Source organism: Lepus europaeus, unplaced genomic scaffold (assembly GCF_033115175.1).
Source record: "Lepus europaeus isolate LE1 unplaced genomic scaffold, mLepTim1.pri SCAFFOLD_266, whole genome shotgun sequence".
NCBI lineage: Eukaryota > Metazoa > Chordata > Mammalia > Lagomorpha > Leporidae > Lepus > Lepus europaeus.
Window position 1 is genome coordinate 41,693 of NW_026909146.1, and position 63,019 is coordinate 104,711.

Here is a 63,019-nt window from a genome sequence, read left to right on the forward strand (position 1 = left end):
AGCTAGAACCACTCTTCAGAGGGAGCAGAGGGGGTGGCCTTGTGGCACGGTGATGCTGCTACCCCACACTGGAGCCCTGCTTGGAGTCCGGCTGCCCCGCCTCCGGTCCAGCTCCCTGCTGTGGCCCAGGAGAGCAGTGGAGGATGGGCCAGTGCTGGGGGCCCTGCACCCACATGGGAGACCGGATGGAGCTCCTGGCTCCTGGCTGACGCAGACATCTGGGGAGTGAACCAGCAGATGGAAGACCTCAGTGTCAGTCCCACTAATAATCTTTTTTGTTTAAGAATTGGGGCCGGCGCTGTGGCATAGGGGGTAAAGCCCTGGCCTGCAGGGCCGGCATCCCATGTGGGCGCCGGTTCCAGTCCCGGCTGCTCCTCTTCCCATCCAGCTCTCTGCTGTGACCTGGGAAGGCAGTGGACGATGGGCCAAGTCCTTGCACCCACAAAAAAACTCCTCGATCCTGGTTTTGGATCAGCCCAGCTCTGGCTGTCGCGGCCATTTGGGGAGTGAACCTGCGGGAGGAAAACCTCTCTCTCTCTCTCTCTCTCTCTCCCCCTCTGTCTCTCTCTCCCCCTCTCCCTCCTTCTCTCCCCCTCTCTCTTTCTGCCTCGCTATAACTGTTTCAAATAAATAAATAAATCTGTTTAAAAAATCAACTAGGGATAGAAAAAGTTTTTAGCTGCACAGGGGTGGGCATTTGGCCTGGCAGTCAGGACACCTGCGCCCGTCTCCTGCTTCCTGCTGGCTGCTCCCCTGGGAGGCGCCCGTACGGGAGACCTGGGGAAGCTCAGGGGTCCTGGGCTCGGCCTGGCCCAGCCCTGGCTACCGTGGGCATTTGCAGGGGGAGTCAGTGCTGTTCTCTGCCTTCCGAATAAAATGAAAACCAAACGCATTTCAGGAAGAAATGAAGAAGAGTGGTTTTGATGCTACGTGTCGGGTGCGTGTGCACACACGTGTAGGCGTCAGGCCCCAGTGTGCTCTTGGGTGGAGTCAGTGCACCGGCTTGGTCATGGCCTCCACGCAGGGGAGGAGAGCAGAGCGGCTCTGTTCCCCACGGGGGCTCCGTTCCACGCGGCCGCTCCGATCCGCGCTCGCACAGCCACCTGGAGCCAGGGTCCACAGCCAAGGTGGCTTCGTGTCTGTGCTGGCCAGCTGCGACCTCGTCCCCCACGGGTGTCTACTTTTAATTTTTTTTAATGCATCACGTTAAGCGGTTGGCGCCTGGCTTCCTGCTCATGACCACATCCTGTGTGCCTGGTCCCAAACTGCGTTCGTCCGGGGATGGACGGGGGCACGCGGTGGCTTCCAGCCGTGGGCCCAGTGGGCCGGGAGCGGCCGCAGCGTCCGTGTCCACGCCCCCGGCCAGCCGCTGAGGGTCCGTGCCTCTCCGTGGGGGGGAGGTCAGCACCCACGGGTGTGTGTGTTTAAGATTACAACAGTCAGACACGAGAAACAGAGAGAGGAGCTTCCATCCCCGCGAGGCTGCAGCGGCCGGAGCTGGGCCAGGCCACAGCCGGGAGCCGGGAGCCGGGAGCTCCATCCGGGTCTCCCACGCAGGTGCAGGGGCCCCAGGACCTGGGCCGTCGTCCACTGCCTCCCCAGGCCACAGCGGGGAGCGGATCGGGAGTGGAGCGGGCGCTGCAGGCTGTGGCTTAACCCGTGGCGGCCATCGCCGGGATGCCCGGCCCAGCCCAGTCCAGGGCGCGCCCCCTGGCCCCAGCACAGCCACAGCGCCCCTGCATCGCTCATTTCGGCCTCGCCGAGGCGCGCAGTGGCCGGTGCTGTCCGGCCGCGGCGGGGAGCGCAGGGGGAGGCTGCAGAGGGGCGTCGCCGCGACCGCTCCACGCGGCGGGGCCCGGGCCTCTCGGGTCGGTCAGCCCCGTCTCTGGGCTGCGCCAGAGGCCAGCGGCGCCCCGACCTGCGGGGACCAGCGCTGTGTGCGGACCGGTCTCCTCACGGCCGGCGGCGCGGCGCGGTCACCTTGGGCGGTGACTCAGCCGGACACGGGCCGGTCTGGGAAATGCGGACACCGCGGGCGACGGCCGCCGTGGCGCCCCGCGGCCCGGAGCAGGCGGCCTGCACCCGCAAGGACTCCCACGCGCCCCCGCCGCCTCGCAGCGGCAGCGCGAAAGGGCAAAAACAGCAGCCCCGCGGCGCCCGCCCAGCCTAGCCCGGGGCGCCGGACCCCGCGCGCGCACGCGCACGCGCACGCACGCCCCGGTGGTGGCGGCGGCGGCGGCGGCGGCGGCGGCGGCGGGCGGACTCCACTTCCCAGCAGGCCCCGCGCGCACCGCCGCCTCGGACCCGGCGCCCGCGCACCGCCCAGCGGGCTCGACTGCGGCTGCGCGGCGCGCGGCGGACGCACGCACGCACGCCGTCGCACCCCTGGCCCCGCCCCCGGAGGCCCCGTGCGGGAGCGCGCCCGGGCGTGCGCAGGGGCGGCGGCGCGGCGGCGCGGGGACGCGCGGTGACCGTTGGCGCTGAGGGGAGGAGGCACAGCCGCCGCCGCCGCCGCCGCCGCCGCCGCCGCCGCCGCCGCCGCCGTTGCGCAGATCCGGGCCGCGGCTGTGGGGAGGGCGACGGAGCGGGTGACCTTCCGGAGGCGGGAGCGAGCGAGGAGGCCCGGGGACGCCCAGCGCCGCCGCCGCCGCCATGAACAACTCGGGCGCCGACGAGATCGGGTGAGGACGGGCCTGCGCCGCGCCCCGGGCCCGGGCGCCCGCCCCTCGCCGCCCGGCCCTCAGACGCCGCCCCCGGGGCGGGCCGGGCCGGGGGCCGCCCCGTCAAGGTCACGCCGGCGGGGGGGGGGCGGACTCGGGGTCCCCGGCTTCCCGCCAGGAACGCGGCGCGGGAGCGCTGAGCGTGCGGGCGCCCACGCCGCCGCCTCCCGACTTCCTGGACGGGCGACCCCCGAGCGGGAGGAGCCGGGGGAGGGGCTGCGGGCGGCCCCGCGGGGAGCGGCGGGCCTGGGGGTCCCGGGCGCACGTGGCGGGCCGGGCCGCGGTTCCGGTTCCCGCGGCGCGGGGCCTGGGTCGGCTTCCCGGGGCCCCGGCCGCGCACGGTGCTCCCTGCGGGCTCCGCGCCCCGGAAACAAAGCCGGGAGGAGCCCGGGGTCAGCCGCGGGGTCGCCGCCCCGCCCGCCCGGAGCCGAAAGTTCGTAGGCGCTGACCCGGGCCGCCAGCCCGTGCGGGAGCTGCTCCCGCGTCACGTGGGGATCAGGGGCGCTTCCGGCTCCCTGGGCCAGGTCTCCGCTTCCTGGGAGGGCCCGGGGCGCGCGGCCGGGGCCGGGGGCAGGGGGCCCGGGCCGGGACCCTGCGCTCACTCGGGGTCCCCGGCGGGGGTCCTGCGCTGGCCCAGAGCGGCCAGGAGTTCGGGCGTCCCCGGCGCCCAGGCCTCCGTCCCTGCCCTGCAGGTCCCGTGCGGCGGCTGCAGGGAGCTGGGGTCACCGGGAGGTGCGTGCCGGCTCCCAGGTCCGCAGAGGCCCCGGGCGGTCACTGTCGCGGCACTGCAGGGCGGCCGTGGGAGATCCGGGCCCCGCAGCTCTGTGGTGAGCGAGGGCGGTCCGCCAGGAAGGCCGCGAGTGGGTCCGCAGCCGCGGGTGCCGGGGGTGAGGGCCCTGTGGACCGCGTCGTGAGCCCAGGAAGTGCGGCACCGCGGGGGGGAGGGCGGCGGACGCTCTGCCTGGTCCTGTAGCGCTGTGGGGCCCAGGGCCTCCTCTCTGGGCGCCCGGGTCTGTCCAGAGGAGGCCGCGCCGGGTAGGCGCAGAGCTGGGCCTCGCAGGTTCTGGAGTTGTTCGGGGAAGTCTCTCCTGGGCCCCTCGCACCCTCGCCTGATGAGGTCTGGACACACAGGGTGCGGCCGTGTCCTGTCCAGGACCCCCACCCCAGCTGGCCGCTCCTCCGCGCACCGCCCCCCCCCCCCCCCAAGCACGAGGGCCTGGAGCTCCCCGTCTCCGTGCTGGGCGTCCTCTGTGCGCCCCAGGCCATAGCAGGAGCTGGATCAGGAGCCCAGCGGCCTGGATGCGGCTTGGTGCTCCCGGGGGACAACGCTGCTGCGCCCCGTGCCAGCCCCAGGACGCCTTTGCTCTTTGTATTGGAAAGGCAGGGACAGACAGATCTCCCACCGCTGGCTCACTCCCAAATGGCCGGAGCTGCGCCGATCGGAAGCCAGGAGCCCCATCCGGGTCTCCCACATAGGTGCGGGGGCCCCAGCACTTGGGCATCCTCCACTGCTTTCCAGGCCACAGCAGGGAGCTGGACCGGAAGTGGAGCAGCCGGGACTGGGATGCCGGCACTGCAGACAGAGGCTTAACCACTGTGCTCCGGCCCCGGCGTGTTCTTTGGTTGGTGTTTGGTGAGCGGCTGCTGGCATGCAGGGGCACAGGCCTCGCCGCCCTAGCCCGCGCGAGCTTTGCTCCTGGTGGTCTGAGGACTTGTTTCCTGTGCCGGCTTCTTGAGAGACTGGACGGGAGGTCGGAACACGCGCGTGGCTTGAATCAGGCCGGGCGCTTCCCGGCCAGCGTTGCGGCGTCCCCAGGAGTAACTCGGCACTGCTGACGCCGGTAGGCCTGACCCAGACCCACCGTTTGCCTGGAATCCTGAGGTTTACCGAGTCTGGGGACCTGCCCAGGGCCACTCCGGGCAGCGGCCGGCCCGACCGTGGAGCCCAGGTGGTGCAGAGGGGAGGTGTGGCCAGGCCCCGGCTGTCACTGTCGTCCTGATGGTGCTGCAGGTGGCTGTCACGTTCCGTCGCTTGCCCGGCGTGCTTGCGGGTGAGGGGTGGCCGCAGCCCGTGTGGTTTGTGCAGCTGTCTGCCCACAGGTGTGGGGTGCTGGGGAAGCCCAGGCTGCAGATGGTGGCTGGGTGCCGTGGTGTTGACCCCAGGCCACACCCAGACCTCCTGCTGTTCTCTGCGCAGGGGAGAAGGTCCCTTTAGGGAGCAGCAGAGATCAGGCCCGAGCCCCCAGGGGGACGCCCCGCCTGCTGCTGTGGGGAGCAGAGGTCGCCTGCCGGCTGCACCCACCATGCCAGGCTGCGCTGTTGGCTGCTGTCGGGGCCAGGGTTCCGGGGTCAGCCTGGGCCTCAGGAAGCCCCCTGAGGTCCACACAGCAGGCAGAGGGTCGTTCAAAAACAGGTGGCGGGCTGGCGCCACAGCTCACTAGGCTAATTCTCCGCCTTGTGGTGCCGGCACCCCGGGTTCTAGTCCCAGTCGGGGCGCCGGATTCTGTCCCGGTTGCCCCTCTTCCAGGCCAGCTCTCTGCTGTGGCCCGGGAGGGCAGTGGAGGATGGCCCAAGTGCTTGGGCCCTGCACCCCATGGGAGACCAGGAGAAGCACCTGGCTTCGGATCAGCGTGGTTCGCCGACCGCGGCGGCCATTGGAGGGTGAACCAACAGCAAAGGAAGACCTTCCTCTCTGTCTCTCTCTCTCACTGTACACTCTGCCTGTCAAAAAAAAAAATAAACAATAAAAAACAGGTGGCGGCCTGAGTGCTAGGACCTACCTCTGCCGGGCCGGTGACGCATCCACCGTCTAGATCCGGGGGCGGCAGCCCTGCCAGCCCTGCGGAGGCCAGCGTAGGAGCCTCCCCCCCCCCACACTTCCCGGGGCTTGTTCCCCTGGACGGAGCTCCCCTGCCTGTGGCGTGTGGGGTCAGGACTTCAGGCGCCTTTGGCTGAGGCAGGACTCCCCGCGCGGCCCCCGCAGCCAGAGAGCTGGCCTCTAGCCAGTCCTGCGTCCGCCGGTCCAGCGTCCGAGTACCTCCTTCAGGTCACACCGGGCCGGTGAGTCCGAGCCGGGTGTCGGTGAGAACCTGTGGTGGCTGTGATCGCCCCCCTGCCTGCTCCTCTCCGCAGACTCTGGGTGCTGTTCTGGGGCTGTTCCCAGTCAGCCCTGTTGTCTGTCCCTGGTACCTCATTTTGAATTTAAATGAAGGCCTTGGCCCAGACTGGTCTGACCAGCCCCTCCCTGGGCGGGAGGAGGGGCAGCTGCTCTCCCCGCCCGCTCTGTTTGGCTCCCTCGCTCAGTGGAGGGGGTGTTTGCGTGGAGAGGGTGTTACACGTGCAGGCCCTCCATTCATTCCGTGGCCGCGGGCTGGGGCTGCCCCCGGCTCTGCCTGCCTGGTGGCTGCATTGAGCCTTGCCTTGCCGACTGGTGGGCACGTGGGCGTGTGCGGCCGGCGCTGCGTGCGTGAGGCCTGAGCCGGATGCGGCGCGGCTTCCGCCAGGAGCTGCCTCGTGCCGTGCCGCCGGGCGTCTCTCGGATGGCAGTGGGAAAAGTGTTTTCCGCGCACTGAACTCAAACCATCCTCCGAGAGAGAAAGCGGGGCCGGCCCGACCTTCGCTGCCCTGGCATTTTCTGAAGGCTGACTCGGCGAGGCTGGGCCGCAGCTCTGCCAGTCACGGGGTCGAGCAGCGGCCGTGCGTGGCCCCTGCCGCCCCGCGCCTCCCCGGTGTCCGCGGGGCCTTTGTCTCAAGAATGGATGCCAGGTGGTTGGGTGACAGACCCAGGGAAGTCTTTGTCTGAGAGACAGAGGTCTTCCTTCCACTGGTTCAGTGTGCAGATGGGCACAATGGCCAGGGCTGCGCAACTTGAAGCCAGGAGCCAGGAGCTTCGCCTGGGTCTCCCTCGTGGGTGCAGGGTCCCAAGCACTTGGGCCATCATCTATTGCTTTCCCAAGCTATTAGCAGGGAGCTGGATCGGAAGTGGAGCAGCCGGGACTCAAACTGGTGCCCATGTGGGATGCTGGCACAGCAGGCCGCCTTGTACCCACTGCCGCAGCGCCGGCCCCAAGAGGCCGACCTCTTGAGTGAGGCGAGCAGGGCTCTCGTCCAGGTGGTGCTCCGGTGCCGGGCAGCCACCAGTCCACAGCGGGCCTGGGTCTGGGCGTGACTGGAGTGGCTGTGTCACTGAGCTATTTCCCCTTGCTTCCTGGGCCCTGAGCACCGCTCTGAGGCTTTGTGGTGGGTGGTGAGCCCCCTGGCCAGTCGTGTGTGTCAGCCGTGTCCCGTGCCGGAGGGGGGCTGACCTCAGCAAGGCCCTTGGGCGCTTGGTGCCAGTTTCAGCTTGGTTCTGGCCAGGCATGGGCCAGGTGGGCCCTGAGCAGTGAGCAGATTGTCCTGGGGGGTGTTGCTGTGGGGCTCCAGGTCAGGGGCTGGAACTGTGTTTGCCAACGGAAGGCCACAGCTAGGGCTTTGCTCCCTTGTGTCCCCTGAAGGCTCAGGGCAGGTGCCCGAAGTATGCGGTTCCCTAGTTCATTCTGTGCGACCTCCCCTGTGGACCGGAGACCATGTTGTAGAAGTGGGAGGACACGGGGGACGCCGCTGCCCATGTTGTGGACCCTTGCTCTACACTGTGCCGTGGGCGGGGTTGGAGTCCTTTCACGCCACACACAGCGTGCCCTGAGCCGTCACGGAGCGTGGGGTTGCGTGTCTCCCGGAGGGAGCGTGTTTGGGAAAGCCGCTCGGCCCTGATGCTTTCTCGTTGGCTTGCAGGAAGCTCTTCGTGGGCGGTCTCGACTGGAGCACGACCCAAGGTACGTGGTGCCTGCGGGGCTGTGTGCTCAGGTTCACCTGGACGCTGTCAGCTGGGGGCTGGCCAGGCGGGTGCTGCCGACGTCAGGGTCAGGTCCAGGCGTCCACACCCCCTTTGGCTCTGTTTCCTCGGCTCCTTTGAAATGGGAGGGCTCGGGGTGTTGCCGTGGTCGCCCAGCCTTGCCCATGCCGGGGTGGGGTGTACAGCTGCCCTGGCCTCTCCCTGGCCCTCCCCCACGCCCCGGCAGGGCTGCTGGTTCCCACCCTTGGCAGGTGAACCAGGGGAGAGACGGGCGTGTTGCGGGCCTGTGCCGCTTACGCTGCGTGTCTGTCTGTGTTTGCCCCCGCTCCGAGCAGAGACACTGCGCAGCTACTTTTCGCAGTATGGAGAAGTCGTAGACTGCGTGATCATGAAAGACAAGACCACCAACCAGTCTCGCGGGTTTGGGTTTGTCAAGTTTAAAGACCCAAACTGCGTGGGGACGGTGCTGGCCAGCAGACCGCACACGCTCGACGGCCGGAATGTGAGTCTCGCGCCCCGGAGGGCTGCCCTGTCTCTCGTTTGTCTTCCGTGGGCTCCGCCGACCCTGCCTGGTGTTTGTTCCGTGGGGTCTGGACTGGGCGTTGCGGGGGGACGGGGTGATTGGAGCTGGTGGGGGGATCTGCTGATGGAGAACGTAGCCTCGTGTTCACCCCGCCTGGTCTGACACTTCCACAGATCGACCCCAAGCCATGCACGCCTCGGGGGATGCAGCCGGAAAGAACTCGGCCCAAGGAAGGATGGGTAAGGGGCCGGGCCGGGGACCCCTCTGTGCGTTCTCTGGTCAGAATTGGAGAGACGCACCTGCCTCCCCCAGCCCGGGTTTGCCCAGGGCTGTTCTGTCTCATAGCCAGGGAACTCCTTCGGAGTCCAGTTAAGAACAAATAATGACAGAGCCCGCGGCTCAGCCTCCGGAGCCCTCGCCTTGTCCCCTGCAACCTCTGCTCCAGGACAGCTGAGCCGTGCGGTGGACCCCCCAGCCACCACCGCGGACCCCTTTCGCGGGCACGCAGGCGGGCTGCAGCCGCCGGCTCCCCCCAGGGAGCCGATGGGCCGCCTTCCAGACCAGTCTCAGCACCTGCTCCCCCCGTGGCCCTGCGGCTGCCAGCAGGTGGCCAGGCCCATTGCTGGCCGTGCTTCCTCGCCTCTGGACACCCCGCACCCTGCGCTGCCAGCCAGCCTGGGCCCACGCTGACAGTGCAGGGCTCCTGCCCTTCCCCGCGGGCTTCTCCGGGGCACCCCCTCCCTTCACGAGGGCCTGGGCCCGAGGGTCGGCCTTGTTAGCAGACCCCAGCCGCTATCGCCAGGCCCTGGCGGCAGTTACTTTTTCTGGCTTTTATTGGAAAGCCTTTGAATGTGAAACACCTAAAGCCGCCTCAATCCGTCTCTTGTCTGCCTTTGTATCCCCCTCTGTGGGTGGAGGCCAGGCCTAAACTCTGGGGGGAGTGGTTCTTAAAGCCCCGCCCCCCTCACCCGAGCACCTGGGGCTGAGGCCTGCGCGGCCGTGGGCTCTGCCCCGAAACTGTGTGCCTCTTACCTCGGAGCAGCCAGGGCAGCACCGTCTGGCGTCGCAGGACCATACCCTCGGGCAGTGGGGGTTGAGGGAGAGGGCTGGACGTCGCGCACACGTTCCATGGGCTCCTCAGCGCTAGAACCTTCCGTGGTTGAGAAAATGCCAGCTCGGCCCTGGAGAGCTTCTAGATGTAGTAGCCGCTGGGCCGCTGGCCAGCCGTGCGCCGTGCCAAGATGTGGGGGGGACGCCGGCAGCCCTGTGTCCGGGTCCGCGGCGCTAGGACTCGCTGGGTTTCGGGGCGCCTTCCTGGCCCCAGCGCAGCTCATGGCACACGCTGCAGGGTCCCCGCGTGAACTGACCCCTTCTTCTCCCTGAAATAGCAGAAAGGACCCAGGAGCGATAACAGTAAATCGAACAAGATATTTGTTGGCGGGATCCCTCACAACTGTGGTGAGACAGAGCTCAGGGAATACTTCAAGAAGTTTGGCGTGGTGAGTGCCTGCCCCGGGCTGCCTGCTCCTGGGCGCTGTGCTGTCTCCCCGGAAGTCCCGCCTCCCTCCCTGGCCTTTGCTGCCCAGTGGAGCCTTCATGTGGCTTCTGGTCGGTGTCAGCGCCGGGCTGATTGGAACCACCAGCTAGGTGGGAAGCGTGAGGTCGCGGCAGTGGGAGGAGGGCCAGTCCTAGCTGTGCCCTGGGCCCACAGGCCGCCACAGGAGAGCCTGGGCCCCATGTCTGTCCTGGGAGAGCCCCCTGACTGGCAGGATTCCAGAGCGTTCCCCATTCGGGGCAGGTGGGGGTGGAGGGGCCACGTGCCACACCTGGGGCTCCGCCCAGACTCTCCACGCCCACAGCCCCCAATGGCTCTGGGGGCAGCAGTGTTCCTCAGGGGGTCGCTGAGAGACTGGGCCAGGGTGGGGGGGGCCGGGCGCCGCCACCTCTGGGGCGCTAGAGTGGGCAGGACACAGACGCGTCCTGGCCCCGAGTGAGCCTCACTGCCCTCGCGGGAGAGCGGGCGGGTGCCTGCGGGGGACCCTGCGGCCGGCCTTCTGCCTCGGGCTCCCGAGCTGGCCGTGGCGCCCCGTCGGCGGCCGGACCTCACGCGCCCTCTCTCTGCAGGTCACGGAGGTGGTCATGATCTATGACGCCGAGAAGCAGAGGCCTCGAGGTAAAGGCAGATCTCGTTTGTCCCTGAGCCGCCCCCCCTCAGATGGCAAACTATCTCACCCTCAGACGCAGTCAGTGCTGGTGCAGGGCCTGGCCTCGGGACAGGACGATTCGGTGGCCAAACCAAAACGTAGGCGCCCCGCCCGCTGTCTGCCACCCCAGGTCAGGCGTGAGTCGTCGGTTTTTTTGGCTCGTCCTTTTGAAGTTTTTACAACTCGACGTGACTTCCCACGTGGCCCTGTGTTCAGCGTGTCCTCAGTGTGGTTCTTCACGCGGTGAGCTCCCGACAGCCGCTGCTCACTCTGGCCCCGGCGTGGTCGCTCACGGCTCACGCGCGCCACCCGCTGGGCCTGCCCAGCTCGCCTGGGCGCGCACCCCTCAGCCGTCCGTGCTTATTCCTTGTGTGTTTTTTTTCTTCCCCTCCCCGTTTTTTTTTGTTTTGTTTTGTTTTTTGTTTTGTTTTTGCCCCCAATTCAGTAGGGCAGGTGGAGGAGGGTGAGGAGGCCCCTCGGGGTCCCCCACCACCCCGGAGCTCCCTCACTTGCGTGGTTGGTCTGTGGAGCTGGGGGCAGGCACCCCGCTTCCCTGCCCTTTTGTGGCTCTGCGCTTGTCCCAGCCCGTGAGTTTTTGGTTCACCAGCGCTGTGGGCCGGCCGTGGCAGCAGACCCGCCAGCCCGGCGTCTGCGCAGACCCGCGCCTGTGCCCGGGATGAGCCGAGGCCACCCTCAGCGCCGGCCGGCCGGCAGCATGCGCCGCCATGCTGGAGCATAGTTTGCCATTTGAACGTGCACCCCTCCGCAAGAAGGCGCGTGCCCCCGCCTCGGTTAAGCCGTTAAGTCTTAGTCTTAATTACCGTAGCCGTACATGCCTAGTGACGTACTTAAGTGTTCGTAGTGAAGTACAGTACTGTTAAGTAAGCCGACTTCTTCTGTGCATTGTTTGTGATTAACGATATCTCTAGATCTCTCCTCCAGGTGCTAAGTTGTATCACACAGGTACAGGCCAGTCCCGCAGTCACAGGGGCGGCTTCGCTCCCGTGGGGTGTAAACGAAGTTTCAGTGTGTTTGTCCCGCTTGCTCGTGGGGCCGGCGCCCGTGACAGAGGCTCCTCTCCACGGCTCCCGCGCTCGCACTGTAAACGGACCCACCTGCCGTTTGGGAACATGTCGGCCTCGCGAGACGTTGTTCATCACCTATGTTGTGTTGCACATACCGCCTCCCGCCTCGTGAGCCTCCGTGCGGGGACCTGCGGGCCGCTCCCAGCCGCTCCTGGTCCCCCCCGTGCTCGTCCTGGGGAGTGGCCGTAGCTAGTGTTGCCACACGTGGGGGTGGGGGTGGACGGGGCTGGCATGGGGGCTGGCGCCATAGCATCCTCAGCCGCCGGGCTCCGAAAACGGCCCTGTGCAGCCAGCTCCGCGGCGGGTGGGTCAGCGGGCCCTGCCCAGGGTCTCCCCTGCCCTCCCGCCTTCTCGGCCCTCTGGATCTTGGGAGACCCCTGGCCGCCCCTTCCCCTGTGCCTCTCAGGTCTCGGAACAGGCTACGGGTGTTGGGCCCAGCGGCCCACACCCTCCCTGGGCCTCGCGCCCGCCGCCCTTGCTCCCCTCACAGCCCCTCTGTCCTTGGGTTTTCTCCTCTTCGCTTTCGTCTCCTGTGCGCTTTGCCTCCATGGACCCCCCCCCCGTTCCCTCTGGCCTGTCCTTGCCGATTCCGTGTGCGCGGGTGGGTGCGTGCACCCCCCTCAGGCCCACCGCCACCCGGAGGCAGCCCCGGGGCTCCTGACCCCGCTCCTCCACCACTCGGCTCCCCACGCGGCCTCCTGCGGCCCCAGTGCCCGCCGAGGCCCCTCAAGGCCGCCACCCGCCCGCTCTGTCCCCCGGCCTTCTTCCACACACGTGCCTGGCTGTGCACGGTGGTGCCCGCGTCACGCTGCCCCTCCGCTGCGTGGGGCTCGGCGCCCTCTGCGTCTCCCACAGCCCTGCCCGCTGCAGGCGGCCCCAGCCCCGCCCTCAGCTCTCCCGTCTGCCCGGGGAGGCGCTCGGGCTCAGCGGGCTCCGAGCCCGCCCCAGCCCAAAGGAGGAGACGCCCTGTTAGCTGGGTGGCCGCGCTCACCCCAGACCAACCAAACTTCGTTTATACTGCCACTTCCTTGTGTTTGGGAAATGCTAAATTTTTTTTCCTTTAAAATTTTCTTTTTTGATTCCATGGTGCCTCTTGCTCTCGCTGCTGACGGCAGATTTGAGCTGCTGGACCCCGTCGTGGCCTGTATCTCTGTGCACTTTGACTTACTTATTTATAGACGGACCTAGATATATATAGATATGTATATTTGTTTATTTATATATATGCATAGCTACCTACGCGCAGTGCCTCTGACAGGACTCCGTGGGCTGACCCAACAGCGTTGGGCCAGCTGGCGAGGCGCTCGCTGTGGTAGACACCGTACTGTCAGCGCTTTAGAGCGATGTGGCTGCTGCCAGCACTGGCTGCAAAGATGGAAGCCAAGGGGGAGAACCGCGGGTGTCAGAGAAGCGGGAGGAGCGCACCACACGCACAGCCCTGTCCGAGGCTGGCCGCCCTGCCGGCGGCGGCCCCGCGGCCCAGCCGCGCCTCTGAGGACCCGAGCTCCCCCTCAGGCCCTGACCCGAGCGGTCTCGGGCGGAGAGGTGCCATTGACCTCGGTCAGCAGGGCTGCCCCTGCGTGCTGACGTCCTGTCGGCCGCTCTGGAAGGGGCTCCCACCCCCGGGCCGCCACCGGTCCACACACTGGCTTAGCTGAAACCCGCGGTCGAACCCTTGGTGCGTCCCTAATACTGTTCATCGTCCTGTTTTGTGTCACAACACCCTGCTACCTTGATTCACTCTTCGTCGTTGGCTAGGTTTTGGATTTATTACTTTCGAGGACGAACAATCAGTGGACCAGGCTGTCAACATGCATTTTCACGACATCATGGGCAAAAAAGTGTGTAGTTGTAGTTTTATTCTACCTTAAGACCAGACCAAGTCTCAGGCAACTTAGGGGTTTCACTGGAAGGGAAAATGCGTTATCAGTAGTGGGATGGGCCAGCAGGTGCACCCGGGAGCCTCCGATTTGAGGCTTGCCGTGGTTCTGCAGGGCGGGGCCCGTCCGGCCCTGCTGGCCCGATGTGCAGGGGGGGTCGTCTCCCAGCGAGGCCGTGGAGCCCCTCCCTCCACGTGTCCAGGGAGCCGGGGGGCGGGGCGGGGCGGGGCGGGCTGGCCGGCCTCCAGTGAGATCACAGCGTTGCCTCAGGCTTGGTGTCCGTGACCTCTCCTTCAGATGTCCGTCCCCCCCCACCCCCCCACCGCCCGAGCCCCCGTCACGCCGAGCCGTGGGCCTGCACGGCCGGCGCTCGCGAATGCTGATGTGAAAACATGCTGAAGGATTGGTTCTCTGTGGGGTCACTGGCTGTGAGCTCCGGGCCCAGCACCTGCTCTCGACAGCACTTAACACGCGCAGCCCAGTGACCTCCGGTTGTTGGATCTTCATACTGTGTTGCTGCCAGGAGGCGACAGGGACAGGAGTCAGCCCCGCCCGTCAGCGCCAGCAGTGGGGTCGCTGACGAGGTCGCGCAGCGTGGCGTCTGCAGGGGCCGCGGGGCCCGCGTTTTTGCAGGACTCCCGTCCTGGTCCTTTCCGCTCCGCCCAGGGCACCCGGCGCGGCCGAGAGCGTGGGTGCTCGGTTAGGTTGCAGGCTGCGTGCGTTCCACCTGGGCTCCCCCGGAACAGGGGGCACAAGCCTTGTTCTGACGTGGATCGCAGCTGTAGCTCAGAATTAGCGTGCATGACAGCACGCACACACGTTCAGACGCTGTGGCCTTGATGTGCAGGGGCAGAGAGGGCCCACACAGCGCACGTCCCCACTCCCGGCCCCTCCCCGGGCTCCCCCGGTCCCGTGACACGGGGCTGAGGCGACCTCGGCTCCCAAGCCAGGCAGAGCAGGAGTGCAGCTTGCCCGCCGACCTTCACCGGTCACCTCCCGCCCAGTGTGCCAGGCACAGGCCCCGTGGTAGGAGACCTTGCGGGCCCAGCGGCTGGCAGGGAAGCCCCCAGCTACAGGCTGCTCCGCCCTGCGCGCAGGAACCGGGTCCCTCGGGAGCCCTGTGAACTCATTAGCTTGAGTCCTTTGACACGAATCCCCGGGCCCCGCCGGCACATTGCCCTGAGCTCGCGGGGCTCCGAGCCTCTGCGGCACTTCCTGTTTGTTCCCCCGCTGGCAGAGCTGGCTCAGCACTGGCCTCCAGACAAGACCCCCAGGCTGGCTGCGGGTGGATTCGCTGCCTTGTTCTCGGGAAATTCAGTAAAGGAAAAGCTAAGATTCTCGGACGCGAGCCGGTCCCGACTGGGCGATCCTCTTGTGTCAGCGTGCCGTGTTCGAGGCTGCAGGGGCAGGGTTGGCCACTGCGCGTAGACGTAGGTGAGGCGTCGAGGTCCCGGCGGCCGGCACGCAGCGGGGAGGCCCTGGCTGCCCACACAGTATGAAGATCCTGTACTGACTCCGATGTCCATTCTATTGCATGTCTGTTGGCTTTTTGTTAGATGTGATGTAAGATCCTCTTCCACATCCATCCCCTCTGACATTATTTTGAGTTACTTGAGATTCTTTAAGCGATAGCCTGGGGAAGGTAAGTCTTTATCTTCCATTAGACATTTTAAATAAAAACCTAAGTTAAACGCCAACTGTGTTTCTCAGGTATGAGCACAGAGTGCAGGGGTGGGCTCTGAGGCCCGCGCTGTGCCATGGCCAGCGGGGTCTGACGGGGGGGCGGGTCCTGGTCCCCTCGTGTCCTGGAGTTCTCGGTGGCCTCGGAGGCGGCGCTGCCGTCGTAACTTGGGCAGAGCCCTCGTCCCCAGGACACGTCCCGAGGGTCCTTGCGCAGTGCCTGCCGCCACACCGTGTGGGCGCAGCGTGTCTTACGTGATGTCTGTTGTACCTGAGAAACATTTTCTTAAGCAAGAGAATTAAAGAACAATTTATTTTAAAGAAAAAAAATGACCTACTGGCCTAAATAAGGTTATAGTTAAGTACTTAGTCTTAAGTCGTAGCTGCTAAGTGTAGTCATAAGTGACCCGAGGGCACCTGAAGGGACGGGCACGGGGCCGCGGCCGCCTGCTAAGCCAGAGCCCGCTTTGTCCAGGTGGAAGTTAAGCGGGCCGAGCCTCGGGACAGCAAGAGCCAAGCGCCGGGACAGCCGGGTGCCAGCCAGTGGGGGAGCCGGGTGGTGCCCAACGCTGCCAACGGCTGGGCGGGTCAGCCCCCACCCACGTGGCAGCAAGGATACGGCCCGCAAGGTAAGGCCAGACATGGGGCGCGGGGGTGTTCCCGCTGGGAAGGCTGGCGGTGGGGTGCGGTGGTCGTTGGCCGCCTGTAGCCGCTCCATGCTCAGTGGCGTGAGGCAGGGCCCGCCTGTCAGCCCTTCTGCCCCCCCCACCCCACCCCAGCTCACGGGAGGTGGGTGCTGCCCACCTGCTGGGCCCGCAGGGCTGCAGCAGCTCACGGTGCGCACCTTGGGACCAGACACGGCCCTGTTGTCGCACGGAGTCCGTGTCTGCTGGGCACTGCTTCCAGGGCCGTCCGTGGCCAGGGCCTGCTCCCCCTCCGTGCTGAGCTTGCAGGAGACCCTGTGCAAGCCCTGCCTGCCTCAGGGCTTGGAGCTTGGGCGGCTTCTGGTGTCCTGTGGCGCTGGGGTGTCCTCCGAGGCCCAGTGAGCACAGTGTCCACTGGGCACTGTGGGGGCGTCCTGGACGAGGGGGCTTGGGCTGGCCCTGTCTGCTCGGGGTGCAGGAAGGGCTCGGGGCCTTGCTGGGCCCTGCCGCCAGCAGGCCGGGGGCCGCAGCAGTCTCCCTCTTGTTCCCTTTCCAGGAATGTGGGTGCCGGCAGGACAGGCGATCGGTAAGTCCTCGCTTGCAGAGAGCAGGGGTGGGCCCCGCCCGGAACCCCCAGCCGACCGGCAGGCCTCACCCTGAGCCCACGCTGGGTCCGCGGCCCCTAGCCACTTCCCCATGTGGCAGAGGGTGGGTGCTGGGGCTGGGCTGCTGCCCGCTGCCCTGACCTGTGCTGTGTGTTCCAGGTGGCTACGGACCACCCCCTGCTGGAAGAGGAGCCCCCCCTCCGCCCCCGCCATTCACCTCCTACATCGTGTCCACACCTCCTGGCGGCTTTCCCCCTCCTCAGGGCTTCCCCCAGGGCTACGGCGCCCCTCCACAGTTCAGTAAGTCTGCCTGGGCCCTGGGGGCGGGGGGCACTGCTCCACCCACGGCCAAGCACCAGGACCCAGGAGCCGGCGGCCTCTGGCCTCTGCCCACCACGCAGTCCCGCAGAGCCTTTAGCCCCGACTCCCGCGGCCTCCCCTGGCCCCAGAGCTGAAGCGCTGGCGCGTGCAGCCTGGTGTGTGCCTTGGCCTGTGTCCGGGGGTGCGGCCTGAAGTCGGCCACCACACCCAGGCGTCGGGGGAGGTGGGCTCTGCTCATGGCCCCACTGGGCGTGCTGATGGCTCTGTGGGCTTGGGGGCCTCAGAGAGAAGCCACCTAGAAACACGCGAGATAAGACTTAGACGTAGCATAGCATGGGGAGGGGGGCGAGGTCCTCCATCACTCCTTCACTCTTCACATGACCACAACAGCTGAGGCTGGGCCAGGCTGGAGCCAGGAGCCGCCTCCAGGTCCCCCACGCGGGTGCAGGGGCTCAAGGACTTGGGCCATCGTCCAGTGCTCTCCCAGGCCAGGGCAGGATGGAGTTAGAATTCGTCAAGAGTTAGGCAGAGCCCATCCTTCTGTCAATGAGTCCGAAGGCGCGCTGTGGAGTCGGCTCTGCAGACGGACGCTGCCAGCGCCGCTGTCCGGCACCGGGCCCGTCACAGCCGCCCCTCGGACCAGGGGAACCGTGTGGCCTTCCCGGTGTCCCCAGCGCCGAGCACGCGGCCGTCCTGCTGCTCGCTCACTCCCACGAGGACCCTGGCCCCTGGGGTGTGCCGCGGCTCTCGGAGCCACCACTGCTGGCACCAGCCGCGTTTGCCGCTCCAAGGCCACATGCGGCCAGCAGCTCAGGGCTGCACAGTTCGTTGTGTGGTCTGCACCAGGCCCCTGGCCTGGGCCTGCCGGAGCCCAGCCGCTCCCAGAGCAGGGCCTGCGCTGTGTTCAGCGGCGGCGTTGTGGTTGGTTCACTTTGTTTGCTTTCGAGAGGCAGAGAACTCTGTGTGCCGGTCATGCCCCACGTGCCTCACTGGCAGGGCCAAAGCTGGAGGCCAGGACTTCTTCCTGGGTCTCCCACGCAGGGGTCAGGGGCCCAACTACTTGAGCCAGCGCTGGGGTCCAGCCTAGTCACTCCACTGTGGGACCCGGGGTGTGGCCGAGGGATGTCCGAGCCACCAGGCCGGGAAGCACCCCGAGGTCCGGCTCTGGCTGTGCCCTTGGCTGCACCGTGGACACCTGGGCCCTGCTCTTCCGTGTGTCTAGGTTTTGGCTATGGACCTCCGCCCCCACCGCCGGATCAGTTTGCCCCTCCGGGGGTCCCTCCTCCACCTGCCACTCCAGGGGCAGCACCACTGGCCTTCCCGCCGCCTCCGTCACAGGCCGCCCCAGACATGAGCAAACCCCCGACAGCCCAGCCGGACTTCCCCTACGGTCAGTATGGTAAGTGCTGTCGGGGCGCACGGCGCCGCTCTGGTTCGCTGGCACGGGCCTGGTCCTGCTGAACCCGCCTTTCTCTGTCAGGTCCTGGCGTTAGGCGCTGTGGGAGGACAGCGGCTGCAGGTGCCGTGGAGCGCGCGTGGCGGCGGGGGCCTGGGCCTGTGTCCTGACGGAGCCGGGGGAGGTTTTGTCCCAGGCCCCCAGGAAGGCAGTGGTGCAGGCCTGCGGTGCTGCGGCCCCTGTGTCATTGGCTTCCCAGGCGTGGCCAGGGCTGCCGGCAGGACCCGGTGGGGCACAGTGATGGCATAGGCCTCCGCCCACAGCAGGACTGACACCCGGGGCTTCCTCGTGGCCCATGTGGGCAGACCAGGAGTGTGGGTGTGCGGCTCTGAGGCGGCCGGGCTCCGTCCAGCCACGCTGTGCTGTCAGTTCTGGGCCCAGGGGCAGCTGGGTGGGGCGTGGCCACTGCCCCCTCTGCCGTGCCGGCCGGCGCGGGCCCGTCACCCTGGGTACCCATTCTCCAGAGCCGCCGGGCTTCGGGCCCGCGCTTTGTTTACACTCTCTTATGGTCAGGCCGAGCAGTGGTGTGGCCTAGGTAGGTGCCACCTTTTCTCCACAGTCCTCACCCGCCTGTGCCCAAGCGGACGTGGCTCATTCTGCCGTCCGGGGGGGAGGGGACGCCGGCGGTGCTCTGTGGCCACAGACTCAGCCCGACCCCGGGGCCACACTGCCGTGTGTGCCCTGCTGCAGGGCAGCGGGGGAGCCAGGCCCCTGGTGTCCCCTCGCCCAGGAGCCCCTGAGGCCACCAGGTGGTGCTGTTGGGGGCTGATGGGACCGCCCCCACCCCCACCCCCCGCCAGGGCTGCTGCCAGCGGTCTGGTGCTTGCCTCTAACACAGCCAGCGCCGGCAGGGGGGATGTTGCTGGTGTCCATGGAAACAGGGGTCCCCTGCAGGCTGACCCCTGTCTGGGTGGCCGTCCTGAAAGCCACGTGGCCACTGGACACAGGCCTGGCCGGCGCTTGGTGCGGCTGTGGGTCACCGCGGGTGCCGGGTTGCCTGTGGCCCGCTCGTCCTCAGTGCCTGGACGCTGGGGGCGGAGGCCGGTCCTCGGCCCACAGGGCTTCTTGGGAAGCGGCTTGGTCTGGTGGGGTTTTGAAAGGAGCAGCCCCCTGGGCTTGCCCCAGCCCCCCTGCGGCCCCCACCCCAGCTGAGTCCCCGCCCAGCTTGTCACCGTCTGTGCGTCCGTGCGAGGTGCTCTGAGTGGAGCTGGGCCGCGGGCGCTCTCCGGCCTGGTGCTCACCGGCGCTGTCTCTCAGCAGGTTACGGGCAGGACTTGAGCGGCTTCGGACAGGGCTTCTCGGACCCCAGCCAGCAGCCTCCCTCCTATGGGGGCCCCTCTGTGCCGGGGTCGGGGGGCCCCCCTGCCGGCGGCAGTGGCTTTGGACGAGGGCAGAACCACAACGTGCAAGGCTTCCACCCGTACCGACGCTAACCAGCGGCGCGCCGGGGCCCGGGACGCGACGCTCGTGCACTTGTGACAATCAGGCCTGGCGGGGAGAGGCGGCTCGGCCGGGCGCGGGCCTCGCGGCGCGGGCGGGGACCGAGGTGTGGATCTTTGTTTCTCTGACCCATCAGCACAACGCAGGAGCGCCACGGGGTCAGCCACAGGGTGGACTAGACGTCTTCAGCTTTAATTGAGAACTTCAGGTTTCTTTTTCTTCCTTTTTTGAAATTATTTTCCTGAGCCTTTGGTTTTACCGTATATTGTAAACTTTTATGTTAAAGAAAAAAATATACATTTACAAATTGTGAGATTTTTAAGAGAAATTTTCTACGATGTATACTGGCTTATTTTTTAATTTAACACAGGGTTCCGTCGGCACTGGTGGGGGGGGCGGCGCGGCCCCGCTCCTGCTCGGGCGTGGGACTTGTTCCGGAAACTCTGGGAGCTTGAAGAAACCTGCTGAGTGTTTTTGTTTTTGTTTATTCCTCGCTCTTGTCGACTGCCTGCCTGGGAGCGCCTGCAGGTCGCCGTGGGCCAGGCCGGGGAGGCCGCTCGGCCGCACTGCAGGGCGCCCGCTTGGCCACCTTGACCCTGGTTTGAATAAAGAGAAGTGCGTTTGGATTAGGAGCTGCGCTGTGTCCTCTCCTTCCTCCTCGCTCAGCCTGTGCTTGTCCCTGTGCCCTGGAAGGCCAAGGACCCGGCTGCCGGCCACCCTGGGGGAGGGCGGGGCAGGGGGCCCAGGCCTCCAGCGCAGTGGCTGAGCTGGGCGGCTGGGGTGGGTGGGGTTCAAGCCCCCTGCTGGTGTGCCTCCCAGGGGCCCTGCCACACCTGGGGGGCCGGGCCCTGCCCTGGCCTTTATAGGCATTTAGGGAGTGACCCCTCCACCCCAGTAACGCTAGATGTTACTTCTCGGGGAGTACGGGAGTTTCCTGGGAAAGGAGAGGGTTCTGGCCAGCCGAGGGGTCCCGGGAGGCCCCTGGGCTCCAAGCCCCACCCCCAAACTGGTGAGGCTCAGTCCCTGGCCACCCGCAGCCAAGTCCCAGCGAAGCTTTGGAGACGTCTGTTGCCGGGAGTCCTTGGGCTGAGGCTGGGCCTTCGGAGCCCCCCCGTCTGCCACCCTGGGTGTGCAGTGAGCCCCGCCGTGTGCCAGGAACTGAAGGCAGGAAGCCCCTCTCCCGGGCCCGCCCTCCAGCAGGGCTGCCTGGCCTTGGGCCGCCACAGGGTCCACTTGGGCTGGCACCGCCGTTCTCCTGTGTGCTGTCTTGTTCTATTGAGCGGTTTTGTCTTTTTCTCTTGTGTGTGTGTTTTAAGATTCATTTATTTGAAAGCCAGAGAGAGAGAGATAGGTCTTCCATCCACTGGTTCACTCCCCAGATGGCTGTAATGGCCAGAGCTGGGCTGATCAGGAGCCAGGAGCTTCCTCCCAGTCTCCCACGCAGGTGCAGGGGCCCAAGCATTTGGGCCATCTTCCACTGCTCTCCCTGGCCATAGCAGAGAGCTGGACCGGAAGTGGAGCAGCCGGGACTCGAACCAGCACCCACATGGGATGCCAGCCCTGCAGGTGGCGGCTTTACCTGCTACGCCACAGCGCCGGCCCCTCTATTGCTCCATTAATGATGCTTGCTTTTGCATTAACTTTTTTTTAAGTGATTTTAAGTATTGGTAACAATAAAAATTGGCAATCTTACCGAGTTTTTAAAAGATGTGTTTGAAAGGTAGGGAGAGAGAGAAGTGTCCATCCACTGGCTCGCTCCCCAGATGCCACAGCTGAGGCCAGGGGCAGGGCCTCCGTGAGGTCTCCCACGCGGGTGCAGGGGCCCACGCTGCTGCCTCCCAGGACGCGATGGGAGGTGGAGCAGCCGCTCTGACAGGATATGGTGTCCACGTGCCACAGCGCTGGCCCCTCAGCCAGTGCACGTGCCACGGCGCCGGCCCACTCTTAGCCATGTCTGGGATATGGTGTCCACGTGCCACGGCGCCGGCCCCTCTTAGCCACTTCCAAGCGCGCACTCTGCTGGTTACGGGACCCTGACCCTGTGCAGCCCCCGTATGGGGTTCGGTGCATCCGGGGGCCTCTGGGGTGCGGCCACGCAGTCCAGCCGTGGCTGCCCGGCCAGCGGGGCCCGGCTCCCTTCTCTGAGCCGCAGGTCCCTGTGGTTCCTTGGTTTTCTGTGTTTTGCTTGTTTTGAGATTTTCTCCATTTGAAAGGCAGAGTGCTGGAGCTTTAATCCTCTGGGTCCCTCCCCAGCCGGGCCGGGCCAAAGCCAGGAGCCAGGAGCTCCACCCGGGTCTCCCAGGCCCCCAGCACTCGGGCCGTCCCCAGGCCACAGCAGGAGCTGGAGCAGGAGCAGGAGCGAGCAGCGGGGGCTCCAGCGGGTGCCGGCCACGCAGGGGGTGGCTTAACCCACGGGTACCACGTTGCCGGCCACGACCCCATGTCCCCACTATCTGCGTGGAAGCGTGGGCTCTGTGTGGACCAGGGCGCGCACACGTGTTCGGATCGCTGATCAGACGTGGCACGGCTGGGAGGGGTCGCGCCACATCCTTCGCTGTCTGTCTGGTTCTGAGAGGGACGCTGACCACGCAGGTGTCCACAAGGGCCGAGGCCGGGCCAGGCTGGAGCTGGGAGCCAGGGGCCCTGCGTCAGCAGCAGTGCTGGCTCACGAGCGGAGCTGGCGCGTGGGTGTCTTAGCCCCAGCGCACGCGTGTACGCGACTCCTTGATAATCCTCCTGTCCATCTGTGCTGGACACCCGGCCACCCACCGCTGCAGCTGCTAACGCCACGTAATTTTGTCCGGCTGGATCCGTCCCCTCCCTGCCACCATGGCCCTCTGTCTGCAGTCTGACCGCCTACCAAGCAGCGGGGCCTCCTGCAGAACCGGAACCAGGAAGTCCTAGGCCTCCCAAGTCCGCTGCAGCCTGCAGTCCGCCCTCCGAACAGCAGAGGGCGCGCGTCCGCCGCAGGGTAGGCGGAAGCGCGTGCGCACGCACGGCGAGAGGCGGGGCACGCAGCCGGCCTCGCGATAACTGCGCGTGCGCGAGCAGCGCGTCCTCTTCCGGGAAGCCGACAAGATGGTGAGTGGTGCGCGCTGGCTCGTCCGCGGGGAACGGATCGGGCGCCATCCGCGCTCTGCGGGGACCGCAGCGGGGTCCCGGGCTGCCGGAGGCACTGTGCGGGTCCCCAGGGCCGCCGGATGAGGGGCGCGGGCCGGGCCTGGCGGGTGCGGGGCGACCCGGGGCGGGGAAGGTGCTTGGCGGCCGGCTTGTCCCGGCTGAGCCGCCGTCGAGGGCCGCACCCGGCGCCGAACGCGCCCTCGGGGGTCTCCGGCCTCCGCTGACCCCGGCCCGGCCCGCGCAGGCGGAAGTGGAGCAGAAGAAGAAGCGGACGTTCCGCAAGTTCACCTACCGCGGCGTGGACCTGGACCAGCTACTGGACATGTCTTAGTAAGCGGGCGGGGGGCTTGGGGCTCCGGGGCCAGCGTGGCGGGGGGGTCGGGGGGCTCCAGGGCCGGCGTGGCGGGGGGGTCCCAGGGCTCGGGCTGTGGGGTCGGGGGGCTCCGGGGCCGGCGTGGCGGGGGGGTCCCAGGGCTCGGGGCTGTGGGGTCGGGGGGCTCCGGGGCCGGCGTGGCGGGGGGGTCCCAGGGCTCGGGGCTGTGGGGTCGGGGGGCTCTGGGGCCGGCGTGGCGGGGGGGTCCCAGGGCTCGGGGCGCCGGGGTCGGGGGGCTCCGCGGCCGGCGTGGCGGGGGGGTCCCAGGGCTCGGGGCTGTGGGCTCGGGGGGCTCCGGGGCCGGCGTGGCGGGGGGGTCTCAGGGCTCGGGGCGCCGGGGTCGGGGGGGGTCCCAGGGCTTGGGGCTGTGGGGTCGGTGGGCTCCGGGGCCGGCGTGGCGGGGGGGTCGGGGAGACTCGGGGCTGGGGCCGTGCTCCGGGCGCCCCGCCGACCCCCGCCCCCGCCCGCAGCGAGCAGCTCATGCAGCTGTACAGCGCGCGGCAGCGGCGGCGGCTGAGCCGGGGCCTGCGGCGGAAGCAGCACTCGCTCCTCAAGCGGCTGCGCAAGGCCAAGAAGGAGGCCCCGCCCATGGAGAAGCCGGAGGTGGTGAAGACGCACCTGCGCGACATGATCATCCTGCCCGAGATGGTGGGCAGCATGGTGGGCGTGTACAACGGCAAGACGTTCAACCAGGTGGAGATCAAGGTGAGCCGGGGCGGGGGACGGGGGCGCGGGGCTGGGGGCGGGCCCGGCTCCGCCCCGCCGCTGACCCCGCCCGCCCCGCCCCGCCCGCAGCCCGAGATGATCGGCCACTACCTGGGCGAGTTCTCCATCACCTACAAGCCCGTGAAGCACGGCCGGCCTGGCATCGGCGCCACGCACTCCTCCCGCTTCATCCCGCTCAAGTAGCCCCAATAAAGCGCGCTCCCGCGTGGCCGTGGTCTGCGTCTGCTTCCGGGCGGGGCTCCCGACCCTCACACCGCGTGTCCCGTGCGCCGCTGGGCAGAGCTGGCAGGGCCAGACGGCCCTGGGGTGGACGCGGGGACTGCCATCCTCTGGGCGGCTTTGGTGGGTGCTGGGGGGGGTGGGAGCTCCTGTCCATCCCGGCAGGAGGGGCCGGTGGCAGGTGCGCTGCGGCAGGCCCCACCCACTCGGCGCCGGAACCTCCTGGGTGGAGGCGTGGCGAGGGCGGGGCTACGGCCAAGAACGGCAGCGCCAGGGTCAGCGCGGGTGCGAGTCCCTGCTGCCTCGCTCCGGAGCGCAATCCCTGCCGATGGCTCACGTGCCCCGGGCCCGTCCCTCACGCGGGGGACCCGGAAGAAGCCCCCGGCTGCTGTGGGCATGTGGGGAGTGACCCAGTGCACGGAAGACCTGTCTACAATGCTGCCTCGTGGGGAGTGGCCCGGTGCGTGTCCCGGGTGGAAGGTCACGGGAGCCCCTGACGTCCCAGGGCCAGCTGCCGGCTCCAGCCGCTGCCCCGGCAAGGGCCGGGAGGGCCCGGCGCCCTCGCCCAGGGTCCACCTGCAGAGCCGAGTCCGCTGAGGCACGTGCGTCCTGGAGCGGCCGGGCCCGGGCTCCCGCACCGCAAGGGCCGGCGCTACCTGGGGAGCTCTAGGTGCGCTCCGGGTTACCCTTGGGGGAGCTGCCCCTGGCCTGGCCTTGGACCTGCAGGCCTCGGTGCCCCCGTCCTCCCCGGAGCTGCAGGGCAAGGGCATGGCAGTGCTCCCCTGGAGTTGAGCCCCCTCCCGCGGGTCACGGTCCTCGCCGCCCGGCCTGCTCCCTGGACAGGAAGCTCCACGCCGGCACCACCCCTTGCAAAGGCCGCCCCGGTGAGACAGGAGTGTGCGCCCCCGCCTACACCTGCTGCCTCGCGGGGCTGCGAGCGAACCAGGGGCCTGGCCCCCTGCTGTCCTGGGGCTGTGCGGTGTGCGAACACCAGGCCTCGTGGTCTGGCGTCCATCCCGGTACTGTGGTCCCTTCCCATCTCCGCCCATGGACCTGCGTGCTGGTCTGTCCCCGGCGCCGCCGGCAGGGGGCGCCGCTGGGCACCGCGTCTGCAGCTCGGCCCGGCTCCCCGCGTCGTGTTGCCCCTTCTCCCCGGGCACGGCCCTCGGGTGCCATCGGGGCTCTGCAAGTCAGTCGCTCCCCGCGCCCCCGCTGGGCGCCTCACCGGCCTGGTTCCTAAGGGCCGGATTTTGTCTGGTTCTTTGTGGACGGACCGGCACACAGCAGGCGCTTGATAAGTGTTCAGATTATTGAGTGAATGACTGCGGTGTGGCCCGCAGCGCCCTGCTCAGGGTCGGTGACCTCGGCGCGCAGCGGGCGTCCGCAGCGTCTCCGAGCCCTTGGCGGACCCGGCAGGTGCCCGAGCCACCGCACGCGGCCGTCCACCGCGGGGTGCCCCGTCCTCCGTGCGGACCCTTACAGCTGCTCAGGGACTGACCGTCACCCTGTCACCCTCCGGTGCCCAGCGCACAGCGCCCCGGACCCCGCCCCGTGAGGGCCGGCAGGCACTGGAGACGCCCCGCCTCGCCCCCTTCCGGTTCCTCCCGCCCGCCCTCTGCGCAGGCGCAAGGCTGCCTCCGCCGCAGCCCCCCACCCCCATCCCACGGCCGAGGGGCGGGGCGCGGGTTGGTCCGAGGCGGCCGCGGCTCCATGGGGCTCCTGGCGCTGCTGGGCCTAATGCAGTCGGCCTTTCTCGGGGACCAGGTAGGGCGCAGGTGTCCTGCCTGTTGGTGGGGGGTGGGCTCCGGCCCTGGACGCGGCCGGGCCGGGGTCTGCACAGCTGGAGCGGTGGTCTGCGTTGGGGGCGGGGCGAGGTGGCAAGCACACGGAGACTGGAGGGGTCGGGGTCTGGCGCAGTCGCCCTGGAGACGGTTACCAGGGAAACTGCCTCGGGATGCTCGCAGGGCTGGGAGCCCCTCCCGCTGCGACCCCCCTCCCCAGGTCTGCGCAAGCGCAGGCCTCGCCCTCCCCAGCCCTCCGCCTTTGAGGGAGACCCTCTGACTCCTCCCCACTGCGCGGACCAGGACGGGGGCCTGCCAGTGGGCGCACGGCGCGGAGACTGGCGTGCGTAGGGTGGGGGGCCCGGCCACGCCCTACGCCCCGCAGGTCCTCAGTTTCCCGCTGCGGACGCCGCGCGTGGGGCGACCCCGACGTCGCTATGATTTCACGAGAGCCATCCATCCCTAGAGGTCTCAGGACGTTTTGAATCCCGGGGCTGAAACGTCCCCCACTTGAGGGAAACTGAGGCTGGGGTGCCATGGGGAGCGCAAGGTCACGCCTCCGTCAACGCAGAGCCTGGGCGCGGGGCGGGGGAGCTGTCCGCGGTGCTGACGGGGCGCGCACCTGGGGGACCGAGCCGTCTCAGGGCGCGGCCTGCACCGCAGTGGGGCCCTGCCTGGCCCAGCCCTGGCTCCCAGCCCGCGGGCCGCCCCTGCCATTGTGCGGGGGGCTGCACCTGCCCCTCCGCCCCCACCCCGGCACACAGTGGCTGGGGGTGGGGAAAGGCTGGGCGCCGAGGTGGCGGGGCCAGCCGAGTACAGAATGAGGAGGCCCAAGGACACTGACCCCTGTGCTGTGCAAGGCTGTGGCCAGGGGTGGTGAGGAGCAGGCTGGGCCAGCAGGGGAACTTGGGTTCTAGAACTCGGCCCACGGTTTCACCGGGTGGGGTGGGGGTGATGTCCCAGAGGGCTGGGGTCTCAGCCTTCCAGGACCTGGCCATGCCCCCCCCCCCCGGGGTGGGAGACGGGGACGGCTCCAGGGGCTGACTCCACCCTCTGCTTCCTGGCCGAGCCTCAGTGAGCCCGTGTGCACCAGAATGGGACTGGCCACTGGGCCTCCCTGCCCACCCCCACCGGGTGCCTTGAGCACTGGGATTTAGCTCCACTGGGGTGGGGGACAGGGACTGTGTAACCCCCCTGCCAGTGAACCCAGCTGGAGACTGAGGCCAGAAGAGAGCCCCCCCCAAGGTCACAGGATGGCAGAGGGAAGCCCGGGCTCTGCCAGCCCCGCCTTGCTCCAGCCTCAAGGCCCGGGCCGAGCCCCACTCCCCACTTCTGCAGCACCCCCCCCCCCCCAGCGCCTGGCCCCTCCCAGCCAGACTCACAGCCTCCAGCAAGGGACCTTACCCTAATAACACGCAGGCCAGCCGTCCCCAGCTCTGGAGGCCCTGGTGTTGCTGGGATCCCCAGCCGCATGGCTCCTGGGCACCCCGAGGCCGTGGCAGCCATGCCAGCACATGCGAAGCCTCCAGCATCTCCCCGTGTGGCGGAGGGGCCGCGGAGGGCGCTGGCCGTGCCCTGGCCTCCCGGCCTGCCATGTCCCAGGGTCCTCGGACCTGGCCGCCTCCTCACCCTGCACGGGGGCTGCGGGCTCGGCCCTAGGTGTCACCAGGGACTGGGCTGCGAGGGTCAAGTGTGGGACAGGGTAGACACTGGGGTGTGGGGGGAGGGAGACAAAGAGAGGCTGGGGAGAGCCGGCCCCAGAGGGTGACTGAGGCCCCCAGGCCCTGCGGGGAGACAGGGAGAAGTGGGGGGGCGGGGTGCCTGCCTGGCCCTTCTCCCCCGGCAGCCGGGACCCTGGGGAGTTCCAGCTGGACCTCTAAATTGTGGGGAGGGGCTTGCGCCTGCTCTGAGATCCCACACCCCCCTCCCAGCTCGCACCCAAGATTCTGATGTAACATCCAAGACGCGGGCTTTGCTCTCAGACCCTGCGAATCCAGCGGTGGAACAGGCGGATTCGCCATACACGGGGTGGGGGACACGGGCCCTGGGCCTCCGGCGCCCCTTACTCATGGGGGTCGCCCACCCCCAGAAGACGCAGCCCCTGAGCCCCGCGCAGGGGCTCGCCGCCCCGCGGCTGCCGCCGGGCCCCGCCCCGGGCCGCCATTGGCTGTTGCCATGGCACCAGCCCGTCTTCCCGCGCCGCCATTGGCTGCCGCGCCTGCATCCCGCATCCCGCATCCTCCCCCGCTCCGCTGGCCTCGTCCAACGCCGGGAGCGGCGGCGCCGCCTGGCCAGGCCCGACCAGGGCTTTGTCCACCCCGGGAGCCCGAGCCCTGCAGCTACCCCGTGGCCCGGCCAGGATCCCTGCTGGGGGGCGCGGAGGACGGGAGCCCAGGCCGGGGCGCCCCAGCGCAGCTGCAAGTCCACGGGTGCGTGTTCCCTGGTGGAGGGCGGGGGCGCGACCGACCCGGGCCTGAGGGGCTCTCCGCAGACTCCGGAGCCGCCGCTCCCACAGCGCATGGGCTTCGGGGACAGGGCCCGCCGGGCCGGTGACCCTGTGGCTTCGGGGCGGGCCCCTGGCTTCGGGTCTGGGAGCCATGGTCCCCTCCTGCTAAGAGGGGGAGGGGCCGGCGTCCACGCCCGTGACGCTCTCCCCTGAAACGCAGCCACTCCTGCTCGGTCAGGAGGCCCCTGACACAGCACCCTGGGCGGTGAAGGGCAGGTAGGGGGGCTTCCTGGAGGAGGTGGCACCGTGTGACGGATGGCAGGAGTTAGGAAAGATGCTGTAGGCCAGGCCGGGGCCTGAGGGGGACCCCGGTGGTCTGCCTGGTGACTTTGGAAGCTCCCTCTGACCGTGTGGGAGGAGTGGACTTGGGCTGTGGGAGGCCAGGCTGGGGCTGGTGAGAGGGCCCTGCGGGGTGCCAGGTGGGCATGCTGGGGTCACGGGAGTGACCCCTGACTGTGGGGACAGAGGGTGTCAGAGGAGGCTGGGCCTGGGCCACCGAAGAGCCACATGGGACTGCCATGGGAGGGGCCATGTCCATCATGGTCAGGGCTGCGGGAGGCCGTGGGGTGTGGGCTGAGGGGCAGATGGGCACGCCTCATCCACTGCCCCACCCCCGGCTGGGCTCGGACCCTGGTTCTGTCCATGTGGCCCCCACCTGGGCTGGTGTCCCGGCAGAGACCCTGACCTTGGGTGGGAGGCGGGGGCTTCCCGCAAACCCAGGCATGGAGAGGGGGCGGGTCTGGGTTCCAATCGCACCTCAGTTCCTCCCCTGGGAACCAGCTAACTGGCATGGAAGCAGCCACAGCCTGGCCCGGGGGGAGGGGCAGGGGTCTGCGAATGGGTTGGCTCCGCCCCCTTCACCCCAATTCCAGCTGTGCCATTGCCAACATCAGGTGGGCTGGGGGCAGCGCAGAGGAGTGACGGTGTGGAGCGGGGGGGGGGGGGGGAGGTGCAGGCGTCCCCAGTGTGCAGAGCAGGGCTGATTTGGGGAGGGGGCTCCGAGGTGGGAGGCGGCAGAGGGGATGAGCTGTCATTGGCTCGCTGCAGACAAAGGCGGAGGGGGGCGGAGAGCACGGCCGGGAAGGGAACAAAGAGGAAGGGGCCGTGGGGAGGGGCCGCAGGAGGGCCAAGCTGAGGGAGGAAGCTTCGGCCAGCTGGACAGAGGGAGGAGGCTGGGCTGGGGCATGAACAGAGGCTGGGGCGGGGCAGCCCCCTCCGGCGGGCACCGCGCGGGCACAGCGCAGGCGGGGGCTCCAGCTGCAGGGCCACGGGGCTGATTGGGTGGGCTCAGCTCCACCCCCAGGGGCTCCCTACGCTTCCCTGGCCAAAGCCGGCCGACCCCCACGGAGCCCCCTTGTCCGTCAGCCGGGCCACGTGCCATCTGCCCGCCCAGCCGGCCTCCGGGGGGGCTGTGAGCACTGGCACGAGGAGGGGCCGGCCTGGCTGTGCTGTGAGCTTGCCGGCCAGCCGGTCCACCTGGGGAGCAGCTGCCTGTCCACCGGCCGCCTGGCCTGTCTGGACACCAGACATCTGCCCGGGGGCCCTGCCGCTGTCCCTACCGGCACTCCCCGCGTCTGCCGGGGTCCACGGGGGCCCTGCGTGCGGGGCCCCAGGGCTGCGGCTGGCCGCAGGGCGCACGCTGACCCCCCGGCCCCCCGCCCCAGGCGCTGCAGGAGTGGAAGATGTCGAGCTCCGTGGCATCCTACGAGCAGCTGGTACGGCAGGTGGAGGCCCTGAAGGCCGAGAACAGCTACCTGCGGCAGGAGCTGCGGCACAACTCCAGCCACCTGTCCAAGCTGGAGACTGAGACGTCGGGCATGAAGGTGGGGCCGGGCGCCGCGCGGGGGTGGCGGCCGGGGGTGCCCGGGGAGGGGCGGCGGCCCACAGCCGGCTCCTCCCGTCCCCAGGAGGTGCTGAAGCAGCTACAGGGGAAGCTGGAGCAGGAGGCGCGCGTGCTGCTGTCCTCGGGGCAGACCGAGGTCTTGGAGCAGCTGAAAGGTGAGGCCGGGGCTCCCCCCCACCCCGCGCGGGAGGGCGGCCACGCGCTGACCGCTGCCTCCCCCGCAGCCCTGCAGATGGACATCACCAGCCTGTACAACCTCAAGTTCCAGCCTCCCGCGCTGGGGCCCGAGCCCGCCGCGCCGCGCACCCCGGAGGGAAGCCCGGTGCACGGCCCCGCGCCCTCCAAGGACAGCTTTGGGGAGCTGGGCCGGGCCACCATCCGCCTCTTGGAGGAGCTGGACCGCGAACGGTGAGAGCGTGGGAGCGGGACCCCGGGCAGTCACGTGGCCGCGCCCCGCCCCTCGGGTTCCTCCGCCAACCGCGGCTCCGCCCACCTCTGACCCTTTCCGCAGCGGGTGGCCCGCGACCTTCCCCGCCTGGCCCAGCGGACTGCCCACAGCGGGCCAAGAGGATGGGCGGGGGGGGGGGGCGTCCCCGGGGGTTCCCGACACACAGGCGTCGCTAGGGGCGGGCGCTGTCCAGTGCCAGGGCCCAGGGCGGCCTTTGTAGAGAGAGGGCCGCCGTCCAGGAGGCCCGGGCTGGGGGCCAGCAGGGGCAGGCAGGGGCCAGCGCCAGGCTCGGCTGGTGTGCGTGCGTCGACTCTGGAGTAGCCTGGGGGGTGTCCGCGCTCGGGCACTGCCGCCGCCCGCGTTCCCAGCCTCAGGCTTCCGCTCTGAGGAATGGGCGTGCGTTGTCGCGCAGGGCCGGTAAGCAGGGGCGGTGCTGCGCGCGGGGCGCCGCGACTCCCGGGAGCTGGGGGAGGCCTTCCCCGAGGCGGGGTGCGCACCAAGGAATCGGCGCCAGGCCCCTCGCTGACCCCCCATCACGGGTGGGCCCCAGCCCCAGCCCGGCCGTGGCGGAGCCCGGAGTGACCCCGGCCGCCCCCGCCCGCAGGTGTTTCTTGCTGAATGAGATTGAGAAGGAAGAGAAGGAGAAACTGTGGTACTACTCGCAGCTGCAGGGCCTGTCCAAGCGCCTGGACGAGCTGCCGCACGTGGAGACGGTGCGCGGGGCGTGGGGCGCGGGGCGGCGGGGCGCGGGCGCAGGCGCGGCGCGGCGGGGCTTGTCCAAGCGCCTGGACGAGCTGCCGCACGTGGAGGCGGGGCGCGGGGCGGCGGGGCCTGGCCGCCCCCTCACCCGCCCGCGCGCGCCCCCCAGCAGTTCTCCATGCAGATGGACCTCATCCGCCAGCAGCTGGAGTTCGAGGCGCAGCACATCCGCTCGCTGATGGAGGAGCGCTTCGGCACCTCGGACGAGATGGTGCAGCGGGCACAGGTGCGTGGCCGCGGCGGGGGCGGGGGGCGGGGGCCGTGGGGGGGGTCCCGCCCCCGGTGGCGCGAGGGCCCGGCCCCCAGCGCGGGTGTTTCTCCCGAGCAGATCCGTGCATCCCGCCTGGAGCAGATCGACAAGCAGCTGCTGGAGGCGCAGGACCGGGTGCAGCAGACGGAGCCCCAGGTACGGGGCGTGCACGGGCTGGGGGACGGAGCCCGGGACGCGGCCCGCTCCCCGCCCCGCCGTGGGGCTGACCCGCTGGGCCTGGCGCGCCCCCTGCAGGCGCTGCTGGCTGTGAAGTCGGTGCCCGTGGACGAGGAGCCCGAGGCGGAGGCTCCCACGCACCCCGACGACGGCGCCCCTCAGCCTGGCAACAGCAAGGTGCGCGTGCGGTGCCCGGGCTGCCTGGGGCGGGGGCCACAGTGTGGGTCCCAGTGCAGCGGGGACAGCAGCTCTGCCTCCTGGGAGACCCAGACGTCCCAGCCGACCCAGCCTCTCCCGGCAGGTGGAGGTGGTCTTCTGGCTGCTGTCCATGCTGGCGACGCGGGACCAGGAGGACACGGCGCGCACGCTGCTGGCCATGTCCAGCTCGCCCGAGAGCTGCGTGGCGATGCGCCGCTCGGGCTGCTTGCCGCTGCTGCTGCAGATCCTCCACGGCGCCGAGGCGGGCGCGGGAGCGAGCGCACGCGCCAGCGGCCCGGGGACGCCGGGCGCCAAGGACGCCCGCATGCGCGCCAACGCGGCGCTGCACAACATCGTCTTCTCCCAGCCGGACCAGGGCCTGGCGCGCAAGGAGATGCGCGTGCTGCACGTGTTGGAGCAGATCCGCGCCTACTGCGAGACCTGCTGGGACTGGCTGCAGGCGCGCGCCGGCGGGGGTGAGCGCGCCCGGCCCCCAGCGCGCCCGGCCCCCAGCGCTTGCCCCGGTCCCCCCTCCAGCCTCCACCGCGTGCCCCAGCCCCCAGCGCGCCGCGGCCTCCACTGTGCCCCCCAGCCTCCACCGCGCCCCCCAGCCTCCACCGCATGCCCCCCGCAGCCTCCACCCCCAGCCTCCACCGCCCCCCCCCCCCCGCAGCCTCCACCGCGTGCCCCCAGCCTCCACCTCACGCGTGTCTGCGGGAGCTCAGGCTAAGGCGCTCTAGAGCCTGATGACAGCTGGGTAGAGCAGACCCCCGCCCCCCGCCCCACCCCCCTGCCGCTGTAGGTGGCTCGGGCGGGGCGCAGACCTCGGTCCCCGTTTCTGCCGCTGGTCGCACTTGGCCCAGCGCAGGCGCCCGGCAGGCGTGCGGGGTCTGAGCGGGCCCCTTGCCCACAGCGCCAGTGCCCATCGAGCCGCAGATCTGCCAGGCCACCTGCGCCGTGATGAAGCTGTCCTTTGACGAGGAGTACCGCCGGGCCATGAACGAGCTGGGTGAGCCCCCGCCCTTCCCCCGCCGCTCCAGCCTCAGCTCGGGGGTGGGCGGCCCCCCGGGGCCCGGGCAGGTGCGTCCGTGGGCGCTGGCCTGGCGACGCTTCAGGGACGTTATGAGGGCTCCCCCAGGCCGAAAACACAGGTTGGGAGATCTCCACGGCCAGACGTGCGCCCGCTCTCCACGGGCCACAGCCGGGCAGCCGGGGGCCCTGGGCGTGGTTTTGTTTTCTCAAAGATTTCTTTAGTTTTATTATTTGAAAGACAGTTATGGGGAGGGGAACAGAGAGAGGTCTTCCATCCACTGGGTCACTCCCCAACTGCCCGTGATGGCTGGAGCTGCTCCGATCCAGAGTCAGGAGCTCCATCCGGGTCTCCCACGGGGGTGCAGGGGCCCAGCACTTGGGCCATCGGCTCCCCGGCTCCTGTCCTGACCAGACCAGAAGTAGCAGCAAGGGACAACTTCAGCTTTCCTGTGTCTGCCTTGAAGTGGCTGCAGTGTCCACCCCTCACCCTCACCCTCCCCCCCCCTCGCCTTCCCCCATTTTGCTTGAGAGGCATCCACTGGGTCACTCCCCTGATGCCTGGGCCAGGCTGAAGCCAGGAGCTCCATCCAGGTCTCCCGCAAGGTTGGGGGGGCTCAGGGACTGGAGCCGTTGCTGACGCCGCCCCGGGTGCACCAGGGAGCAGGGCTGGGCGCCGGAACTCCAGCTGCACCAAGACCCGCCCCTGTGGCCCCCAGGGGCCTGGGGGTGGCACAGCAGGGGCAGCCACTGCCCATCAGAGTGCCTGGGAAGGCAGTAGCTGCGCCCCCCCCCCCCCCCGGAGGCCACCGCAGCTCCGGCTCCTGCTCCCGCCCGGTCCAGCCCAGCTGTTGCAGGCGTTGGGGGGAACCAGTGGATGAGAGATCCATCCCTTGCTTTCAAATAAATCAGTCCTACGTTTGTGGTTAGAGTTCACAGTGGGGTGCAGGGAGTCTGCGGGCCCCTGCTGGGCTGGGCTCTGGACCCCGGGCGTCATAACTCCAGGGGGGCTCCAGCCCCTGGAACCGGCTTTGGAGCCCCCAAAACCTGGGGGTGTGCACGGGGTCCTGATAGGCCGAGGGCGCGGGAGAGCCTTGGCTCTCCTCCCCGCCCGGCATCTCAGAGTGTGGTAAAATGCGCCCAAGCCGGCTCCTGCGCTCACCGTGCCCGCTGCCCCCAGGACTTTCTCCTCTGACCAATGGAGGCGCCATGGCCGCGGCACTCACCCCCCGCCCCAGCCCCAGCCCCGGGCACCCCTCAGCCCCTCCTGGTCTGGACCCCCCAGAGTGGGGGGGCACAGGCAGAGGCTGCTGGCAGGAGGGAGGGGCAGTGGGCATCGCCCGCGGGGAGAGCGCGCCCCAGCCTGGCCGTCCCGGTGCCTGCAGGTGGGCTGCAGGCCGTGGCGGAGCTGTTGCAGGTGGACCATGAGATGCACGGGGTGACCCGGGACCCCCTGAACCTGGCCCTGCGGCGCTACGCAGGCATGGCCCTCACCAACCTCACCTTCGGAGATGTCGCCAACAAGGTGCGGGGAGGGGGGGGCCTGGGGGCCGGGTCACAGGGCCTGGGCGGCCGGTGGGGGTGGTGGGATGCCCCCTGTGGACAGCAGTGCTCATCGCAGGGCTAGGGGCTCTGGCCTGGGCCCCCGCTGGGGGCGGGGCCTTCCCCAGGCCCTACCTGCCGTGACCCCAGGGCTGTCCTGTTGCCCCCACAGGCCACGCTGTGCGCTCGCCGGGGCTGCATGGAGGCCATCGTGGCCCAGCTGGCCTCGGAGAGCGAGGAGCTGCACCAGGTACTGGGGTGGGGGCGCCCCGCGTGCTGGGCTTGGGGGAGCCTGGGCCCGGGGCCCACGGTGCCGCTCGCCCCCGGCCCCAGGTGGTGTCCAGCATCCTGCGCAACCTGTCCTGGAGGGCGGACCTCAGCAGCAAGAAGACCCTGCGGGAAGTGGGCAGCGTGTCCGCGCTGACACAGTGCGCACTGCGGGCCTGCAAGGTGGGCATGGGGGCGGGGCCCGCAAGGTGGGCACGGGGCGGGGCCTGCAAGGTGGGCACGCGGGTGGGGGGCAGGGCGTCCAAGGCGGGCACCGGGGCAGTGGGGGGCGAGCTGCGGGCCTCCAAGGTGGGCACCGGGGGGCGGGGCCTCCAAGGGGGCACGGGGGCAGGGGGCGGTGCGTCCTCTCCTGAGTGCTGTGACTCCAAGGCGGGCGCTGAGGGCAGGGCGGCGGAGACGGGGCTGCGCGGCGGCCCTGAAGGTGCAGCCCCGGCCGTGACCTGTGCCCCGCGCCCCCAGGAGTCCACCCTCAAGAGCGTGCTGAGCGCCCTGTGGAACCTGTCGGCGCACAGCACGGAGAACAAGGCGGCCGTGTGCGCCGTGGACGGCGCCCTGGGCTTCCTGGTGAGCACGCTGACCTACAAGTGCCAGGGCGCCTCGCTGGCCATCATCGAGAGCGGCGGCGGCATCCTGCGCAACGTGTCCAGCCTGGTGGCCACGCGCGAGGACTACCGGTCAGTGCGCACGGGCGGGAAGGAGACAGACGGGAGGGGGAGATAGAGACAGGAGGGGGGGAGAGGGGGAGGGAGCGAGCGAGAGAGGGAGGGAGGGAGGGAGGGAGGGGGAGAGAGAGACAGGAGTGGGGGAGAGGGGGAGGGAGCGAGAGAGAGGGAGGGAGGGAGGGAGGGAGGGGGAGAGAGAGACAGGAGTGGGGGAGAGGGGGAGGGAGAGAGAGAGAGAGGGAGGGAGGGAGGGGGAGAGAGAGACTGGGACGGGGCGGGGAGAGACAGAGACAGAGACGGGAGGGGGAGAGAGACAGGGGAGACAGAGACTGGGACAGGAAGAGGGACAGAGACAGGAGAGAGAGGGAGGGGAAGGGAGGGAGACGGGGAGAGGGAGGGGGAGAGAGGAGAGAGGGAGACACAGAGACAGGAGAGAGAGGGAGATGGGGGAGAGAGAGGGAGACAGACAGGAGAGAGACGCTGTTAGGGAGCTGGCGTGGAGGCGGAGCCACCAGTACTGGAACTGGCGCTCAGATCTGAGATGCTGGTGTCGCAAGTCGTGGCTTTTTAAATAATCACAACACCTGCCCTGAATTTTAATTTAAAATTTATTTGAGAAACGCAGACACACACCACCACCACCCCTCCCACCTGCTGGTCCACGCCCCCAAATGTGCGCTCTATCCCTGAGGGTGGGGCGGGGCCCTATCCCCCAGGGGGCGGGGCCGTCTGCTCTGCCCTATCCCCTGGGGGGCGGGGCCGTCTGCTCTGCCCTATTCCCCGGGGGCGGGGCCGTCTGCTCTGCCCTATTCCCCGGGGGCGGGGCCGTCTGCTCTGCCCTATTCCCCGGGGGGCGGGGCCGTCTACTCTGGCCGCCCTATCCCTGCAGGGCAGGGCGGGGCCGCCTGTTCCGGCCACACCTGACCCGCCCCCCCCCACCACCACCACCCCCCCCCCCCCCCGCCAGGCAGGTGCTCCGCGACCACAACTGCCTGCAGACGCTGCTGCAGCACCTGACCTCGCACAGCCTGACCATCGTGAGCAACGCGTGCGGCACGCTCTGGAACCTGTCGGCCCGCAGCGCGCGCGACCAGGAGCTGCTGTGGGACCTGGGCGCCGTGGGCATGCTGCGCAACCTGGTGCACTCCAGGCACAAGATGATCGCCATGGGCAGCGCCGCGGCCCTGCGCAACCTGCTGGCCCACAGGCCCGCCAAGCACCAGGCGGCCGCCACGGCCGTGTCCCCCGGCGCCTGCGTGCCCAGCCTCTACGTGCGCAAGCAGCGGGCGCTGGAGGCGGAGCTCGACGCCCGGCACCTGGCGCAGGCGCTCGGCCACCTGGAGAAGCAGGCCCTGCCTGAGGCCGAGGCCGCCGCCAAGAAGCCGCTGCCGCCCCTGCGGCACCTGGACGGGCTGGCGCGGGACTACGCCTCCGACTCGGGCTGCTTCGACGACGACGACGCGCCTTCCCTGGCCGCCGCCACCGCCGAGCCCGCCAGCCCGGCCGTGCTCTCCCTCTTCCTGGGCAGCCCCTTCCTGCAGGGCCAGGCGCTGGCCCGCACCCCGCCAGCCCGCCGCGGCCTGGAGCCCGAGAAGGAGGCCAGCGGAGAGGCGGCCGTGGCGGCCAAGGCCAAGGCCAAGCTGGCACTGGCGGTGGCGCGGATCGACCGTCTGGTGGAGGACATCTCGGCCTTGCACACCTCGTCCGACGACAGCTTCAGCCTCAGCTCTGGGGATCCCGGGCAGGAGGCACCGCGGGAGGGCCGGGCGCAGTCCTGCTCGCCCTGCCGTGGCCCTGAGGGCGGCCGGCCGGAGGCGGGAGGCCGGGCGCACCCCCTGCTCCGGCTCAAGGCGGCCCACGCCAGCCTCTCCAACGACAGCCTCAACAGCGGCAGCACCAGCGACGGCTACTGCCCGCGGGAGCACATGCGGCCCTGCCCGCTGGCCGCGCTGGCCGAGCACCGCGAGGAGCTCCCGGGCGGGCAGCCGCGGCCCGCTCGGCTCGACCTCGACCTGCGGGGCGGCCAGGCTGAGGGGCCTGCCCGGGACGCCGCCAGCACCGATGCCCGTGTGCGCACCATCAAGCTGTCGCCCACCTATCAGCACGTGCCGCTGCTGGAGGCTGCGGGCAGGGCCAGTGCAGGGGCCCCCGGCGGCCCCGAGGCACCCCCCGCCGCCCGGAAGCAGGCCTGGCTGGTGGCGGAGGGCCTGAGCCAGGTGCCCGAGAAGCTGGGGGCCGGGCGGCCAGCCGCAGCCAGCAGGGTGCTGCAGAGGCTGGTGGCGCAGGAGGGGCCCCTCTCGCTGTCCCGCTGTAGCTCGCTGTCCTCGCTGTCCTCAGCCGGACGCCCGGGCCCCAGCGAGGCCGGAGACCTGGACAGTGACTCCTCCCTCGAGGGCCTGGAGGAGGCCGGCCCCGGAGAGGCAGAGCTGGACGGGGCGTGGCGCGGGCCGGGCGCCGCCTCCCTGCCCGTGGCCATCCCGGCGCCCCGGCGGGGCCGTGGCCGGGGCCTGGGCGTGGAGGACGCCACACCGTCCAGCTCATCCGAGAACTGCGTGCAGGAGACGCCGCTGGTGCTGAGCCGCTGCAGCTCCGTGAGCTCCCTGGGCAGCTTCGAGAGCCCGTCCATCGCCAGCTCCATCCCCAGCGACCCCTGCAGTGGGCTGGGCAGCGGCACGGTGAGCCCCAGCGAGCTGCCCGACAGCCCCGGGCAGACCATGCCGCCCAGCCGCAGCAAGACGCCGCCGGCCGCGCCACCCGGCCAGCCGGAGAGCAGCCAGTTCAGCCTGCAGTGGGAGAGCTACGTGAAGCGCTTCCTGGACATCGCCGACTGCCGCGAGCGCTGCCGCCTGCCGTCCGAGCTGGACGCTGGCAGCGTGCGCTTCACTGTGGAGAAGCCGGACGAGAACTTCTCCTGCGCCTCCAGCCTCAGCGCGCTCGCCCTGCACGAGCACTACGTGCAGCAGGACGTGGAGCTGCGGCTGCTGCCGCCCACCTGCCCTGACCACGGTGCTGGCCAGCGCCGGCGAGAAGAGGCCGCCGGACGCCAGGAGGGGCCGGCGCCCGTGGGCTCCCGCACCCGCGGGGCCACGGACCAGGAGCTGGAGCTGCTGCGCGAGTGCCTGGGGGCGGCCGTGCCCGCGCGGCTCCGCAAGGTGGCCTCGGCGCTGGTGCCCGGCCGCCGGGCGCTGCCCGTCCCGGTCTACATGCTGGTGCCCGCCCCGGACCGGGAGGACGACTCGTGCGCCGACTCGGCCGAGGGCACGCCGGTCAACTTCTCCAGCGCCGCGTCCCTCAGCGACGAGACCCTGCAGGGGCCCCCCAAGGAGCAGCCCCGGGGCCGGCTGGACAGGCAGGAGCCCCCCGGCCTCGCGGCCCCCTCCAGCCAGGTCTCAGGGCACCGGCTCAAGGCCGGGGGCACCGGCCGAAGCCCGGAGCAGGCACGGGGCACAGGCAGGAGCCGGGCCGGGCTGGAGCTGCCCCTGGGCAGGCCCCCAAGTGCCCACTCGGACCGGGCTCGGGGGGAAGGGGGGAGGCAGTCCCTGTGCCTCACGACGCCCACCGAGGAGGCCGTGTACTGCTTCTACGACTCTGACGAGGCGCCCTCCTCGGCCGGGCCGCCCCCGCGGCGACCGTCGGCCATCCCGCGGGCCCTGAAGCGGGGCGGGAAGGAGGCCCGGGCCCCAGCCAAGGCAGCCGCTCCGGCCCAGCCGCCCCCGCGGGCCCAGCCCCGGCTGATCGCCGACGAGACCCCACCTTGCTACTCCCTGAGCTCCTCGGCCAGCTCTCTCAGCGAGCCCGAGCCCTGTGAGCGGCCGGCCAGCCGCCGGGGAGGCCCGGAGCCCACAGTGCCCCAGGCCCCGCGCCGGGGAGGCGGGGGTGACAGCTCCCCCAGCCCGCGCTCCGAGGAGGCGCTCCTGCGCCGCTGCATCGGCTCGGCCATGCCCAGGCGCCGGCCCCTGGCCTCTGGCCCCCGGCGCCGCAAGGCCCGGGCTGCCGGGCAGGACGAGCGGCCGGCGGAGGCGCCCCGGGACTGTGGCGAGGAGGCAGCCGGCTCAGACCGGGCCTCCGACCTGGACAGCGTTGAGTGGCGCGCCATCCAGGAGGGCGCCAACTCCATTGTCACGTGGCTGCACCAGGCGGCCGCGGCGGCCCCCCGCGAGGCCTCCTCCGAGTCCGACTCGCTCCTGTCCCTGGGGTCTGCTCTGTCCACAGGCCCCTCCCTGCAGCTCTCCAAGCGCAGGAGCAGGCGCCAGCCCGGGGCCGGGGCTGGGGCCGGGGAGGGCAGTGCCCGGCGGCCGGAGAAACGGAGCCTGGTCTCAGCCAAGAGCGGCGCGAGCCCCCGCACGCCTGGCGGCCCTGAGAAGCCACGCGCGGCTCAGAAGGTAGCGGCGGGGGTGCCGGCCGTTCTCCGGGGCCGGACAGTGATCTACGTGCCCAGCCCGGCCACCCGGCCCCAGCCCAAAGCTGTCCCTGGCCCCCGGGCCACACCGAGGAAGGCGGCGGAGCCCCCCAGCCCGGCACAGCCGCCAGCCGCGGGCAAGGCGCCGGCGCCCGGGCAGCAGCGCTCTCGGAGCCTGCACCGGCCGGGCAAGATCTCGGAGCTGGCGGCGCTGAGCCACGCCCCCAGGAGCGCCACGCCCCCTGCTCGTCTGGCCAAGACCCCATCTTCAAGCTCCTCCCAGACCTCGCCCGCCGCTCAGCCTCTGCCCAGGAAGTCGCCCCCGGCCACCCCAGCTGCAGGGTCTCTGCCCGGCCCGACAGCCCCCGGCGTGCCCAAGACGCCGGCGCGGGCCCTGCTGGCCAAGCAGCACAAGACCCAGAAGTCGCCCGTCCGGATCCCGTTCATGCAGAGGCCGGCCAGGCGCGGGCCGCCGCCGCTGGCCAGACCCGCCCCGGAGCCCAGCCCCAGAGGCCGCGAGGGGGCAGCGGGGGCGCGTGGGGGCCGACTGGGCCTGGTGCGTGTGGCCTCCGCCCGCTCCAGCGGCAGCGAGTCCTCGGACCGCTCGGGCTTCCGGCGCCAACTGACCTTCATCAAGGAGTCGCCCGGCTTGCTGCGCCGCCGGCGCACGGAGCTGTCCCCCGCCGCCGGCTCCGCCGCCTCCGCCTCCACCTCCCAGGGCGCGTCGCCCCGCCGCGGCCGGCCCGCGCTCCCCGCCGTCTTCCTCTGCTCTTCGCGCTGCGACGAGCTGAGGGCGGCGCCCCGGCAGCAGCCGACCAGGCCGGGGTCCGGCCCCGGCCCGCGCGCGCCCCGGCGCACCAGCTCCGAGAGCCCGTCGCGCCTGCCCGTGCGTGCGTCCCCCGCGCGGCCGGAGGCGGTCAAGCGCTACTCCTCCCTGCCCCACATCAGCGTGGCCCGCAGGCCCGACGGCGCGGCCCCGGGAGCGCCCCCGGCGCACGCCCCCCAGCGCCGCGGGAGCGATGGCGAGGCGCGGCCGCTGCCCAGGGTGGTCGCGCCAGGCACGACGTGGCGGCGCATCCGGGACGAGGACGTCGCGCACATCCTGCGCAGCACCCTGCCCGCCACGGCCCTGCCGCTCCGGGGCGCCTCGCCCGAGGAGGGCCCGGCCGGCCCCCCGCCGCGGAAGACCAGCGACGCCGTGGTGCAGACGGAGGAGGTGGCCCAGCCCAAGACCAACGCCAGCACGTCCCCGAGCCTGGAGAGCAGGGAGCAGCCCCCCGCCCCAACCGGCGCCCCGGCCGCCCTCCTGGGCAGCGACGTGGACGGGCCCGCCCCGACCAAGGGCCCTGCCCCCGCGCCCTTCGCCCACGAGGGCTTGGGTATCGCCGTGGGGGGCTTCCCTGCCAGCCGGCATGGCTCCCCGAGCCGCGCAGCGCGCGTCCCGCCCTTCAACTACGTGCCCAGCCCCATGGCGGCGGCCACGGCCACCACGGACTCTGCCGTGGAGAAGGCCCCGGCCCCTGCCCCCACTGGCCTCCTGGAGTAGGCCCCGGCCAGCCTGGCGGATGCTGTGCAGATGCGCCTAGCAGGCCAGCTCACCGCGGCCGCACCTCGCCAAGGCCTCCTCTCAGAAGGGAATGGGGTGCAAGTGCCCCCTAGAGGCGACCCCGGGGGAGCCACTGCTGGAACCCCAAGGCTCCCGCGGCCGAGGGGAGGGAGCAGGCTCAGGAGGCGGGCTGGGCTGTCGCGCTTAGCAGGACGGGAGCCTGCAATTACTGCTCCTGCTAATTCCTTAATGAGGGCCCCGCCAGTTGGTTTCCACTCCCAGCCTCAGCTGGGGGAGCAGGGGTGTGGGCTGGAGCCCAGACAGCGCCCCAGGGAGGGCCGAGGGAAAGGTGGCAGGGAGGGGAGGGGGCCGCCAGGCTACCCTGGACCCCCACCCCCCGGTGGGGGAGGCTGGAGGCCAGCAGGCGTGTGAGAGGGACGGGTTCCTCGGGGGATGCTGGGGTCGGGCTAACCCTGCTGCCCTGGGACGCCACTGCCAGGCTGAGGCTCCGTGGGCAAGGCAGGTGTGGAGGGGGCTGGGCGCCCGGCTCTGTGCCTCACTCCCAGCTTCCTCTGCACAGACCACGGGACCCCAGGGCCATCACAGCCCGGGGGCAGAGCCTCATCACACCCCGGCAGCCTGAAGGCTGCGGGAGAGGGGGCCCGCGGCCCTGCCCACCTCCACGGGGGAGTGCCCTGCAGAGAGAGCCAGCGACCTCTTCCCTGCAGAATCCGGCTGGGGGAGGGAACCCAGCAGGGCTAACCCCCCACCCCGGGGAGGGGGCTCCACCCGCCCTGCCCTGTCCTCCACACTCGTGGGCCTCGGCCAGACAGCCACAGGCAGCAGCCCGGGCAGGCGCCCCCTTCAGGCCCCACCCGTGCCCCGCAGGAGGAGCAGGGGTGGCCCCCAGGTTCCGGGGCGCGCCCCAGGTGCCTCGCACTTCCTTCTAGGCCACGGCTGCCAAGCAGGGGTCTGGGGAGCGGGGGCAGCGGCCAGGAGATGACCAGCGGGGGGGGGGGGTGAGGGCAGCGCCCGAGGCTTCTGCACACCCGGACACGGGCCTGGGGCTCGGAGGGGAAGACGCAGGCAGAGCTCGCCCCGCCCGGTGTGGGGAGACCACAGAGTGACCTTTGGACAACGGAGCTGAGCCGTCCTGGGGACCGGGTCTTGTCCGGCCCCTGACCCTGGACACCAGTGCCCCCCCCCCCCCGCCATCCCCAGGGCCACTGAGGATCGGTGGCCTCCCCTCCGCCCACCGCCTGTCCCCCACGCCCTGCAGCGTCTGTCCCAGTGTACATAGCGTGCCGCCCGCCAGCACCCCATGTAAAGGACCACGCCCCCTGCACCCGTGTCGCACAACTTTAATAAACGGAGCTGTCCAGTCGCCTCTGCTGTGTGAGGGGGTGGGGGCGGGGCTCCCACACTGGCCAGGAGCAGGGAGGCCAGGGGGCCCCGCTGGCCCAGGGGGACTGTCCCCCCGGGGCGTCTCTGTCCGGCTCCGCCCTTGGCTGAGGCCCAGGCTGTCAGGCCCAACAGTGCCCGCGGGGCGGGGGGGGGGGGGTGTCTCTGCCCCGGCTGAGTGGCTGTGGCTGGGGTCTCCGAGGCTCAGGCAGGAAGGGAAACTCCTGGGGCTCGGCCCTGCCCCCCGGGACTCGGGGAGCCGGGGGCCAGCGGGGCCTCTGTCCCAGGGAGGGCGTCCAGGGCCTGGCCCGTGGCTGCTCCGCTGTCCACTGCTGACGCCTCCCCCGCGGCGACGAAGGGGCGGCTCCTGCCCAGGAGTAGCAGCGTGAGGCTCGCCGGCCCCGCCAGGGCGGCCGGCCCCCCTCTCAGCCAGGGAGTGGTGCGCCGGGCCAGCGTCGGCCCGGGAGCACAGAGCGGCCCGATAGATGGGCAGGGTCCGCTGGGGGTAGGCGGTTCCCGGCGCCGCACAGGGTCCGCTGGGGGAGGCGGTCCCGGGCGCCGCACGGGGTCCGCTGGGGGAGGCGGTCCCGGGCACCGCACGGGGTCCGCTGGGGGGAGGCGGTCCCCGACACCGCACTGGGTCTGATGGGGGGAGGTGGTCCCGGGTCCGCTGGGGGAGGCGGTCCTGGGCGCCGTACAGGGTACGCTGAGAGGAAAAGCGGTCCCGGGCGCCGCACAGGGTCCGCTGGGGGAGGCGGTCCCGGACGCCGCACAGGGTCCGCTGGGGGAGGCGGTCCCGGGCACCGCAGAGGGTCCGCTGTGGGAGGTGGTCCCGGGCGCCGCACAGGGTCCAGCCGGCGCCCGGGGCGCGGAAGGGCCCAGGTCAGCCCGAGGCGCCGGGCAGCGCCGCGCGCGTCACGTGGCCCACGTCCAGCTCCAGCTCGGCACCGGCTCGCCGCAGGCCCTGGCACTGCTGCCTTAGCCCCTCGCCCGCCCGCTGCAGCCGCGCGTTGGCGGCCACGTAGGCCCGGCTCTGCTGGTACAGCCGCTCCCGCTGGGCCTCGGGGGCCTCACTCCCGGGGTCTCCTGGGGGGTCTGGGACAGCAGAGGGGGCGTCAGTGGCGAGGGAGCCCCCAAGGCCGGAGCCGCCCCGCCCGGGGAGCCGGCGCCTGCAGACCCCACCCCGGCGGCCTGGGCGTCCCACAGTCACGCGGGGCCCACGCGTGACCTCGCACGCCCTGGCACATGCCAGTCGGGGGACACCCGTCTCAATAGCGGGGCCCCAGGTCCCGGCTGCACCCGTCTCGCACGCTGTTCTAGAAACGCCCTCCTCGGCCATGATGGGGCCACACCGGGGCCGCTGCTCTCCCCGGCCGCCAGCAAGGAGCCGGACCGGACCATGACCCCCACACACGGTCCAGGGCCGGAGCAGCAGCAGGAGGCGGGCAGCCCGGCCCCACCGCTCAGCGAGCTCGTTTTGCTGAAAGGGGGGCGCGGGGGCCGCCAGCTCCTCCCTGGCCTCGAACCCCGGCCGGACGCCTGCTCACTACAGGGGACTTGCAAGACGCGGCTCGGCCCGGGGCTGCCGCCGGCCCGGGCTCCGCCAGGTGCCCTGTCCCCCAGAACCTCCGGCTGACGGCAGCGGCCCGCGGCGATGCCCAGCAGCCCCGGGTCACACAGAGCCTGGCACGGAATGTGGTCCTACGGCTGGGGCTGTTAATTCATCGGGGGAGGGGGGGAGGAGTGGGAAGAGGGAGAGGGGAGGGGGGGTCCTCTACCTGTGGTTCACTCCCCAGATGGCCACAACAGGCCGGGCTGAGTCAGGAGCTCCTTCCGGGTCTCACGTGGGTGCCCTCCCCGTATAACTTAGTTCCAAAAACTAGGCTCCCGGGGCTGGCGCTGTGGCGCAGCAGGTAAAGCCGCCGCCTGCAGTGCCCGCATCCCACATGGGCACCGGTTCGAGTCCCGGCTGCTCCACTTCTGATCCACTCCCTGCTGTGGCCTGGGAGAGCAGTGGACGATGGCCCGAGTCCCTGGGCCCCTGCACCCCCGTGGGAGACCCGGATGGAGCTCCTGGCTCCTGGTCAGCCCAGCTCCGGCCGCTGCAGCCATCTGGGGAGTGACCCAGTGGACAGAGCTCCGTCTCTTACGTCTTTGTCACAAAAGAAAGAAGGAGTAAGGACAGTGGGCGCCCCCAGAATCCTCAGGCCTCGGCCCACGGGGCGCTCCGGGGCAGGCGGGGGCCTGGGCCCGGGGCTCGGTACAGCTGAGCGCCTGGCGGAGCCCGGAGTCCACCCGATCCTGCACGCAGAGCCCAGTCCTCGCGTTCCCACTTCTCAGTCCCCCCGCCCCGGGGACCCCTGCGACCCCCACCACGGCCCCTGTCCGGGGCGCGCTCCCCTCCGTTGACGGCGCCAACGCCTCCCTCGGCCCCGGGCCCACGCAGCACGGGACGCAAGGTCCCGCCCCAGCCGCCGCCCCTGCCCTGCCCCGGCCCGAGCCCCTACCTTCCGGGGCCAGCGCGGTGAAGACAGGGTCGTGGGCCGGCGCCCCGCGCACGTCCTCCAGGATCTGCTCCACCGTGGGCGGCGCCGGGCGCGTGGGCAGCACCACGCGCTTCTTGGCCTTGGAGCCCATGCCTGCAGGTGGCAGAGGAGGCGTCACAAGGCGCGTCCCCGTCGCGGCCACTGCCCGGGAGCCCGCCCCCGACTCACCGGGACGCCAGCCCCGAGACGCCCGGGCGAGCCGCTTCCGCTTCCGGCCTTGCGCGACCCGCCCCCTGGCACGTGACGCTTGCTTCCGGCTCCCTTCCGCTCCCGCCCGGCGCTCGCCGTGAGGCCCCGCCCCCTCAGGGGGCTGCGCCTGCGCGGCTGGCGGGCGGGCAGGGTCGCGGCTCCGGTCCGCGTCCGAGTCTCCACGGAGCGGGACCCTGTGTGCGACCGCCGCGGGGACCCCAGGCGCTGGTGCGGGGTCCGGGTCCCGCAGCAGCTTTGCGCGGCGCAGCGGACAGCGGCCGTCAGTCACCCTTGCTGCGCGCCCCGCGAGCGGCCACTTCGGACCCCGTGTCCGCGCGGACGGCGGCAGGAAGACCCCGCCCCCCGTTTGGGGCCGGGAAGGCTCCGTGGGGCCGCCCTGAGCTGGGCGGTGCCGCCCGCAGCGATGCACCTGTTCGCCCGTGCCCTGCCCCCTGCAGCCGGCGAGCGCGCCCACGGAGTGTCCGAGGGACGCACCTGCCCGGCCGCCCCCGGCCCGCTCTGCGAGGTTCTGGCGGCCACCTGTGGGCTCCCCTCCCCGGGGGCAGTGCGTGACCCCGCTCCTCGCTGATGGCTCGGGGACGCACGGGGGCATCCCGGGTAGCGGGCCCCTGCGCCCGCGTGGGAGGCCCCGGTGGAGTTCCTGGCTCGGGCCTCGGCCTGGCCCAGCTCCGGCCGCTGCGGCCAGTGGGGGAGTGAGCCAGCGGATGGAGGACCTCTCACCCCCCCACCCCCACTTTTAAAATGTCACAATATGGAGAAGCTGGGGGGGGGGGGCTGCTTCATGTGCAGGCCCGGGCGTTCCGCTGTCTGGACGTGGTCGTCACTGGGACCCCTCCCGCGGCCCGGGGGGGAAGCCACAGCCTTGGTGCCGCTGGTCAGCCTTTATTTGCAAGCCCAGAGCTGGCCCACGGCTGGTCATTCTCCCGCCCACCTTTCCCCAGAGGCGGGCAGGGAAGGGTCGCTGGTCGTGATCCGGCTTCTGCCCCACCCCCCCCCACGACCCACCCACCCCCTCCAAAATCCGTAACAACGAGACGTCGGTCTCCCGCGCGAGTCGGGAGGTTCCAGAGGGCCCTGGCTGGGCCTGGCGTCGCGGGCCTCCCACCCCCCCCCCCCCCCGCAGGCCTGCGCCTCGTGCCCAGCGAGCAAGGGCTGGGGCCGGGGCGAGGCCACCTTCCTCCTCCAGGCCGGGGGCTCCGGCGGCTGGGCTGGGGGAGCGCCGGCGGCGGCCCCTCGAGCTGGGGGAACTCAGGCCCCCGCAGAGGAGGCTCCGGCTGGCTGGCCGAGCCGGGAGGGGGTGGCCCTGGCGTCCGTTCCGCGTGGAGCTCGGGCAGCCCCCGCGCTCACCGCCCGCCGGGTGTTGTGGAAGGGCCGTCGCGGGCAGCAGGAGACGCAGCGTCCGCCCAGGGCGTCAGGGGGGCCGTGGCATTCTGCGCGGGGCGGGGACGCGCACGTGAGGCCGCGCGCCCCCTCCCGGGTTCCCTGCTGCCCGCCCACCCTGGGCCGCACACGCACACTGCCCGCCCCCGCCCCCCGCCCCCTCCCAGCACTCACCCTGGCACGGCCCCTCTGTGTCCCGCTGCACACGCACGCTGCTGGTCACCTGGGGGCCCGGGGGCCGCGCGGTCATGTCCTCGGCCGTCCCGTACAGCAGCAGCGTGTAGCGGTACAGCGTCCCTGCGCGGGGGGTCACCGTGGGCAGCCTGGCTCCTCTCCCCGGCTCCCCCTCGGGTGTCTACCACACATCGTCACTGCGCACCTACTGTGTGCAGGGGTCAGCTCACTGGGAACCGCCCGCCTACTGCGTGCAGGGGTCAGCTCTCGGCTTCTCCCGGGAACCGCGCGCCCACTGTGCGCCGGCCAAGCCCGTGCAGGCGGCTGTGGGGCCCAGCGGGGCGGCCGCGCGCTCTCACCCGTGTTGAAGTAGTAGCCCCTGTTCTCCAGGCTCAGGGTCCACACGCCCTGCGGGGCCTCGTCCCAGAAGTGCGTGGACATGAAGGTCCAGTTGTTGTAGCCTTGGCCGCTGATGTCTAAGGGTCTGGCGCAGACGGGCAGGGCGGGCTGTGGGGTCAGCCCTGGCAGCCCCGGCCCGCAGATCCCTGCGCCGCCGCCCCCGGGGCCCCACCTGATGGCCACGAGCGTGGAGCGCGTGCCCATGGGGCTGGTGAGCGAGATCTGCAGGTCCCCGCGGCGGCTGTAGGTCAGCGACAGCTGCACCTGCACGTGCTCCAGGGAGCGGATCCAGTTGCCACGGCCGGCGCAGGCCGACAAGTTCCTGGTCACGTGCATCAGCCGCAGGATGGGGCTGGGGGCGGGGCGAGGGCGGGGGTGGGCGTCCGGCAGGGGGCTCTGGCCTCCCTGTATGGCCCCGCGGGAGGGCTCCGGTGGCCTCGGGGGTCCCCTCCCCCGGGCGGCAGTGGCAGGTGTGGGGAGCGGAGGGGCGGGGCCTCACGTGGGGCTGTGAACGACGCGGATGGCGCACTTCTTCTGGGGCTGCGTGGGCAGCCAGGTGCGGGCCAAGTCCACCAGTCGCCCGGCGTCCAGCAGCCCGTAGCCGTAATGGTGGCTCACTGCGCGGAGGCGCGGCCGTCACTCACGGGCGCCCCCCAGCCGCGCGCGCCCCGCTCCCGCCCCCGCCGGGGCCACCGCACCTCGGCGCCCCACGCCGTTAGTCCTCCAGTCCTCGGCCTGCAGCTGGGCCGGCTTGGACGCGCGGACCACCAGGTGCTGCATGTCCCTCCAGGTCAGGAACGGGCTGGGGACAGGAAGCCTGGGTCAGCGGGGCCCTGCCTGGGGGCTGCAGAGGGTGGGCGGCCGGCGGGCGGGCGGGCACCCACTTCGCCTCCAGGGCCAGGGCGATCATGCCGGCAGCCAGCGGGGCTGACGCCGAGGTGCCCGTGTGCTTGTCCGTGCACTGGTGGTGCAGGTCCGTGGTGACCTGGGTGCAGAGAGGCCCCGGGCCGCCTGGCTCCAGCCCCGCGAGGCCTGGACTGCCCGGGGCTGGGCCAGAACGGGGAGGGCCGGAGGGCCTGGGTGGGGCCCGCGGGGGGGGCGCAGGGGCCCAGGGAGCGGACGGATCGGCGCCCACTCACGATCTGTGGGTCGGTGGCCACGCCGCTGCTGTAGGTGGTGGTGAGCGTGGAGGCGCAGGCCTCGCTGTACCAGGGCACGCGGCCCTGCTGCGTGGCGCTGCCCACGGACAGCGTGTAGATGCTGTTGGTGTAGCCGTCGCAGTCACAGTTGTCATAGTGTAGCCCGCCGTTGCCCGATGCCCAGACGAACAGCGCGCCCAGCCCGCCGCGGCCCTGGGGTGGGCGGAGGCAGGGGGCGTCGGCCTGGCGCGCGGGCACGCGCCCTGGCCCCCCGCGCCCGCCTGCCCCGCCCCCCCGCGGCCCCACCTGGGTCACGCCGCGCCAGAAGGCCTCGCGGGTGAGGACGCCCGGGCCGTCCACCGTGCGGCCGTCGTCCTCCGGGCCCCAGCTGGCGCTGTACACGTGGATGTGCTGCGGCTGTAGGCTCAGCGACTGGGCCTCGACCACGTCCGTGATGGTGCCATCGAGCATGCGCACGCCTGTGGCGGGCCGCGCCTGCGCCCTGAGCCGCCCGCCCCCCCCGGACCACCCCCGCCCGCCTCCGGCCCCTCCGCCTGGGGGACCCCGGTACCTCCGATGCGGGCGTTGAAGGCCACGCCCGTGCCGCAGAAGCCGTTGTTGGCCACGGCGGCCACCTCGCCGGCGCAGCGGGTCCCGTGCCTGTCGCCAGGGCCCACAGGTGCGCGTCACAGCCGCCCCGCCCCCGCTCGGGGCTGCCCCCGAGGCCCCCAGGCTCACCGGTTCTCGTCGCTGGGCGTGTAGCGAGGCTGAGGGTCGGGGTCGTAGTCATTGAAGTCGTAGCTGGCCAGGGGGTCCTGAGGGCGGGGCGGGGTGTGAGGCTGGGCGCGGGGGCAGGACCGGGGCCGCCGCGCCCGGCCGCCCCCTCCTCACGTAATTGGCCCAGAGGTCTGGGTGGTCCTTTTCGATGCCGTCGTCCAGCACGGAGACCACGACGCCCTGGCCGGTCAGGCCCTGGTTCCACACCTGCAGGACGTTCAGGTCCGACTGCATCTCGTTGTTCTGCACGGGGCAGGGCGCGGGGTCAGCAGAGCCCCGCTGGCCCGCCCGCCCGCCAGGCCCCGCGGCTCACCATGTACCACTGCTGGGGGAACCAGGGGTCCGAGGGCACGGCCAGGGAGCGCTTCACCCGCCGCCGCAGCGTCTGCTGCTCGAACCACTGCACCTGGGGGCGCGCGGCCCAGGTCACTGCCCGGCCGGAGGGGAGGGCGGCTCTTTGGGGCTCTCTCCCCCATCTTCGTTCCAGATCCTTCCTGCCCACCCTGGGCCAGGCCGAGCCAGCAGCCTCGTCCGGGTCTCCCCGCGGGTGCAGGTGCCCGTTTGCTGCACCAGCGGGGAGCGGAGCAGCCGGGGCGTGACCCGGCGCCCACGTGGGGGCATGCTGGTGTCTCGGGCGACGGACGGGGCCACAGCAGCAGCCCCCTAAACCCCTCCTCATCCCCCCAGACCAGCTCGAGTTCCCGCACCCCCACGCAGCAACAGGGCGGTCCGCCCCGCCGGGGTTCAGCCCCAGACACAGGGGCCCTCGCTGCTTTTCTGTCCTAGAGACCCGACCCACCGGCCAGCTGCCCACTGCCAGGGGTGTGTGGCCCCGGCCCCGCCTGCGGCCAGCAAACCACACTCTGGTCTCCCTGTCTCGGTTATGGACACGGGGACCCCTAGGCATCCGCTCTCGGATCTGCAGCCCTCGGCATAGGGACAGAAAGTTCTCTCCTTGCTGGGAGGGGCCGGGCGGGGACCCCCGGGCCCCTGCTCCAGCCACAAGAGAGCCAGGTAACAGGTGGGCGCTGACCGGAAGTGAGGGGGCGGGCCCCTCCAGGCCGCACTCACCTTGGGTTCTCTCTTCAGGCGCAAATGGTGGCCCCAGTGTGGGGTCAGGGACTGCTGGACCACACCCCGGTGCCGCAGGTGGAAGTACTGCCCATCAGGGAAGATCTGGGGGTGCGGGAAGCGGCCCACGGCTGGGACCCGCTCCCGCCCCCAGGGACCCCCACAGGGGCTGGGCCCCAGCCAGGAGGGGGCAGCAGGTGCCTGGTGCCTGTGGGCCCTGGAGTCGGAGTGCGCTGAGGCGTGGCTGGGCTCGGAGGTTCTCGGAACCCCCATCGGTCAGGGTCTAGGGTCGTCCAGCCCCCACCCCACTGCCCGTCCATCCGGGTCCCACCCACCTCCCCCAGGTTGACGAAGCCGAATTTACGAGCCAGGCGCTCGGCCTCCCGGTAGCCCTGGGACACCCGCACGGCCCAGCTGCTGACGTAGATGGGGGCCCGGACAGAGGCCCGCCCCCCAGCCAGGGGCCCAACGAGGGCCAGGCCCAGGGCCAAGGCCAGGCGCAGCCACAGCGCAGTCGGGGCGGGCCGCATGGCGGCGGGGGCGGGGCCGCAGCGGGGCGGGGCCGCAGGAAAGCCCCTCCCTCCGGCCAAACCGCCGAGTCAGCCTGCCCCGCCCCCGGCGCCATAGCAACCCCGATGGCTTCAGCTCCCAAGGGCCCCTGCGGCCGGGGCGCGAAGATCCGACAGGGAGGAAGCTCACGCGCGCCTCGGCCTCCTGCGGACCCCAGCCCACCGGAGCCCCGGTCTCCCCGTTCGGACAAGCTGCCGGATCTTCTGACCCGGAGGAGCAGCTTCACGAATGCCATAATGAACCCCACGCTTTATTTGGTCCCGCCCACTTCTGTACACACCCCTCCCTCGAAAATCGGTCCCGCCTCCCGCCCGCTCCAATCAGAATGGGTCTTTCCAGTAAGTCCCGCCTCCTTCAGTGAGCCCCGCCCCTACGATCGCTGCTCCGCCCCACCTCCAGTCTTTCCCAGACCCCGCCCACCAGCCCCACCCTGCTTAACACCCTTTGCTTCCCCGCTCACACGCCCACCTGCCCCTCCTCTCCGTCAACGTCGCTGCCAATAATCCCCGGCCCTGACGCTGGCCCTCCAATCAGCTACGTCGCACTTCCGCTCCGCCAATCGGCGCCCGCGGCTGCCGCGCCCCGCCCCGCCGTGCCGGGCGCGTGGCTGCAGCGGCGGCCGCGGCCCGCCAGAGGGCGATGCGGCGGGGGAGACGGGGCAGGCCCCACCTCCTTTGTCCGCCCTGCCCTCCCATTGGCCGGAGCGGGGGGCCGGGGGCGGAGACCAGCGGTCCGGGGGCGGAGCGCGGCTGCCCGTCCGGGGCCGGAGCGGCGCGGGCGGCGCGGGGCCGGTGCGCGGGCTGGCGGGCGAGCTCGGGCAGCCAGCCCCGGGCCCGCCGCTGCCATGGACGGTCTGCGCCAACGCTTCGAGCGGTTTCTGGAACAGGGGAACTTTGCCACCGAAGCGCTCGGAGCGCTCGAAGCCAGGACCGGAGTCGACAAGCGCTTTCTGGCCGCGGGTGAGCCGTCGGGGCGGCCAGGGTCTGGGGTCGCCAGCGGCCCCTCCCCTGCCGGCACCTGGGCGGGGGGACCCGCTCCCAGCGGCGGCGGCCGGGCTGTCCTCCGCCCCTTGCCCCGGCACCCTGGACGTCCGCCAGGTCTCGGTCCGGTTCTTCCAGTTGTCCAGGGCGGCCCGGGTGCCCTGGTAGTCTGACCGCGTCCGGCCGTGTCGCGGTGGGGACATTGTCCCCAAGGGGCCCCTCCTGGGGGCCTGCCCTCGCCCCTTCCGCCAGGCCCCCCCGCCGGCCTTGTGCCACGACGTGACCATCCGTTGGGTGGTGGACAGCCTCGCCAGGGCCGCCGGGCGACAGGCGAAGCCCCCCTGGCTGCAGCCCCCTGCTCCGGCCCTCGATGGCCCTGTGGGACGTGTCCACCGGTCTCTGCCTCTTGCAGGGAGCCCTCCTGGGACAGCCCCCAGGACACCAGCCCTGACGGTGGGGCGGGGCCTCCAGGGTTCCAGCGTCCTCTCTGCAGCCGGCTGGGGTCCCTGCCCACTGGGGGATTTCCGGGCCAGTAGGGTCTGAAACCCGTGCTCAGACCCCAGAGGCCTCCCCAGGCCCCCAGCCCCGCGGGAGCCGGCCCTAACCTCTGCCCTCAGTTTTCCACGTGTCTGGTCACCGAGCAGCGGCAGGGAGGGGCCGGCTGGGGAGGCCGGACGTCGCCAGGGGGCCACTGAGGCAGGGGGCGGCTGCTGAGCCTGTCCCATGTGCAGCGGCCACACAACACGCGCGGACACGCATGCGTGTGCACACACAGGCACCGTCCCATCTGCTGCTGGTGCCTGGGGCTTAGCCCCCCCCCCCCCGACATCCAGGGTCACCCCTGGGCTGCTGAGCCTGCAGGAAAGTGGATTTGGGTAGGGCAGCCCCGGGAGACGGCCCTGGGGAGGGGGGGACGCTCCCCAGCGCCCCCCGCCCCACGCGGAGAGGAGCCCAAATCCCCAGATCCGACCTCGCCCTGGGGCAAAGGCGCAGGTGGAGGCAGGGTGGGGTGACCTCCCTCTGCCCTTTGGTCCAGCGCTGGCCCCTCGGTGATAGTAGCCTGGGCGGGGAGGGGGAGGCCCCCAGCCCCCACCGGTCCTGGCTGTTGAGATAACGCAGCTGGGGAACCAGCTGTCCCCTCCTCCCCTCTGGGTCAGGCTCAGCGCCAGGCCGCCCCTCCCCCTCGCGTCTGTAGCCAGAGGCACCGGGTGCACCTGCCGACTGGAGGAGAGGTTCCTGTGTGGGGCCCCCGTGGCTAACACCGCGGGGCCGGCACCACCCCACCTACCGAGGGGGGACCGCGGCCCCGCGTGCCCGCCCCACGCGTGTCAGGGAGCAGAGCTTTCAGAGTTGAAGGGAGACTGGACGTCTTGGAGGCGGGGTGCCCTGGCATGGGCACAGGCACGCCTACTCTGTGCCTGCCGGGCTCGCTCCCAGGGCCCAGGGAACACCATGCAGCGGCCTCTCGCACCCAGGGCCCCAGGGCATCTCGAGACCACCACCCCCCTGGCTCCCGCGTCTCCGTCCCAGCCCCTCTGGGAGCCCCTGGCTGCAGTAATGGTGTATTCCTCCAGGGGACGCACACAAACACACAAGCACACACACACACCGGGGTGCGGGGTGGCCGTGGGGAGGGGGTGTGGCCACCGCCCCCCAGGCTCCCGCGTCTCGGTCCCAGCCGCTCTGGGAGCCCCTGGCTGCAGTAATGGCGTATTCCTCCAGGGGGCGCGCACACACACACACACACACACACCCCGGGGTGCGGGGTGGCCGTGTGGCCACCGCCCCCCTGGCTCCCGCGTCTCGGTCCCAGCCGCTCTGGGAGCCCCTGGCTGCAGTAATGGCGTATTCCTCCAGGGGGCGCACGCACACACACCCCGGTCACAGAGGCCGCAGCGGGGTGCGGGTGCCATGGGGGTGTGACCTCCGCTCCCCGCCTCGCCCCCAGGAGCTGTTACTCTGCTAAGCCTGTATCTTCTCTTCGGCTACGGGGCGTCTCTGCTGTGCAACCTTATCGGATTTGTATACCCCGCATATGCTTCGTGAGTCCGGCGGCGGGCGGGGGCGGGGCGGGGTCTCCCGGGCCGCGCTGACCGCGCCGTCCTCGCGCAGGATCAAGGCCATCGAAAGCCCCAGCAAAGACGACGACACTGCGTGGCTCACCTACTGGGTGGTGTACGCCCTGTTCGGTCTGCTCGAGTTCTTCAGCGATCTACTCCTGTCCTGGTTCCCTTTCTACTACGTGGGCAAGGTGGGCGAGGGGCCGGGGCGGGCGGGGCGGGGCTGGGGGCCGAGGGCGGGGGCGGGCCAGGGCGGGGAGGCAGGGGCGGGCGGGGCGGGGGGCCGGAGGCGGGGGGCGGGGCGGAGCTGGGGGCCGGGGCTGGGGGGCAGGGGCCGGGGCTGGGGGCCGGGGCTGGGGCCGAGGCGGGGAGGCAGGGGCGGGCCGGGGCTGCGGGCCGGGGCCGGGGGCGGGGCTTGGGGGCGGGGCCGGGCTGCGGGCCGGGGCGGGGCCGGGGCGGGGCGGGGGCGGGGCGGGGAGGCAGGGGCGGGTCGGGGCTGCGGGCCGGGGCTGGGGGCGGGGCTTGGGGGCGGGGCGGGGCTGCGGGCCGGGGCGGGGGGGGCGGGGGCCGGGGGGCGGGGGCCGGGGCCGGGGCGGCGCCGGCCGGGGCGGCCGGAGTGTGACCGCCGCCCCTCGCGCAGTGCGGCTTCCTGTTGTTCTGCATGAGCCCGGGGCCCTGGAACGGCGCCCTGCTGCTCTACCACCGGCTCGTGCGCCCGCTCTTCCTAAAGCACCACGCGGCCCTGGACAGCGCCGTGAGCAGCCTCAGCGGAAGAGCCTTGGACGCCGCGGCCGGCCTGGCCCGGGACGGTGCGTTCCTGGGGCGCCCCCTTCTCCCTCCGCGCGCCCCCGCCCGCCGCCTGCCGCCCCCTCTCACTGTCCGCCTCTCTTTCCCACGCTGTCGGGGAGCAGCTCTGCAGGCCCTGGCTCGGGGCCGGGCTCGCGTCACCGCTGCAGGGGCCGGACCCCCTGCCGCCCTGGAAGCCGAGCGTAGGTAGCCCGCGGAGGACAGGGTCTGCGCGTGTGCGTGTGCCTGGCCGTCTCGGCCACAGTGGCCGCCTGGCCCCTGAGCCGGCCCGTCCCTCTCTCTGCAGCCCAGCCGGGCCTGAGCCCGCCGCACCAGGACAAGTGAAGAAGCAGGCCAGCGCCCGCGGGGACCTCCCGGCCAGCCACCAGGGCAGCGCTTTGGGGCCCCCACTGTCCACCGAGGCCAACAAACGGAGCAGCTCGTCGGGCGCCCCGCTGTCCAGCGAGGCCAGCCACCAGGGCAGCGCCTCGAGCCCCCAGCTGTCTAGCAAAGCCAGCAAGAAGGGCAGCGCCTCGGGGCCCCAGCTGGACTCAGAGGCCAGCCAGCAGGGCAGCTCGTCCGACCCCGAGCTGACCACGGACTCCACGGAGTCCAGCCAGGACAAGGCCCCCGAGACCTCCCTCCCTCCCAGCTCAGGCAACTCCCAGCCCCGCTCCCCCAACACCCACAGCTCCGGGTCCCGGGGCTACGTGGCCTCCGGCTCTGCCAGTGGCTCCCAGCTGCCCCACAAGGCCCAGGGGCAGCCACGGGCACAGCCGTGGGGACAGCCGCGGGGGCAGCCACGGGGCCAGGCTCGGGGCCAGGCTCGGGGCCAGGCTCGGAGCCGAGGCAGCTCCTCCAGCCAGCGCCAGCTGCACAAGCCCCACTCCATCGTGTCCACCAGGCCCCCTGGGGCCCAGCAGGATCCCCGGCCACGTCCCCAGCCGCGACCCCGGCCGCGACCCCAGAGGCTGTCCCAGCAGGATCACCGGCCGCGACCCCAGCCACAATCCCAGAGGCCATCCCAGCAGAGTCCCCAGCCGCGATCCCAGCCAGGACCCCACCAGGATCCCGGCGCCCCCTCCGGCCAGGCCCCACCCCTCGTCCAGTCTCCCAGTGGCACCACCATCCCCGCACAGCCCCCCAGCAAAGCCCCCAGCAAGCCGGGGGGCGCGGCGGCCCGAAGCGGCGGCCAGCGGAGTCGGAAGTGGAGCAGCACCTCCGTGCCCGAGCTGAGCGCGCCCTGCTGCTCTGGCTCTTCTCTGGATTTCAGCTCCGAGTCGGCCACGCAGATCACCTGCACCTGGCCCCGCCACGGCCATGGGCTCTGCTGCCTGCGGCACTGCTGGCCCCTGGGCTACCCGGCCTGCTAGGCGGCCGCAATAAAGCCATGGCTGCCCTGAGCGTCCCCACGGCTCTCTCCTTTCCCCCCTGCACTTCTGCTGGCCACACGGCCGTCCACTCCGGAGACGCAAGGGCTGGGCCAGAGTCAGAACCCGAGGAGAGCAGCTCCAGCCCCCCCTCCCACGTGGGGGCAGGGACTGAGGGCTTGGGGCATTAATTACGGCCGCCGCCCAGGGTCATTAGCAGGGTCTGGGAAGGCTTCCTCCCGCCGTACCCACCCCACCCCGTCACAAAGACTCCCAGAGCGGGCATGGATCGTGCTGCAAGACTTAACCCCCCGCGTGGGCGCCCGGCCCAGTCCCGGCTGCTCCACTGGCCAGGCCAGCTCCCCGCTCACGTACCCGGGAGGCAGCATGTGGCAGCCCCAGCACCGGGGTCCCCGCCACCCATGTGGGAGCCCCGGGTGGCGTTCTGAGCCCCTGCGTCAGTGAACCGGCCGACGGAGGACCTTTGTCACTTTGTCTCTCAAATAAGTCAGACTCCCAGAAGCCACAGTAAAAATCGCGCAGAGGGCAGAAACAGGAAATGTCCCCCCCCCACTCAGCCCCTCCCGGCCTCACTCAGCCCCCCCCCGCCTCACTCAGCCCCTCCTGGCCTCACTCAGCCCCCCCCCCCGCCTCACTCAGCCCCTCCCGGCCTCACTCAGCCCCCCCCCCCGCCTCACTCAGCACCCCCCGCCTCACTCAGCACCCCCCCGGCCTCACTCAGCCCCCCCCCGCCTCACTCAGCCCCCTCCCAGCCTCACTCAGCCCACCCCCCCGGCCTCACTCAGCCCCCCCCCGGCCTCACTCAGCCCCTCCCAGCCTCACTCAGCCCCTCCCAGCCTCACTAAGCCCCCCCTGCCTCAGCCCCCCCCCCCCGGCCTCACTCAGGCCCCCGCCTCACTCAGCCCCCCCCCCCCGGCCTCACTCAGCCCCCCCCCCTCACTCAGCCCCTCCCAGCCTCACTCAGCCCCCCCCCCCGGCCTCACTCAGCCCCCCCCCCCCCGGCCTCAGCCCCTCCCGGCCTCACTCAGCCCCTGCCAGCCTCACTCAGCCCCCCCCCCCCCCCCGGCCTCACTCAGGCCCCCCGCCTCACTCAGCCCGTCCCCGCCCTCACTCAGCTCCCCCCCCCCAGCAGGCAGGAAGTTGAGAACCAGCCTTCATTTGGGAGTGCGCCCAGGAAACCCCAGCGGGGGTGCAGACCCTGGCCGATGGCGCTGGGCTCTGCTCCCGCACACCTGTCCGGGGAGGGCTGGTGCCCTGCGGGGCACCATCGAGGGAGGCTCCCGCTACAGCCCTGCCCCGGCCCTCACCACCCTCGTGCGCCGGCCGCTGGACACTCAGGAGTTCTGATGGAAGTCTGAGCAGGCACCCGCAGGTCCCTGCACCCAGGAGCTGGGGCCAGGCAGACAGGGGTCCGTGCCCTGGGTGTGGGAGCATGTCCGGCCGCCAAGCCCTGGGACGCCGAAGCCGGGCACTCTGAGCGGGAGGAGGCACGGGGGGAGGGGGGGAGCCGGTCCCGTTCACCGGCTCTCTGCCTCCGTGCACACCATCCAAGAGCCGGAGGTACAGCATGAACCCCAAGGCTGCTGGCGGGGCGAGCTGCAGTGGGGGCCGAGGTCGGGGTGGCCGGACAGGGCCTGGCGTGGAAGACGAGCGAGCCGACACGCAGCAGAGGGGGTCCAGACGCTGTGGACGAGGCCCCGAGGCAGAACACAGGCTGCATGCGAGCGGAGTGGCCAGGGGCCCAGTCCCCGGGGTCTCAGGGCGCGGGAGGACCGTGGCCTTCACCGCACAGGTGTGGCTTATCCGGGAGGGAGAGTGATTACTGATGCCCCACCTGGGGCCCATCAGGCTCGGCCACAGCCCCAGGGGTGCCGGGGACACGACCCCTCACCCTCGCCCTCACCCCCCACCTGTGAAGTGGGCTCCAGCTGTGCCCCGCCCAGGTCAGCACACCTGGGAGCATGAGGGGGGCCGCACCTGGCTCACCAGGCCCAGTGATCTTTCAACCCTAATTTGCCCTTTGAAAAAGATATTTACGTGAGAGGCAGAGAACGATCGATCCTCACCTGGGCTGATTCATCCCTCGAAGGCTCACAACACCCAGGGCTGGGCCAGGTCAGGGTCAGGACCCCAGAATTCCCCCCAGGGCTCCCCCGGGGCGACAGGGGCCCAAGCACTTGAGCCACCATGGCTGCCTCCCAGGGTGCTCACGGCAGGGACCCAATCCCGGGAGTTCCGCCTGGGGCACAGCGGCCCCAGTGTCTCCCGTAAGGACGTGTGTGTCGCCGGGGTCCACCTCGAATCCCACACGACCTCAGATCCTTACTCAACGTCGCGTCTGCAGGCTCCGGCCTGGGGCTGGACCCCCAGCAGCCAGCAGTGGTGGCCACGGCCTCCTGTCTGGGCTGGGACAAGCGCGGTGCAGGGCACGGTTGGCCCCAGGTGCTGCCTGTCTGTCACCTTGAAGATGGGCAGGTGTTGGGCCAGCAGGTGACCCCGCGACCCACCTGGGAGCGCCTGGGCTCCACTCCCAGCTCTGGCTCCTGCCCCCAGCTCCCTGCTAACCCCTGGGCCATGGAGGCCCACGTTTCCAGCTTCTGGCTCTGACCGTCATGGGCACGGGGAGGGAGCCAGCTGTCTCTGTCTCTCGACTGTGTGCGTCTCGGACTCCACTGCAGTTTAAAACTCCTGTGGACAACCCGTGCACCCCCTTCCCCGTCATCATCAGCAGAATCCTGCAGACCTCCTGGGAAAACCCCCGCCCCTGGCTGGTTTCCCAAAGCAGCCATAACGGCGACTTTGGCTTTGCCACCACCAGCGAGGCGCTCCGCCTCCCGCGGAACCCATTCCGGCTCCGGACTGGGGCACTCAGTTCAGGCAGTGCCTGGGCCTTCCCGCACACAGCTCAGGGTCGGCAACACCAGAGCTGGGCACAGGTGCCAGGCGTGTTGGTGGAGCCGGGTTCGAGACCCAGCTCCGCTCGGATGCCTGCCCCCTGCTGACCCACGCCTGGGAGGCCGTGGGGACAGCTCAGGTGCCGGGGGGGGGGGGCCCTGCCACCCACATGGGAGCCCAGGGTGGAGCTCCTGGATGCCGGCCTTGCCTGGCCCGGCCCTGGCCGCCATGGGCACTGGGGTAGTCACCCGGCAGACGGAGGCCTCTGTCCCCCTCTCTCTGCCTCTTGACTGTGTTTGGTCAACAAGGGCTGGGGCAGGAAGAGTGGGCACTGGTGCCACTTGGTCCCCAAGGCCGGTGGCCTCAACCTTGCCATTGGCAGAGTGGACGGCCGCTCCCCAGCGCCCCCTGCTGGCTTCAAGGCTGAGAGACCAGGCCGGGTGGGCACCTGTTGTGGACAGGGTGGCCTGCCCATGGAGGCCAGTGGCCCCTGCCCCCATCCTCACCCTGAGCTATGAACGCCACCAGCCCTGGCTGGGTTCCGCCCACATCCCCGAAGGCCGTGTCCACTCCCCCATCATCCCCAAGCGCCAGGACGCTCGGGGCGCAGGGCCCACAGGTGGAGGAAGACAGGCCTGGGGCCCCGCGCGGTGGACGCCCCCTTTCCCAGCCTCCACCATGCCTCCTGGGCGCATGGTCTGGGACACAGGTTCCTCAGGGCCGGGCCCGGTGCCCAGGATACAGCAGGTGCTCAATGCGCGCTCCAGGGGTGGAGGCGAGGCCGGGAAGGGCTCCAGGACAGCACAGCCCCAGGTCTGAGCCTTGGCAGGGTCGCTGAGGCCCAGGAGGGGGCAGGGCACGGCCAGCGGTCACGTGGGAGGTCAGGGCCGAGTCCAGAGGCGCCAGCTCCCACGGCCTGGGCAGCGGCCAGCGGGGACGGCTGGGACGGGGCGTGGCTCAGCCCTGGGAGGGGCTCCGGGGCCCTGCTCACCCGGAGTGGAAGGGCGTGGGGGTGGGGCGAGCACGTGTCCACACGCGTGGCCGCGGCGCGATCCCACCAGCACTCCGCGAGTCAGCACAGAGGACACGTGGCCCGGTGCCCTGGTTCTTTTTAAGAACGCGGTGGTGAAAACGAACCGGACCGGAAGGGCGGGCGGACAGGCCGAAGGCGGGGACACCAGGCCCAGCGCTCCTGGGGGGCTTCCGGGGGCGGTGCTGCGTTCGGCGCCCCTGCGTGTGCGTGTGGGAGGAGTGGCAGTGACAGCGTCCCTGCACACGTGTGTGCATGTGTGTGGTGTTCCTGCATGTATGTGCACACGTGTGTGCATGTGTGATGGCGTCCCCGCCCACGCGTGTTACTGTCCCGCCCACGCGTGTGCGCGTCAGGGGCAGGGGCTGCGCAGGAAGGAGACCCACAGCCACGGTGCGAGTTCGTCTTTGGGGGTGGGGTGAGGCCAGCTTCCAAGCGCGAAGACGCGGGGGCGGGGGCGGGGAGCCGGCGCGGGCCCACCTCCCATCAGGCCGGGCAGTGGCGGGCGGCCAGGCGCGCTCGGCTGTCCTCCGCGGGGCTCCAGGGCCGGGCGTAGCCGTCCCGCGGCAGCAGCAGCCGGTCCTGGGCGCCGTCCGCGCTGACGAGGCGTCGCACGGCCAGCAGGTACTCCCGGCGGGCGGCCAGCGGTGGGCAGGGGCAGCGGCCCGGCGCCCACACGTACTCGCGGCCCCGCAGCGGCCCGCGGCTCTTGTAGACCAGCTGGACCCGCACCTCGTAGCGCGTCTCCTGGGCGTGGCGCCGGCGGCCCAGCACGCGGGCCTGGAACACTGAGGCGGGGGCCCCGGGGCGGGGTGAGAGGGGGCTCAGGGGTAGCGGCCCGGGGCGGGGGCGCGGCCGGGGGCTCACCGAAGTCGCTGCCGCAGTAGTGGAGCAGCCGGTGGGCGCGCCCACGGGTGTCCAGGCAGGGCGGGCAGGGGTCTGCGGGGGGCGGGGCTGTGAGGGGCCCAGGCCTCACGCCCCCGCCCCGCCAGCCCCATCCTGGCCGCCCCCACCTCACCTGGGGCGGGGGTCGGGGTCCACGCGGGGCCGGGGGGCTCGGGGGACGGAGGCTCCACCTCCCGCGGCTGTGGCTGCCGCAGGGACCAGCCCAGCGCCTGTGCCCGCGCCTGGAAGGGGCCGTAGCGCTCCTGGGGGAGCCAGAACTCGAACTCGATGCCGGGGTTGGGCTCCCGCAGGAGGACCTGGGTGGGGACGCACACCAGGGCTGCTGAGGGCCCCGCGTCCGCCCGGCCGACCCCGCCTCCACCGGCTGACCCCCACCTCCTCGCTCTGGCCGACCCCGCCTCAACCCGGCTGACCCCACCTCCCCACTCCACCTGACCCCATCTCCCCGCCCCGGCTGACCCCATTTCCTCGCTCTGGCTGACCCCTCCTCCTCCCCCAGCTGACCCCGCCCCTATGGCTGACCCCGCCCCCGCCGCACCTGCAGGAGCAGGTCCTGCGTTGTGGGCCCGGCGGCGCTGAGCGTCTCCTCGGGCCCCGCGGCGCGAGTGTAGACCACGCGGGTGCCGGCCGCCTCGTAGGTCCCGGGCGCGTCGGCGCGGTCCCCGTTGAGCACGTAGCGCCCGTCGGCGCCCACGAGCGCTGCAAGGCAGGGGTCAGCCGAGCCCCCGCGCCGCCCGCCCGCCCCCCGCGCCCCGCGTACCCAGGCGGTTGCGGCTGCGGTGCGCCACGCGGATGTGTCTGGCGCCCGCAGGGATCAGGGTCACGTTCCAGTACCCGGCGAAGGCACCTGCGCGGGAGAGAGGCGGCGTTGGCGGCCGCGGGCCGGAGTCCCGGCCCCCGCTGGAGCGCGGCTGTCGCTCGGTGCAGCGCAGAAGGGGTTAACCGCCCGCCGCGCCGCGGGGTGGGGCGGGGCAATCTGCGGGCGACCAATCGGCGCGATGGGGCGGGGGTCCGCGCTGCGGCTGCCCAATCGGCTCCGTGGTGGCCTCCGGGCCGCTACCCACGCGCGCGCGGGGCGGGGCGGTCACCGGCGTCGCGGAACACGCGCTGCACCCACAGGCACGAGTCGTCGGCGCCCCCGCAGCGGCCGCAGCGGTCCTCGAGGGCGCCCGAGCCCAGCAGCCCGTCACAGCCGGCGCTCTGCAGGGGACACGCGGGGCGTCAGGGGCGGGGCCGGGGCGGGGCGTGGGAGGGGCGGGGCCCAGGCGGGGGCGGGGCGTCACAGCCAGCGCTCTGCAGGGGACACGCGGGGCGTCACGTGGCGAGACCTGCCCGGGCCCGGGCAGGGCGGGGCGTGGGGATGAGGGGCGGGGCCCAGGGCGGGGCCGGACCCGGACGTACAGGGGCTGGGGAGGGGCGTGGACAGGGAGGGCGGGGGCGGAACCCGACAAGACCGGGCTGCGGGCGGGGCGTGGGGATGAGGGGCGGGGCCCGGGAGGGCGGGGCCCGACACCAGGGGCGGGGCGGGTAAGGGTCCTACGAGGCAGCGGCCGGCCACGCAGAGGTCCTGGGCGGCCGGGCCGCAGGGGGTGCCGTCCAGGACTCGGCCGAAGCTGCGGTAGAAGCCGTGCCCTTCCGCCAGGCAGTTGAGGTCGCACTGGTTGGGCGCTGGGGACAGGGGGAGTCGGCGGGCTGGGGACCTCCTGACGGAGTCCCAGGCCTCGGCCACCCCGCCCCGTGGACAGCCGCGCCTGGGCGCTCCCGCAGCTCCCGGCGCCCCACTCACCCCCGAGGAAGGGCACCCACTGGTACGTCTGGGGGGCGCCCAGCACGGGGCGGCCATTGTAGAGCGCGCACTGCAGGTCTCGGAAAGGCACGGCGCCCGGCGGGCAGTCCTGGGGGCAGACGGGGGTCGGGGTCGGAGGCTGGGGAGCCCCCGGCGGTGTGACCTGGGGGGGAGGGGTTCGGGGAGGACCGGGGAGGTGGGCGGGGCTTACGGGAAGCCTGCAGAGGCGGTATCCGTGGGTGTCCCCCCAGCACGGGTCCTCC

At 71.2% G+C, this 63,019-nt stretch overlaps 7 protein-coding genes across 14 annotated transcripts in view; 4 read left to right on the forward strand and 3 right to left on the reverse strand.

Annotated features, from left to right (window-relative positions):
• Positions 1–2,542: 2,542 nt before the first annotated feature.
• Positions 2,543–20,021, forward strand: DAZAP1 (DAZ associated protein 1). Of its 5 annotated transcripts, none has more exons than XM_062185109.1 (12): positions 2,543–2,681; positions 7,491–7,531; positions 7,887–8,053; positions 8,248–8,313; positions 9,463–9,573; positions 10,199–10,247; positions 13,122–13,204; positions 15,399–15,552; positions 16,124–16,153; positions 16,332–16,472; positions 17,716–17,892; positions 19,210–20,021. In XM_062185109.1, exons 1-12 carry the CDS (start codon positions 2,653–2,655, stop codon positions 19,380–19,382), a joined length of 1,221 nt encoding a protein of 406 aa, XP_062041093.1. In that variant the 5' UTR covers positions 2,543–2,652; the 3' UTR covers positions 19,383–20,021. The 5 variants fall into 5 exon arrangements, with proteins under 5 accessions (XP_062041093.1, XP_062041096.1, XP_062041095.1 ...); XM_062185112.1 differs by having other exon boundaries at positions 17,716–17,883; XM_062185111.1 differs by having other exon boundaries at positions 9,466–9,573.
• A 2,376-nt stretch (positions 20,022–22,397) lies between these two features.
• Positions 22,398–23,816, forward strand: RPS15 (ribosomal protein S15). The gene is made up of 4 exons (XM_062185096.1): positions 22,398–22,470; positions 22,754–22,839; positions 23,353–23,587; positions 23,678–23,816. Exons 1-4 carry the CDS (start codon positions 22,468–22,470, stop codon positions 23,789–23,791), a joined length of 438 nt encoding a protein of 145 aa, XP_062041080.1. The 5' UTR covers positions 22,398–22,467; the 3' UTR covers positions 23,792–23,816.
• A 5,962-nt stretch (positions 23,817–29,778) lies between these two features.
• On the forward strand, positions 29,779–41,701 carry APC2 (APC regulator of WNT signaling pathway 2). 2 transcript variants are annotated; one of them, XM_062185100.1, is made up of 14 exons: positions 29,779–29,937; positions 30,022–30,112; positions 30,182–30,365; positions 31,010–31,118; positions 31,274–31,390; positions 31,493–31,570; positions 31,670–31,768; positions 31,893–32,271; positions 32,685–32,798; positions 34,204–34,343; positions 34,533–34,610; positions 34,694–34,810; positions 35,108–35,322; positions 36,278–41,701. In XM_062185100.1, exons 1-14 carry the CDS (start codon positions 29,797–29,799, stop codon positions 41,253–41,255), a joined length of 6,840 nt encoding a protein of 2,279 aa, XP_062041084.1. In that variant the 5' UTR covers positions 29,779–29,796; the 3' UTR covers positions 41,256–41,701. The 2 variants fall into 2 exon arrangements, with proteins under 2 accessions (XP_062041084.1, XP_062041085.1); XM_062185101.1 differs by having other exon boundaries at positions 31,277–31,390.
• Positions 41,702–43,532: 1,831 nt separating this feature from the next.
• On the reverse strand, positions 43,533–45,449 carry CUNH19orf25 (chromosome unknown C19orf25 homolog). The gene is made up of 3 exons (XM_062185102.1): positions 45,371–45,449; positions 45,164–45,295; positions 43,533–43,751 (listed from the first exon to the last, which is right to left on the reverse strand). Exons 2-3 carry the CDS (start codon positions 45,291–45,293, stop codon positions 43,540–43,542), a joined length of 342 nt encoding a protein of 113 aa, XP_062041086.1. The 5' UTR covers positions 45,294–45,295; positions 45,371–45,449; the 3' UTR covers positions 43,533–43,539.
• A 1,513-nt stretch (positions 45,450–46,962) lies between these two features.
• PCSK4 (proprotein convertase subtilisin/kexin type 4) lies at positions 46,963–50,882 on the reverse strand. The gene is made up of 13 exons (XM_062185091.1): positions 50,688–50,882; positions 50,353–50,457; positions 49,595–49,687; positions 49,396–49,524; positions 49,243–49,319; positions 49,076–49,164; positions 48,811–48,983; positions 48,505–48,717; positions 48,250–48,350; positions 48,064–48,167; positions 47,865–47,982; positions 47,538–47,717; positions 46,963–47,089 (listed from the first exon to the last, which is right to left on the reverse strand). The coding sequence occupies exons 1-13, from the start codon at positions 50,880–50,882 to the stop codon at positions 46,963–46,965; spliced, it is 1,704 nt and encodes a 567-aa protein (XP_062041075.1).
• Positions 50,883–51,697: 815 nt separating this feature from the next.
• Positions 51,698–55,192, forward strand: REEP6 (receptor accessory protein 6). 2 transcript variants are annotated; one of them, XM_062185104.1, is made up of 6 exons: positions 51,698–51,881; positions 53,851–53,944; positions 54,015–54,153; positions 54,603–54,771; positions 54,874–54,951; positions 55,056–55,192. In XM_062185104.1, exons 1-6 carry the CDS (start codon positions 51,767–51,769, stop codon positions 55,091–55,093), a joined length of 633 nt encoding a protein of 210 aa, XP_062041088.1. In that variant the 5' UTR covers positions 51,698–51,766; the 3' UTR covers positions 55,094–55,192. The 2 variants fall into 2 exon arrangements, with proteins under 2 accessions (XP_062041088.1, XP_062041089.1); XM_062185105.1 differs by lacking the exon at positions 54,874–54,951.
• A 4,900-nt stretch (positions 55,193–60,092) lies between these two features.
• The window catches only part of ADAMTSL5 (ADAMTS like 5), a 4,559-nt gene continuing 1,632 nt past the window's right edge, over positions 60,093–63,019 (reverse strand). Inside the window, exons 6-14 of one of the 2 annotated variants that reach the window (XM_062185106.1) lie at positions 62,968–63,019; positions 62,757–62,865; positions 62,511–62,638; positions 62,059–62,170; positions 61,731–61,817; positions 61,509–61,669; positions 61,083–61,266; positions 60,932–61,003; positions 60,095–60,852 (exon numbers count right to left, since the gene is read on the reverse strand). The exon at positions 62,968–63,019 is cut by the window's right edge and continues 9 nt beyond it. In XM_062185106.1, coding sequence (XP_062041090.1) covers positions 60,551–60,852; positions 60,932–61,003; positions 61,083–61,266; positions 61,509–61,669; positions 61,731–61,817; positions 62,059–62,170; positions 62,511–62,638; positions 62,757–62,865; positions 62,968–63,019 — 1,207 coding nt within the window. In that variant the 3' untranslated portion in view covers positions 60,095–60,550. Of the gene's footprint in view, positions 60,853–60,931; positions 61,004–61,082; positions 61,267–61,508; positions 61,670–61,730; positions 61,818–62,058; positions 62,171–62,510; positions 62,639–62,756; positions 62,866–62,967 lie in introns of both variants that reach the window. The other variant, XM_062185107.1, reaches the window with a different exon arrangement.

Excerpts from the sequence above, each read along its gene's own strand:
- DAZAP1 (XM_062185108.1), top strand. The coding sequence starts at position 2,653 with ATGAACAACTCGGGCGCCGACGAGATCGG. Across the intron at positions 7,532-7,886 it reads CGACTGGAGCACGACCCAAG|AGACACTGCGCAGCTACTTT; the intron begins GTACGTGGTGCC and ends CGCTCCGAGCAG. Across the intron at positions 8,314-9,462 it reads CTCGGCCCAAGGAAGGATGG|CAGAAAGGACCCAGGAGCGA; the intron begins GTAAGGGGCCGG and ends TCCCTGAAATAG.
- RPS15 (XM_062185096.1), top strand. Across the intron at positions 22,840-23,352 it reads CAGCTACTGGACATGTCTTA|CGAGCAGCTCATGCAGCTGT; the intron begins GTAAGCGGGCGG and ends CCCCGCCCGCAG. Across the intron at positions 23,588-23,677 it reads TCAACCAGGTGGAGATCAAG|CCCGAGATGATCGGCCACTA; the intron begins GTGAGCCGGGGC and ends CCCCGCCCGCAG.
- APC2 (XM_062185100.1), top strand. The coding sequence starts at position 29,797 with ATGTCGAGCTCCGTGGCATCCTACGAGCAGCTGGTACGGCAGGTGGAG. Across the intron at positions 31,119-31,273 it reads AGCTGCCGCACGTGGAGACG|CAGTTCTCCATGCAGATGGA; the intron begins GTGCGCGGGGCG and ends CGCGCCCCCCAG. Across the intron at positions 34,344-34,532 it reads TCGGAGATGTCGCCAACAAG|GCCACGCTGTGCGCTCGCCG; the intron begins GTGCGGGGAGGG and ends TTGCCCCCACAG.
- CUNH19orf25 (XM_062185102.1), bottom strand. The coding sequence starts at position 45,293 with ATGGGCTCCAAGGCCAAGAAGCGCGTGGTGCTGCCCACGCGCCCGGCG. Across the intron at positions 43,752-45,163 it reads CACCGCGCTGGCCCCGGAAG|ACCCCCCAGGAGACCCCGGG; the intron begins GTAGGGGCTCGG and ends CTGCTGTCCCAG.
- PCSK4 (XM_062185091.1), bottom strand. The coding sequence starts at position 50,882 with ATGCGGCCCGCCCCGACTGCGCTGTGGCTGCGCCTGGCCTTGGCCCTG. Across the intron at positions 50,458-50,687 it reads GCTTCGTCAACCTGGGGGAG|ATCTTCCCTGATGGGCAGTA; the intron begins GTGGGTGGGACC and ends CCGCACCCCCAG. Across the intron at positions 48,984-49,075 it reads CTTCAACGCCCGCATCGGAG|GCGTGCGCATGCTCGATGGC; the intron begins GTACCGGGGTCC and ends GGCCCGCCACAG.
- REEP6 (XM_062185104.1), top strand. The coding sequence starts at position 51,767 with ATGGACGGTCTGCGCCAACGCTTCGAGCGGTTTCTGGAACAGGGGAAC. Across the intron at positions 53,945-54,014 it reads GTATACCCCGCATATGCTTC|GATCAAGGCCATCGAAAGCC; the intron begins GTGAGTCCGGCG and ends GTCCTCGCGCAG. Across the intron at positions 54,154-54,602 it reads CTTTCTACTACGTGGGCAAG|TGCGGCTTCCTGTTGTTCTG; the intron begins GTGGGCGAGGGG and ends CCCCTCGCGCAG.